General features: G+C 33.6%; 1 pseudogene; it reads right to left on the reverse strand.

The window, feature by feature from the left end:
* Positions 1-43,165: 43,165 nt before the first annotated feature.
* On the reverse strand, positions 43,166-44,088 carry LOC141501895 (small ribosomal subunit protein uS2 pseudogene; annotated as a pseudogene).
* Positions 44,089-72,089: the final 28,001 nt, after the last annotated feature.

Genomic DNA, 72,089 nt, shown 5'->3' on the forward strand with positions numbered 1-72,089 from the left:
GATAATTTTTTTAAATTAAAGGTAATAGTCTTTGGTCTTTGTTTAAACTCCACAATTCTTTCTTTGGATACAGACAGTATTCTCCATCTCAGATCCTCTAAAATTGTCCCTGATTGTTGCACTGATGAAATGAGGAAGTTCATTAAGATTGATCATCAACCCCATGTTGCTGTTATGTTGTACAGTGTTCTTCGGGTTCTGCTCATCTTGCTCAGCATCAGTTCATACAAATTCTTCCAGGATTCTCTGAATTCCCATCCCTCCTGGTTTCTAATAGAACAATAGTGTTCCATAAAATACATATACAAAAATTTCTTCAGCCATTCCCCAATTGATGAACATTCCCTTAATTTCCAAGTCTTTGCCACCACGAACAGAGCTGCTATGAATTTTTTTTTGTACAAGTGATGTTTTTACCCTTTTCCATGATCTCTTCAGAGTATAGTCACAGTAGTGGTATTGCTAGATCAAAGGGTATGAACATTTTTATTCCCCTTTGAGCATAATTCTAAATTGCTCTCCAGAAAGGTTGGATGAGTTCACTACTCTACCAACAATGTATTAGTGTCCCAGATTTCCCACATGCCTTCCAACATTGATCATTGTCCTGTCTGGTCATATTGGCAAATCTGAGAGGTGTGAGGTGGTACCTCAGAGATACTTTCATTTGCATTTCTCTAATCAGTAAAGATTTAGACCAGTATTTCATATGACTATGGGTTTCTTTGATATCCTCATCTGCAAATTGCCTTCAAATATCCTTTAACCATTTGTCAATTGGGGAATAACTATTTTTTTTATAAATTTGACTCACTTCTCTATATATTTTAGAAATGAGTCCTTTGTCAGAAATACTAGTTGTAAGAATTGTTTCCCAATTTACTGCAATTCTTTTGATCTTGGTTACAGTGGTTTTGTGTATGCAAAAGTTTTTAAATTTAATGTAATCAGAATTATCTAGTTTGTTTTTAATGATGTCTTCCTTGGTCATAAACTGCTCCCCTTTCTATAGATCTGACAAGTGAACTATTCCTTGATCTCCTAGTTTGTTATAATATTGTCTTTTATGTCTAGATCCTGTACCCATTTTGATCTTACCTTGGTATAGGGTCTGAGATGTTGGTCTAATCCAAGTTTTTGCCATACTAACTTCCAATTTTCCCAACAGTTTTTATCAACGAGAGAGTTTTTATCCCAAAAGTTGGATTCTTTGGGTTTATCAAACAGAAGATTACTATAATCATTTCCTGCTATCTCTTTTGTACCCAATCTATTCCACTGATCTACCACTCTAGTTCTTAGCCGATACCAAACAGTTCTGATGACTGATGCTTTATAATATAATTTTAGATCTGGTAGGGCTAAGCCACCTTCTTTTGCAGTTTTTTTTCATTAAATCCCTGAAAATTATTGACTTTTTATTTCTCCATATGAATATACTTACATTTTTTCCAACTCATTAAAGTAATTTTTTAGAATTTTGATTGGCAAGGCACTAAATAAGTAGTTTAATTTAGGTAGAATTGTCATTTTTATGATATTAGCTCAGCCTATCCATGAGCAGTTGATATTTTCCCAGTTATTTAAATCTGATTTTATTTGTGTGAGAAACATTTTGTAGTTATTTTCATAGAGTCTTCCTTGGTAGGGTAGACACCAAGTATTTTATATTGTCTTGTTACTTTGAATGGGATTTCTCTTACTACCTCTTGCTACAAATATATAGAAATATTGAGGATTTATGAGGGTATATTTTATATCCTGCAACTTTGCTAAAGTTGTTAATTATTTCTAGTAATTTTTAGATGATTTTTTTAGCATCTGCAAAGAGTAAGAGTTTTGTTTCTTCCTTCCAAATTCTATTTCCTTCAGTTTCTTTTTCATTCTCATTGCTGAAGCTAACATTTCTAACACAATATTGAATAATTGTGGTGATAATGGGCATCCTTGCTTCACCCCTGATCTTATTGGGAATCCCTCTACCTTATCCCCATTGCATATAATACTTGTTGATGATCTCAGTAAATACTACTTATTATTCTACAAAACAATCCATTTATTATGATAATCTCTAGTATTTTTGGTAGGAATGGGTGCTGTATTTTGTCAGCATATTTTGATATAATCATATGATTTCTGAGAGGTTTGTTATTCATACAGATAATTATACTAGTAGTTTTACTAATATTGAACCAGCCCTACATTCCTGGGATAAATCCTGCTTGGTCATAGTATTATCCCATAGTATTATTATTCCTGTAATCGTTTCACTAAGACTTTAAGATTTTTGCATCTATATTCTTCAGGGAGATAAGTCTATAATTTTCTTTCTCTATTTTGACACTTCCTGGTTTAGGTATCAGCACTAGATTGGTGTCATAGATATAGTTAGGCAGAGTTCTGTCTTCACTGATTTTCCCAAAGATTTTATATAGAATTGTTCCTTAAATGTTTGATACTCACTTGTGAATCCATCTCACCCTGGAGATTTTTTCTTGGGAGTTTAGTAATGGCTTGTTGAATTCCTTTTTCTGAGATGGGGTTATTTAGGTATTTAATTTCTTTATTTAATCTAGGCAACTTATATTTTTGTAAATATTCATCCATTTCACTTAAATTATAAAATTTATTGGAATACAGTTGGGCAAAATAATTCTGAATTACTACTTTAATTTCCTCTTCATTGTTGGTGAGTTCACCTTTTTCATTCATACTAGTAATTTGGTTTTCTTCTTTTTTTTAATCAATGAACCAAAGGTTTATGAGTTTTATTGTTTTTTTCTTCCATAAAACCAGCTCTTGGTTTTATTTATTCAATAGTTTTCTTGCTTTCAATTTTATTAATTTCTCCTTTAATTTTTAGTATTTCTAATTTAGTATTTAATTGGAAGGTTTTAATTTGTTCTGTCTCTGATTTTTTTAGTTGCATATTTAGTTCGTTGGTTTCCTCTCTCTCTAATTTATTCATGTAAGTATTTAAAGATATAATATATCCACTGACAACTGCCTTGACTGTAACCCATAAGTTTTCATAGACTGTCTCATGATTGCCATTATCTAGAATTAAATCATTAATTATTTCTATAATTCGCTGTTTGATACACTCATTCTTTAACAAGACTATTTAGTTTCCAATTAGATTTAGATCCATTTCACCCTGGCTCACTATTGTATATGATTTTTTTTGCATTATATTTTATGGGAGAGTTTATCCCATTCACATTCAAAGTTTTAATTACTAACTCTTTATTGCCCTCCATGCTATCTTCCCTCTGTATTTTTCCCCTTTTTTCACTTTATCCACATTCCCCATATTTTTTTGCAAATACCACCAACTTCAGTGTGTTTGTCCCCTTGTATCCAATCCCCCTTCTTTCCCCTTTCTCTTTGCCCCTTCTTCCTTCTCTTTCTTCTGTTTGTTCCTCTTTTCCTCCCCTCTCCCCTTTTCCCCTTTTAATACTTGAAAGGCAAGTTAAGTTTCTTATCTGAGTGTGTATATTAATTTTAAGCCAAATCTGATGAGAGTAAGATTCAGGTTCTTCCCCCTGTTGCAATAGGTCCTTTGTACCTCTTTATGCACTGTGATTTACTGCTTTCTATCTCCTCCATCCTCCCATCTCTTTATTGCACCTCTTTTTAAAGAGATATTGTTTTTAAATCATTCTATCAGAGTCACGGATAAGTCATGACTGTCCAGTACTTCTGACTAAGTATATTCTCTCTAAAAGAGTTACAATTCTTGAGAGTTATGAAAATTATTCTCCCAGGTAGGGATATAACCAGTTTCATCTTATTGGATAGCAGTTTTTTCTTTGCCTTTTTTTTACCTTTTCCTGTGTATTTTGAGTGTCCTGTTTGAAGTTCAAATTTTCTATTTAGCTCTGGCTTTTTCATCAGGAAAAGTTGGAAGGTTCCTATTTCTTTAAATGTCCATCTTTGGAAGAGAAAGCTTAGTTTTGCAGGATTGTGAATTCTTAGCTGCATTCCAAGATCCCTTGCTCTCTGGAATATTACATTCCAGGCCTTGCATCCTTAATGTTGAATCAGCCAGGTCTTGTGCAATTCTTACTATGGCTCCTTAATATCTAAATTGTTTCTAACTCCTTGCAGGATTTTCTCCTTTATTTGATAGTTCTGGAATTTGGCCACAGTTTTTCTTGGTGTTTTCATTTTGGGATCCTTGTTTTTTCCTCTGATTCCATGATATCAAGGCAATTTTCCATCACTAAATCTTATAATATTGAGTCCAGGATTTTTTTCCCTCTTCAATGTTTTCAGGGAGCCCAGTGATTCTTAAGTTGTCTCTCCTGGATCTATTCTCGAGGTCAGTGGTTTTGCAGATGAGGTATTTTATGTTTACTTCTATTTTTTTTTCAATTTTTGGTTTTGTTTAACACATTTTTGTTATGTCATGAAGTCATTACTTCCACAGACTCCATTCCTTTTTTAGACAAGAATTTTCTTCATTTACCTTTTGCAACTTCTTTTCCAATTGGTCAATTTTATTTTTGTAGGAGGTTTCCATTTGCCCAATTGATGTTTTGAGAGAATTATTTTCTTTTTGCATTTTTCCAATTCTATTATCTACAGAATTGTTTTCTTGTTGCAAGATGAAAATTTTCTTTTAAGTTTTTTTTCCCAATTTTTCCAATTGATTTTTATACTCCTTCCTGGTTTCTGCTAGGAAGTTTTTCTGGGCAGGAGGACAGTTCATATTCTCCTAAGAATTTGTAGATCTTTCCAAGTTAGGGTCTTTGTCTTCACAGTAGTTTTCTTTGGCCCCACCTTTCCACTGGCTTTTCTTCATTTTCCTATGATCTTGTGCTGAGGGAGGGGCTGGTTCACTGACCTTTGATGTTGAGGTTCCTAGAGACTTTGCTTACTTGGCTTAGTAACTTCAAGTGAGCCAACCAGTAGGGAGCACTATAGGCTTTGTTCCTTGGGCTTAGTAACTCCAAGTGGGCCAGGCAATAGGGGCTGCTGGTTGCTTTCTCTAGAGTCTCTGTGACTTTGATTTGAGATCCTCTCCCTAGGCCTCTAGTGGGTTAGGCAGTGAAGCTGGATACTGTTATCCTTAAATAATGTGGGCTGAGCCCTGGGACAAGTATGTTAATCTCTCTATTCTGGGGTGTTGGGTGGGGATGGGAGTGGGGATGCTGTTACTGTATTTTTTCTGGGAAGAGGACTCTACTGAGTCCTCCTTGGAACCCAAGGCCTGGGTCCTCCAGACCTGCCAAGAAGAGTGGATCGATGTCCAATCTACAACTCTCTGTGCTGGAACTCACCCTCCAGACCTGTTGGGGCTCCCCAGACTTCTGCTCCCACAGCCAAAGTCTCCGTGACTGCTCTTATGTTAGTCCTGAGTCTCACCCTACTGTCCCTACACTGGCTTTTGTGCTCTCTGTTCCCCATCTCACCCTGAGACAGACCTTGTTGGTAGACTAGCTTCTTTTTCTGGGTTTTCTTGATTGAAATTCTGTTAAGAAGTTGATTTAATGTTATTTCTGAGGGAAAGCCAGGATACCTTAGCACAGTGCCTGGCTTCCCTCTACGATCTTGGCCAGAAGTCATTGTCCTTGTCCTTCATTTCTGATGAAGACCATGACTTCAGGGAGGCAATAACAAGCACATGAATTGGATTTGAGTGTGGAGGGGATTCTGTGCTAAGTCAGTATCCTCACTTTTTCCTCCAGTCATCTGGGTCCAGAGACTACATGTGTTTGGGCATGTATGACCTTGAGCATGTCACTTAATCCTGATTACCTCACATCCAGGGCCATCTCCTTGCTTTTTGACTTGAAAGTATTGTAAAAATATCAGTTAGTTTTATGAAAGCTAGTTTGATGAAGTGGAAAAAGTCTAAGAATGGGAAAACAAATACTAGAACCCTAATCCCAGTTCTTCCTTTGACTATGTTCCTTTGATCAAGTCATGCTTATTTCCATGCATTCTGATTCCTCATCCTTAAAATGAGGTTACTATATCTGCAGCTCCCATGCCATAGAGTTACTGAAGGGATTGATTGGAGTAATATACACACACACATATATATGTGTGTGTGTGTATAATTATGTAAAGAGTAGTCTGATAATATAAAAACTGAGAAATGGTCTAGTCATTCTATCAACCATGTTTTAACTACTCTCTCCTGTATTACTGAAATATGTATACCATTTGTCCAGTGATACTGCTATTGCCATATTGCCATCCTTCAAAGAAGAAAAGGACCTATATGTAATAACAAAACATTATAGCAACTCTCAAGCAGCCCCAAAATGGAAAGTAAAAGGGAATCTTACTATAGGAGGATGCATGGACTGAATAATGGACTGAAATTCTATTGTCCAATAGAAAGTGATAGTTACTAAGAAAGCTGGGGAGACCTTTATAAACCAATCCAGATTTAACTGAGCTAAATTGAGAACAATTAATAAAATTCATATAGTGGTAGAATTACCTTGGTTGCATAATAGATAAAGCACTGGGACCCAGGATCAGGAAAAGTTGAATTCCAATCTGGCCTCAAATGCTGTGTGATTTGAAATTAGTTACTCTACTCTGTTTTCTGAAGTTTCTTCAATTGTAAGGAAAAAAGAAGGGAAAAATTAAAAACATCACTTACTTCTCAGAGTTGTTGTTAGGGTAATTTTTATGTGATAATATTTGTAAATATATGTGCTTAGCAAAGTGGCTGGCACAGAGTAAGTATTGTATGAATTCTAGTTATTATTGAAAGCTAATATTTTGTATAGGATTATAACATAAATAAGGAAAATAATGGTTGTCTGTTCACAAGGCAGAAAATCATAAAAAGGAGTCAAATGAGTTGTTGAAAAGCTACAGAATTGCATTAGAGGAGAAATCTAGATGTTCTTGAAAACAGAATGGCTTCAGGAAAAGGAAAAGGACTTGCAGCATTATTATGTCAATTTGGCTCAAAGTTGTTTGTTTAAAGGTATAAAAATCGGGATGATTTAGATGATTTTGGAGTAATTCATAGGCTACCTTCATGTCTGTGTCTGTGTATTTATTCAGGCTACTGTATGTAACTCTCAATAAATTTCTCATTAACTTGAGATAGCTTCTGCCTCCTGATTTTTGCAGCTTCATTATTATTATTAATATTAATATTGACTTTAGAGCTCTGCTTAGTCCAAGGTATACCACAGGTCAAAAAAAATGAAGATGAAAAATACAGTTCACCTTGTGACAGAAAGCTGATAATCTTAAAATGCAAACAACAGCATGTTTAGAAATGACCAAAGTGGGAATTTGTCTTTCAGGACAATGTAGCTAGGTATTGGTGGTTTTATCTTCTAGCATTTTTATTCTATAATTGGGAGAGGACAATATGAAGATGAATAATGAAAGAAATAATAAATACATATTTCTGTTATGATATGTCACATTTATTTCAATATATTTTATTACTGTGCAGTGTTGCTGATCTGTATTAAAAGTCAAACTACTTCCAAAGAGAAATGATGAAAAGATACTAAATAATTTTGCTACCAAAATTCAGTTGACTATTACTCTTATTGTTGTTTTTTGTAATAAATATTGTTTATTTTAAAAAGACTTCTCCCCCCTAAAGAAAATCAATGCTCAGGGATATTTAGAAATAGGATATTTAGAAATGTTAGCCCAAAGAGAAAAATATTGAGAGACAGGTAGAGGAGAGAAAATGAGGAGGAAGAAGAGGTGATGACATTGCAGGAGAACAAAGAAGAAGAAGAGGACAAAGAGGAGGATAAGAAGAAAATAAGAGAAAGAACAAAAGCAGCAGGAGGTAGAGGAGTGGAAGTAAGTAAACAACAGAGAAACAGGCCACACAGAAAATGACACAGATAGGGAAAAATGATGAATTTTCCCAGGGAATTCTCTAACTCAATAAAAAATATGCATACCTACTAAAATTATGTCTATAAGTGAAAAATTTGATCTTCAACTGTATTCTTATTGACATAAGACACACAGGCTCCCTGAATAAAGTGTGGGAAAGGATCACCAATTGTATCTGTTCAAGGAAACCTCCAATGCAGCCACTAGGAAAAGCTACTAGGAAAAGGCGAAAGATCTCAAAATCATAGGACCACATGGTCATTGATGAGAGGTATAAAGGATCTCAGCCATCATCTTGCCCAAACTCTTCATCCTGGAGATATGGAAAATGAAACATAGGCAAGTTAAGTGATTTGCCTAAGGCCACACATGTAGTATATGTAAGAGACAGGACAGGATTTAATCTCAGGTCTTCCTATTTCAGAGTAATTATTCCTTTGCCTACTTGGAAAAAGAAAATATCTTTTAACTCTCATCCAATAGAAAGAAGAGATTAAGTAAAAAGTCCTTTGTTCTCTTGCTCAATTAGAGGGAGAGAGAGAGAGAGAGAGAGAGAGAGAGAGAGAGAGAGAGAGAGATCCAAAATAGCATCTATTCCTCTGCCCACCAACAAGGAGGGAAGAGCAATGTTACTAAACCAATCAGAGAGGAGGAGAAGGAACGGTTGAGATTTCCTATGTCTTATTGAGAAGAAATTTGTCTTATTATTACATTTTCAGATTCTGTTCTATTTATTTGTCTCCTTACTAAATCATGATTCTCCTTGCTAGACTTTTTCTAGGTTTTCTTAGGCATGCATTTCATCTTGAGCACTAAAAACAGTATCAGCTTTCAGCATTAGAAGGTCTTAGGGCCAGTTTTGCAGATCACAATCTTTTCCTTACTTTTTCCATTCAACATGTTCTTTTTCAATCAATGAGGACTCGTCAACAACAAAATTCTCCTCTTTCTTGTGGACATGATTCTTTTGCGATGACTGCTACTCTAAGAGACAATAATTATGCCTAGGAGTCATCTAATTTTCACAGTTAGTAAGCCAACCTTGAATTCCAAAAGACATGATTTTAAATCTTATCTAAGATACTTAGCCATTTTTTACTTTGGGCAAGCCCCAACTTTTTTCTGCCTTAATTTCCATATGCACCTACCTCACAACCTTATTGTGAGGAATAGCTGAGAAAGATATATAAAGTATTTCATAAGCCTTGAATGCTGTATATTGTTAATAACAACAACAACAATAAATAGCTACATGATATTAATCACAACATATTGCAACATATAACTCAGGAGATTGAATCAAAATTTGGGAGGCACTCTTTATGAATTATTTTATCTGATATGACTCTTGAAGTAGAGAATAAAGATATTAATTACTTCAGTTTCACAAAAAAGCCATGTGGCAGAGTGGAAAGGGAGCCAACTGAGCCAACCAGGAAACCAGAAAAAAATGAATGAATTTAAGTACTGCTAATGATAAATACTGACTGTGCGGCCCTAGACTTATTAAATAGTCTCTCAGAGTTTTAGGGAAGTTGTATCAAATACAAATATAAATGAGAATCATCAAGCACTGGTGACCTTAGATGGAGGAATCAAGGCTCAATGTTGCAGTCAGTAGAGGGAACCAACCCCTTAGATGCCAGAGTGCTTGGGATTTCAGTCCAATGGGGACTTTGGATTTGGAACTTAGTGGAACTATATTATGGAAGAACTGGGCTAAGCTATGAACCTAAACTTTATTCACCCCCAAACTCTCCAGAGAGTGAAGTGATTTGTGTTGGAAGGACAACGTCCTCAGGTATCAGTAAAAGTACTGTTTTATATATTTGTTCTTATGATGCTGTACAATTAAATATTACTGTATAAAAATCTAAAACAGAAAAAAAGAGAAAAGAAATGGGGGTCATTACATCATTCATGAATATCCCTGTGAGTCACATATTGATTTAGAAAAATACAAATTAATATTTACAATTTTATGGGTTTTCTATTAAGTGTTTCCCAATCACATTTCAATTTGATTCTGACTACACTCAAGAATGTTGTTCTGGCTAGTAGGTGTCCAACACTACTACTCTAAAGCTAAAAGTTCCAGAGAAAACATCAACTTGCATTGGTAAAGGGAATTAACTCATCTAGGACTTTGCAATAAAATCATTGACCTAATCATTCTTCCTATAATTTCAAAGCTACTTTTAGCCATAAAATAAATATTTTGACACTTATTGATACTCTGCAATTTAATAAAAAATAATGAAGACAGACTCAAGAAAAATTATTAACTCTCTCATGTATTCAACCTGTTCCATGGGCTTTCCTTGCTCTTCTTCTCAAAGTATATTTTCCACTACCTGTCCTTAGATCTACATAAAGACAGAGCCTTATGACACAGAATTTCAGGACTATAATTCCCATTTCTTTGGCACTCAGTTCATAGCCAGTTGTCAGAAAAGAAAGCAATCTAATAATATATTCTACACTAAAGAAAAATCATTGATCTAAAGCTACATGTGACCTAGGAGACAAATAAACATGACAGATCTCTGCTATAGTATGTGCATTTTAAAAAGGAATAATTCATGTGAGGAGTAAATAAGTAATGATAAAATTTCAGGTCACATGGCTGTTAGACGTCAGAGGTATTCTTCGTGAGGGAATTATCCAACATCTCCTTCAAATCAAACAACAGAGGAACTCATCTACTCTGCCCATGGATAAAATCAGCCAAGGAGATCCAAGAGGAAGCATGAATAATATGTTTAATAAAATTTCTTGCATGCATTCACATGAAGATACGTGATCACATTCAAATATCTTTTTAAGGACTATAAAAATGTTTCTTTGATACATTTTAATTTAAAGTGACTTCAGTTCTCATAAGCCATCATAGAACTAAACTATACTAAATCCTTCCCTTCTTGTCTTCCTGCTTTTCCCTTGATTCTAGCAAGCTGAAAAGCAAATGAAACCATTTCTGGATTTCACTATAATACATCTCTTTCATCCATGTTCTCACTGACAGCATGATTGTTACAGCTCTTATGCACTTCTTAAAACAGAAAATGAATATTTTCTTCTGCTTAATTTGCAGTGTAGGTGTCTGATTCATTCCCCTGCAGTTATTCCTTATGAAAGTGGGTTATTACAAGATGTTGTAAAAAAGCTTCTTTTCACTAGTAAGCCTATTTTATGCATTTCCAGATATTTTCTTGACTTTTTTTGTTTTGAAAAGAAGAATGAAGTACACTTTATGACCAAATCCATGTGTGCTTTGGACTTCCTCACTCAAATTCTGGTTGGGGTGGGGGGAACTTAATCAGGAGAGCTTTTACAAGCTTTAATACAGAAAATAAAGTAAAAAAAAGTAAGCACTGAAAGTAAATTACCTTGAAAATGGTATAAATCCTTTTTATCTATCTGTCTATATTTAATTTCACTCATTCTAACATGAAAGGAGGTTCTTCTTTGGAGGAAATAATTTTATCTGCAGATTTTACAGATTTCTTTTAGTCCCCAAGTAAAGGACAAAGACATTAAAAAATTCTTTCTCTATTTTTTCTCACACATAATTTTAAATATATTGTGGTATAGAAGTAAAAACATTGGTCTCAGAAACTGAAAATTGAATTCAAGTTCAATTCTTTCACTCATATATTGTATAAACTTGGAGAATTATTAATATTTTTAGCTTCAGTAAATGGGGCCAATAAAAGAGACATTTTAAGACTGTTGGAAGGCTGAAATAGAACAATGCATATTAACCTATTTAAAAATGATAAAGCTCAAAAGAAATGCCAGTTTCTCTCATTCTCTCAAAGTCACTAATTCTATCATAGTTACATTTAAGTGTTCATTTTGATTTGAAGAGATAGAATCAATTATAAAATTAATCTTTTAAATATTATTATTTATAAGTGTGATTGAAAATTATATACATATACAAATGCATATGAATGAATGTTGAAAAAACTTTATAACATATTTTGGTAAAATAAAATATCAATAAAAAAGAAAAGAGAAAATCAGTATATACAAAAATATTTGTAGGTTCTTTGCTTTTAATAAAGAAAATACACTTATCCCATATTCCATAAATCAAGAATTAGATGATGGATAAATAAGTTGTGATATATTAAGGGGGAAGGAGGAAAGCATTTATTCAGTTTCTACTGTGTAGCAGACACTTTATTAAATGCTTGAAAATGTTCTCATTTGATCCTCACTTATGGAATGTAGGTGTTATTACTATTCTATTTAAGAATGAGGAAACTGGGCAGCTAGGTGGTGTAGTGGATAAAGCACGGGCCCTGGAGTCAGGAGTACCTGGGTTCAAATCCGGTCTCAGACACTTAATAATTACCTAGCTGTGTGGCCTTGGGCAAGCCACTTAACCCCATTTGCCTTGCAAAAACCTAAAAAAATAAAATAAAAGAATGAGGAAACTGAGGAAGATGGGAGTTAGATGTGTTCCATTTCAAATAACTACAAAATGTATAAAATGCCTGAGAATCATCCATCCAAAGCTCACAAAAGACTTGTATAAAATAGTTGGAAGAATATTTTGTGTTCATGGCTAAGCCATCTGAATATAATAAAACTGATAGTTAATTTGTACTTTTAAAGCTATAACAATCAAATTAGTAAGAGGATACTTCATGAAGTTTGATAAAAGTAATAATATTTGTTTGGAAAAATAAAATATCTAAGATATCAGGAGAGATGATCAAAATAATTAAGGACAATGATAGATTGCACTTTAAGATCTCAAACTGTTTTATAAAGAATCAATTATCAAAACTATGTGGCACTGCTTTAAAAAAAATAGAAAGATAAATAGAACAGACCAGTCAACGGAGTTTCAAACACAATAAAAGTCAGTAGTAATCCAGTACTTGGTAAAGTCAAATTAACTACAGAAATTTCTATAGAATTGACTGCAGAAAAACAACCTCTTTGGTTAAATATTCTGGAAAAAGTTGAAAAGAAATATGACAGAAATAGGGCTTAGACAAACACCATCTACCACATTCCACAATATATTCTAAATGAATTTATGACCTTAATGCAAAATATAACACTGAAAAAAAATTAGAAGAGAAACTTATTCTGTAACTCTCATAAATATAGAAAAGGCAATGTCCTCCAAACAAGAGATAGAAGCAATTACAAAAAGATAAAGAAAAAGACAATTTTGATTACTTGACACTGAAAATGTGTACAGACAACATTAATGTATACAGGATTAAAATAGAGGTAATTACATGAAAAAAAACATTTATAACAAATTTCTCAGAAGGTTTTGGGATCTAAGTTGTATAAACAATGTGTGTGCACACGTCCGTGTGTGTGTGTGTGTGTGTGTGTGTGTGTGTGTGTGTGTGTACTGATTCTTTATGACCCCACTGAGCTGTTTATGGAATTTTCTTGGCAAATACACTGGAATGGTTTACCATTTCTTTCCTCAATGTTTTAAGCCACACAGGCATTATGTGATTGCTCCAGGGTCAAATAGTTTGTAAGTGCCTGAGGATATATTTAAACTCAGATCTTCCTGACTTGAAGTCCAATGCTCTACCCATTGAGTCATCTAGCTACTTCCATAAATACAGACACATACATACACACATATGTTTATGCATTTTTATATATATACTTCTATATCTAGCATATAACTAATAGTTATCCAAGTTTCTATATTTATGCATATATATGTTCTCATATGTATTGTGCACATGCAACCCAACCCATTAATTGAATAGATGAAAGATAAAAATGTTCAAAGAATATGAAATAACAGTTCTCAAAAGAGGAACTAAAAATATTCATAATTACATGAAAAAATTGTTTCAAATTACTAATAATAAGAGAAATGAAAATCAAAACAACTTTGAGGTTTCACCACACAGTCTATAAATTGACAAAAAATGATGAAAAAATGGTAACAATCAATGTTAAAAGTGTGGGGTAACGGGCATACTAATATATTGTTAATGGAATTGTGAACTGGTGCAAGCATTTTGAAAAGGAAGTTGGAACTATGCAAATAAGTGATTAAAATGTCCATATCATTTTAAGCAGAGACTACATTACTGTGTCTATGCCCAAGAAAAGCCATTGATAAGAAAAATGTTCCCCTTTACTCCAAAATATTCATAGTAACATTTTGTGTCATAAAGTAAACATTGAAAACAACATAGATTCTGTTGGGGAAATGGATGAACAAATCACTATGAATGCAGTGGAATGATATGACTGTATGAAATTACATATGTATGATTAATATAAAGAAACATGGAAAGATCTTTATGAACTGAGTCAGAGTAAAAAATAATAGGGAAGAAAACAATAAACACAATAGCTGCCAAAATGTAAATAGGAAAAATGCTAACAGAAAAAAAATCAAAGCCAATTTAATAAAATATACAAATCAATTAGTTTTAAAATAAAGAGATTTGAGAAAACACCTCCAACCTATCCCTTTATAGAGGTGGGAGTTCCACAAGAGTTACATATTATACATCTTTTCAGAGCTTCTCAATATATGGATGTTATGCTGGTAATTTTACCTTCCCTAAAAAAGTAAAACAAAATATTGTCATATGAGATGACTGTCAGAGAGAGGAAAATAAGGTATACGCTACATACTATAGTTAGGTAAGAACTGAAAACATCACTAAAATATTAAGGAATAAAAATCAATTTTTAAAAGTATTTAGATTTTTTTAAGATTAATTATTTACCAAAAGTCACACAGAAAGTGACTGAGGCTAGATTTTGAATTCAGGTCTTGCTGACTCTAGGTCCAGTAATTTATCTTCCTTTTGACCCAGCTGTCATACTAACATGTTGAAATATCATTTCCAGAAAAAATAGCTAATATGAAGAATAAAATGAAATATGTAAACTAATTCATACTGAGAGGCAGTATGACATGGTGAACAAAACCTGGCCTTGATATCAACAAGATTCAAGTCTCATCTCTGACATATATTAGTTGTATGACCTTGGCAAGTAATTCAAACTCTCAATGCCACAAGGAAAAATTTCAAAGATCCTAAATTATAGAGAAAATTCTGTATCTTCATTGATTCAGGAGTTCTCTAGACAGTGAAATAGCAGTCCAATCCCTGTCCTAAAGTGATGCAGAAATAAGAAAGCAGAATCATAAAGGCATACACCATGAACCAGATTAAATTTAAAATTTGACAACAAAACCCTTTCTGGGCACAGGAAGAAAAATAAGTGCTAAAGGGTATAAACAATAAAAATAATTTTAACAAAATAATTTCATTGAAATTTATGTATTTTTTACAATATAGAAATATAAATAGTTTAAACATTTGTTCATTAGTGGATTTATTTTTGTTTGATTTAAGACAACTTTTATTAAATTGTAATTAAGTTTATAATAAAAATTCTCTTTTAAAATGGACTTGCATTTTGTATATACAGTTATTTCTCAGTAAAAGAATCAGATTTATTGCACAAAAAATAATTATATAGGTGGGAATTTTATTGTATTTCTTAGCATGTTTAGCTGTCTGTATATTGCAACATAGGTAAGAGTCTAATGTCTAAGTAGAGAGGGCTGAAAAGTGGGTTTTTAGACAGTTCTGGAAAAGCTAATCACTGAGTTATTTTATCCAATAATAAATCCTGAAACCTGCAACTTATTCCATTCTGAATATTTAGATTATCATTCTTTTCACCCCAAAAGAACTTTGACTACTCAGCTAAAAACCCAAGGCTTTTTCTTTGTCTTCTGAAAGGCTCTTTTACACTGTATTCATCACTAAGCTGGGACTGCCAATTATAACTCCACCTGGGCTGGGGAAGAAAGAATGTCAGACTGCAGCTTTTGTCCTTTTCTGACTGCTTTATGCTGCTATTACAGTGATTGCTCTTTGTCTCCTTTTAAATGGGGTCTTAGGATTTGGGTCCACTTCCTTCCCTCCCCTGACTCACAATTCCAGTCTAGGCTAATGGTCTTTTTTCCTAGACTTCTATGATCACCAGAGGAGGCAGCATGTGGATGAGAAAGGCTTGTTCGGCCTTGAAGCCCATACTTATTAGATTTCAAACCACACTTACAGGCAAGTAGAGGTAATTGAAGCAATAATATCTTCCCTGCCACCAGCTTCATCAGGGAAGTGTTCAGCACCTTTGGTGTAATTTACACCCCTGTCTTTACAAATCCTTTCAAAATCATTTTCTGTTCAGTTTAAAAGCCTAATGTGAATTCCGTTGAATTAGAACTGAATCCCTGTACCTTTTGTGGTCTGCTCACATCTGCCCTAAGCCAGGTGAAAGAAGGCAGCAGGCAGCAATGTCAATAGAGCCCTATAAAGATTAATGGGGCACCTGAAAAGCAACAAGGACTTTGAGTGATTTCAAGAATTCTAGACTCAAGAAATCAATTTCTCTGAAAATGTCCTTGCTAATTTAACTGATAGTATTTGACACCCCTCTATTGCAGTACAAAGCATAAGAAGATATGAGAAGGAGGGTTTTCTGTACTTGGTCAGGATTGTAATATGAATCTACTTGGTTATGTATTTATTTGTGTCTTTATGCCCATATACCTGTGTGAAACTAGGAAAACATAGAGAGAATCAGGCAGGTTGTATTTTAACGAAAAATACTTTAATTTTAATAATAGTTGGGATTTTCCCCCCTTCAACGGAAAAAAAAGCAGCTTTAACAGAGATTTTCGTGTTGATTGTCTTTCATAAGAAACTTCATTTAATACATTAGCACTGATCTGAAATTTTACCCTGAAGAACTAAAGCCATTATACCAGAAGTTCTTGAAGTACGTGTGTGTGTGTGTGTGTGTGCGTGTGTGTGTGTGTCTGTGTCTGTGTCTGTAAATGTTTCAGCAACCTGCTGAAGTGCAATACTATTATGGTTTGTTTCCTACATTCATAATTGAAGGAAATGTGAAATGTATTTCACACACACACAAACACACACTCCAAGTTCATGGTGCTCCAGACAAGTATTCATGTTGGAGCCCAGTTAAAGACTCTTTCCTTAATATGTTGACAGAAGATGGAATAGTGCCATTCTTTCACTAAGTTTTAAAGCTGTCATTTATGGTCAAACTAGGATAAAACCAAATCTATAATATAACCCTTTTCAGATGACTCCTGCAGTATTAAAATTCTACTTATCTGAAAGTTGTTACATTATATACAATATATTGCATATCTTATGCATCTTGGAAGCAACTTTTGTCATATTAGCAGTACAGTGAAAAGATAACATGTATAGGATAGGGTGCTTAAACAGGTTTAATAGGTTATTTGCCATTATGAAAAATTTAGGGTGACTTGATGCCAGAATCTGGATTTAGTAACCATTTTCCTCAATATGCAAGGAAGCACTGGAATGAGAAAAATATGAAATGATGAAATTAAAAGTAAAAGAGAAATAGATTACAAAATGTTTTTGAAGTCTTGCTGGTTGGCTGTTGCCATGGTTTAGAAGCACACTGTTTTGAAGTCTCATTGATCTTTGATCTGAATTCCCAAGATTAGTAGTAATAAACTATGACAAAATTTCTTTTTTCACACAGAAGCTGGACAATTTACTGCAGAAGAAAATGCAAAGTACTATCAAATAGACTGACTAAGACCTATTCAGAGAACTTATGAAGTTCATCAGACCAGTCCATTACATCTCAGAACCCCTATTTTCAATTCTGTTATGTCACAGAACTAATAGAGTGTGATACAAATGCTTACATCCCTATATCATAAGTGTGTTGAAGCATGGTCATAGAATGTAAAAGATCAGTGAAGCATATTATGTCCAAGTGAAGGGGCAGTACTGGTTCTTTTTCTCTCTCTCAGCATCCACACTCCTCCTCATTCTCTCTCTCTCTCTCTCTCTCTCTCTCTCTCTCTCTCTCTTATTCTCTCTCTCTCATTCTCTCTCTTTCCCTTTTTCCCTCCCTCCCTACAAGCAACTTGATGCAGAGAATCTCCTATTATACTGATATTATACTATATACATTGATGTCTGTAAATTGTCTGTAAATCAAAGAGATTATGTCTGTTTAATGAGCAATCCTGGTACATCTCCTTTGCTTTTCCTATGCTTATATGCAGTAGCTCTCCTGATGTATGTCAATGGAAGCATATTAAATCGAAATAAAACTTTGGATAGTCAAAATTAGTCTACTGTATCATTAGAAAAGACAGTGTAGTTTGCTTTTTTTTTAAACTAAGGCAGCAAAAGATCTACATAATAAGAAAATATATTGAGCCAAAAATAAAAGGAGAAAGCAAGAGAAGGAAAAGTAAATTGCATTTCTCCTCACCACTTGTCTAAAGTTTGTTAGAGAAATCTAAGCTTGACAATGAAACCAATTGGCACTTTGGTATAGGTCATCTGCTTCTTCTTTGCCATTCCTATCATGTCATATTATCTTAGCCTATTAACATAGACAATATCTATTAGTTTCAACTTTGCCAAGAAACTAGTGGGGTAATATAATAGCAAGCAACACTTATTTTCTCATGCCATTATAAGCCAAAGATAAGACTTACCCTGACCTTTTATTATTGAAATAGTTGACCATAGTTCAAAGAACTAAACTAGGGTGAGGGTGGGGGAAGCAGAATCAAGATAGCAGAATGATAGAGTAGCAATATTGTCTTAATTCTGTAACAGTCTCCTCACCACCCCAATGATCAGATGAAATTCTGATCAGGGAAATAAACAAACTAACAAAAAGCCTCAAGGAATGGTTTTTCGGGCAGTTTAGAAAGAGAGAATAAGTTCCATAGACACTGAAGTGGTATCTGACTATGCTTTTCGATCAATAGCAACAATGTGACTGTAGACAAAAATGGAATTAGCTGTGAAGAGAACACAGGCAGGATAGAGCAGCCCAGAGACAGAGACAGGAACAGGTGCTATTTGACAACTCTGTTATCAATTTCTCATTTCTTGGTGAGAGTTCTAGAGCAGACAGTAGAAGTAACTATAAGGAGCAAAGGGCAACTTCCAGAGTGATAGCTGCATGACTCTAAGCCCAGAATGGAGACTCTTTTCTAAACTTTAGTCCCACACACGAGCTAATCAGTGAAATAAACCAGGGCAGGAAATCAAAATCAAGAGAAGTCAGCACTTTAGTCTCCTTGAACCCCCCAGAAACTCGCAGAGTCAGTCACATGAAGTGCAAACTCAACCACCTACAGGACAACATATCCCAAAATAGGTCAGGAATTTATAGAGTGCAGTATAAAAGTTCTAGGCATACTCAAAAAGAACCAAAAGATAGTCTAACCTCAAGAGGCTTAAATTCAAATGGGGGAGACAATATACAAATGAATATATGCAAAGCAAGACACACAAAGGATTAATAGGAAATAATTTTAAAAGGGATGGTACTAGATTTGAGGGACTGAGAAAGCTTGCTGTAGAAAGTTGGATTTTAGTGAGTACTTAAAGGATGCCAGGAGGTCAATAATCAGAGAAGATGATGGAGAGCATTGCTGAAATTAGTAACAAGTTTTAAAAAATGACCAAAACAGAGAGAGAGTTTTCATGAAATATTCAGGGTACCATATCTCTGGATTGAAGGGTATGTGTAGGGGAGTTAAGTATAAGAAGATTGAAAAGGTGGGAGGAATTAGAAGATAAAGGGTTTTGAATGTCAAACAGATGATTTTGTATTTGATCATGGATGGGATAGGAAACTTTATTCGGGTTCATTGAGTAGGGAAGTCACATGATCAGACCTGCACTTTAGGAAAATAATTTTAGTGAGTGAATGGAGGATGAATTAGAATGTGTAGAAACTTGAAGAAGACAGACCAATCAGTAGGCTATTTTAACAATCCAGACATAAAGTAATGAAGGCCTGTATTAGAATGTGCAATATCAGAGTTGAAGATGGGCTTATAGGAGAGACTTTGCAAAGCTGAAATCAAAAGTCCTTTGCAACAGATAGGATTTGAGAGGTGAAAGATAGTGAGGAAAGCAGAGTTACTCCTAAATTTTGATTCAGAGAGTCTGAGAATGGTGAAATTAGAGATGAGAGAAGGAGTGGGAGGGTTTATGAGGAAAGGAAGTGAGTTCTGTTTTGACATATTGAGTTTAAAGATATCTGGCATATATATCCTAGTTGCAAATGTCTAAAAGTCAGAGATTCAAGACAGGAGGTCAGCAGAGCAGTTGGAACAGGATTCACAAATTTGAGAACCATCAGCATAGAGATATTAATTAAATCTATGGGAACTGATTAAATTGCCAAGTGAAGTAGTATAGGGGGAGGAAAAAAAGTTCAAAATAGAATTCTGAGTGACTCTTGGAGTCTATCTGCATAAGAATCCATCAAAGAAGACAGAGGAAGAACAATTAGAAAGGCAGGAGGTAAACCAGGAGAAAGTGTTGCTCTGACAAACTAGAGAGAAGAGAATATCCAAAAGAGTAGTCAACAGTGTCAAAGTCTACAAAGAGGTCAAGGATAATGAGGACTGAGAAAAAGCTATTGGTTTGTCAATTAAGAGATCACTAGCAACTTTAGAAAGACTAGTTTTGATGGAATAATTGTATCAGGAAATTACATGAGGTTAAAAAGAAATAAAGGAGAGAAAATGGACACATTTATTGTAGATAGTCTTTTTCAAGTTACTTAGCTAGAAACTTTTGAAAAAGAAGATATATAGAACAATAGTGGCAATGGATCAAATTTTTTTCCCAGGATGTGACATTGGCATATTTGTAGACCATATAAAATGAGCCAATAGAATGATAGAGACTGAACATAAGTACAAAAGAGTAAGGATGACACAGTGGGCAATCAGTAGGAGACAGTATAGAATATGATTGCTTGAATAAATAAAAAAGGGTTATCCTGGGTGAGAAGTAAGACCTCTTCATCATGTGGGTAAGTGTGAAAGACAAAAAAGTGAAAGAAGGCTTATGAATGGTAGGGGATAAAGAAGAGGAGGAATTTATGTGAATGACCTCAATTTTTTTTCTGTGAAATAAAAGGCAATTTTCTCAGCTGAGAGAGTGGGGAGAAGGGAAGCTATGGGATATTTAAAGAGTCAGATCATACCACAATGGGAACACTAAAAACTTACACTTCCCCAAACTGAGCTGTGAAAGTAGTAGAAAAGAGAATAACATAAACTTAAGTCAAATAGTCCCCCAGAGATTAATAAAGCTAAACTCTTACACATAGTCCAAAGTTGAGTAGTAGGTTGCAAAAATAAGCAAAACAAACAAGCAAACAAGAACCTGGCAATAAAAAGTATTATGATGGCCCGGAAGCTCAAGACACAAGCATAGAAGAAGATAGTAATTAGCCACCATCTAGAAGCAAAGACTTAAAAGAAAAATTCAGGATCAGCTAGGTGGCACAGTCCAGAGGACCTGGTTTCAAATCTGGCCTCAGACTCTTAATAATTGCTAGCTGTGTGACCTTGGGCAAGTCACTTTAGCCCCATATGCCTTGATAAAAATCAAAAGAAGAAGAAGAAGAAGAAGAAGAAGAAAAAGAAGGAAGAAGGAGGAGGAGGAGGAGGAGAATTGGATACAAGACTCAAAAGAATTCCTAGACTAGTTAAAGAAAAGATTTTTTAAAATTAAGATGTTTAGAAGATAAATCAGAAAAAGAAATATTTAAGAAGTGCAAGAGGTAAAAGAAGTAGAAAACTAATGGAAGATAACTCCTTAAAAATAAGAATTTACCAAACTTTTTTAAAAAAAAAGATAGAATATCTCAGTGAAGAAAATAACTTTTTAATTAGAACTAGTCAAGTGGAAAATAAAGACCTCATAAGACATTAAGAAATAATAAAAAAGTCAAAGACTGAAAAAATAGAAGAAAAATTGAAATATTTCTTCAAAAAATTCAATGTGGAAACAGATAAAGAGAAGACAGTTTAAGAATCATTGCACTCTCTGAAAGTCATTTAAAAAGTGCATAGATATCATATTCCAAGAAATTATATCGGGGGGGCTAGGTGGCGTAGTGGATAAAGCACCGGCCTTGGAGTCAGGAGTACCTGGGTTCAAATCCAGTCTCAGACAATAATTACCTAGCTGTGTGGCCTTGGGCAAGCCACTTAACCCCATTTGTCTTGCCAAAAACCTAAAAAAAATTATATAGAAAAACTGACTATATTTTAGAAGAAAAACTTCTATATGTTAGAAGTAAAGGACAAAGTAGAAATTAAAAGAATCCACCAGGGACCTGAAAAAAAATTCCAAAATGAAAGCTCCAAGGAATAGCCCAATTCCAGAAATTCCAACTTGAGCACAACATATTATAAACAATCATAAAGAAATTATTCTTTATGGATTCATAGTCAGAATCACACAAGATTTAGTAACTAGCCTCATAAAGGATTGAAGGACTTGTGATAAGATATTCAAAAAAGCAAAGTAGCTAGCAATATAACCAAGAATAATACATCAAAACTCAATAAAATCCTACAAAGGAAAAAATAAAAATTTAATGAAACAGGATGTTCAAGTATTTCTGATTGAAAACAAGGTTGAATTGACTTGTTGCTATTCAAGCATAGGCTTCAAGAGAAGCATAAAAAAAACAAACATAATAGATTTAATAAGATTAAATTATTTACATTTCTGTGTAGGAAGTGCAAACATGGACTACCCAAGAATATTATTTAGGTCCTTAGGTCAGTTAAAGGGAATCTACTTAGAGGTATGTAAAATTCTAGTATGTTGAGAGGATCCCAAAGGAGAAATGGAAGAATTAGAAAGAGGGTTGTATTGGGACATGAGAGGACAGGAGGATGAATAATGGGAACAATAAATTCTTATATCTGGGACATATAAAGAAGGATTATTACAATGTACTAGAAAATGAGGGGGAAAGCAACAGTTGAACTTCACTTTCAATTGAATAGCCTTAATCTTGCCCAACAGGCAAAATAAGGGGGAGGCAATGGTCAAAAGAAAGGAAAGAGAAATAAGAAGCAGGACAGATTTAGAAAAATAATAATCAGAATTCAAAAAATTCTTGAGGAAAGTAAAATGTAGAAAAAGGAAGGATAAGTATATGAGAATAGAATGGAGGGAAACAGCTAGCAGTTACTATTGTTAATATGAATGGGATGAAATAAAATGAAAGAGGATAGCAGACTGGATTAAAAAACAGAATACAACAAATGTGTGGTTTATAAGAAACATACTTGAAACAGAAAGAAATACAGTGTTAAAAATAAAAGGCAGGAGTAGAATTTATTAGGCTTCACCTTAAGTCAAAAAAAAAAAAAGCAGGGGTAGCAATCATGATATTGGACAAATCAAAGATATAAGCAGACCAAATTAAAGTAGGTTATCAAGGAAATTTCATTTTAAAGGTATCATAGAAAATTAAATTAATATCACTAGTGGATATATGTGAATGAAACAGTATAGCATTCACATTCTTAAAGAAAATCTTAAATAAGATACAGATGGAAACAGATAATAAAACTGTACTAGTGGGGGATATCAATTTACCCCAGTCAGACCTAGATAAATAAAACTGAAAAGTAAACAAGTAAAAAAAGATAGACATATATGTAAAATATTGAATATGAATAGGAAAAATCACATGTATTTCATAGGTGTGCAAGATACCTTCAGAAAAATTGTCCATGTTTCAAGGCACAAAAATCTCAATAACAATGTAGAAAAGTATAACTATTTAATATCTCTTTTAATGGACTTAATATAACAAAATTTCATTCAATAAAAGATTTTTGAAACTTAGATCAATTAATTAGAAACAAGTAAGCCAATCCTAAAATGAATAAATAAAACATAAGTTAGAGACAGGTATTAATTTTGTTAAAATTAATAGAAATAATAAGAAAATATTCCATAATTTCTGGGTTGCAGTCAAAGAAGAACTTTGGGGACATTTGCATGTCAAAAGACTTGTTAATATCAATAAAGGGAGACAAAGAGTAAATCAGGGAATTAGGCATGGAACAAAAGAAAATAAAAAACTAATTTAAAAGTCCTAATAAACATAAAATTAGAACTTTGAAACTTGAGAGATCAATAAAATTTAATAAAATTAAATTAAATTAAATTAAAATAAATTTACAACAATAAAATTAAAAAGAATTTTATTCTAATGAATAAAACTAAGAAATGTTTGAAAAAAGCAAAAAATAGATAAATGTGGAAAGTGATATAATTAAAGTAACAAAATGAATAAATATTATATATATGTATTAAAAATATATAACTATCAGTATATATACATATATATATATATATATATGTATATACCCCAGACTAATAGAATTTAAAATAGAACACTTACTCAATTCAATCTTTTACAAATAAATTGCAAATGTCACAGCTCAGTTCTTTAAAGTAAAAAACCCAAGATGGGATAGTAATAAGAAAATTTTGACAAACATTTAAAAAACAATTCCAATATCATATAAACTGTCTGAAAAAAAACAGGTAACTAAGGGGTCCTGCTAAATTCCTTCTATGATGGAAATTTAAGCTTGATACCCAAATCAAGGAGAATCAAAACAGAGACAAAAAAAATTCTGAATCAATTTCCTTAATAAATATTGCTGGAAAAAATCTAAATAAGCTACCAAGAAAGAGACTAGAGTAAGATATCATAAGGACCTTATAAGAAGACTAGTTCAATATTAAGAAAACTATAAACATAATTAACTATATCAGTAACAAAACAGCAAAAATATTATATATTAAGAGATTTTTTAAAAGTTTTTTTTTTAGTTTTTTGTAAGACAATGGGGTTAAGTGGCTGCAACCTCTGATATAATATTAAATAATTGTGGTGACAATCAACATACTTTTTCTCTGATCTTATTGGGACAGATGAGAGTTTATTCTTACATGTTGCATGCTTTTGGTTTTAGTTAGATACCACTCACTTTAAGAAAGACAATGTTTAGTCAAAGTAATGAGCAATATAATTTATCAAAAGCTTTTCTTAAAGGTCAGCTAGGTGGCACAGTGAATAAAGCACTGGCCCTAGAGTTAGAAGGCCCTGAGTTCAAATCCGATCTCAGACACTTAATAATTACCTAGCTGTGTGGCCTTGGGCAAGTCACTTAATCCCTTTCAAAAACCTAAAAAATATATCAGAAATTCTAGGTATTACAGTAATACCAGAAAAAGAAATGAAGGAATAAGAATAGGCAACAAGGGAAAAGACTATCACATTTTGCAGAAGGTATAATGATTTACTCAGAGAATCTTAGAAAATTATCTTAAAAAAGGGGAAGCTAGGTGATGCAGTAGATAGAGCACAGGTCCTGAAGTCAGGAGGACCTCAGTTCAAATGCGATCTCAGACATTTAATATTTGCTTAACTATGTGACCTTATGTAAATCATTTAACCCTATTGCTTTAAAGATATAAAAACTTTTAAAAAAAGGAAATCATCTTTAAAAACTAGTCCAAATGAATTAACAGCTTTAGCAAAGTTCAGCATATATAAAATGATTAGCTATGGTTATCTTTAAGGTCTTTTTCAGATTTAAGATTCTGTGGAATATCTTCTCTATTTCTTTTTATTATTGTTGTTTTTATTTCTATCTCATCTAATTCTCCAACCATCCTACAACATACTTACTGAAAATATTTTTCTTATTTTACAGAAAAGGAATCAGAGTCTGAGAGAAATTAGTAACTACTCCTAAAGTCACACAAAGTAAGTAAGTAACAGTCCTGGTAATCTATACTTTCTGAATGGAGTTTGGGACACTTTTCACTAGGCTATCTCTCATCACTAACTATATCAGTTTCTAGTTGACTAAAATCTAGCACCCACACAATCAAGAGCAAAATGCGAATGCTTAGGAGCTTAACAAATAATCAGTTATATTTATTTTTCTCTTCTCAGGAATATTTGGAGGGAAAAAAATGTTATTTATGGAAAAATCAGACATTAAGAAATGTACTTTTTGTAGAGGGAGTAGGGGAAGAAAAGGTACCACTCAATACCATTCATCTCAAATATCCCTACAGATTGTCTGTATAGTCGCTACTTTCCCAACTTGCAACACTCCTCTGGGCAGAATCCAAATAATTCAAAGAAGGTCCTGCTACTAGACATAAAGGATAATGATGTGTCACCTTAGGGGAAAGAAATATCAGTCATTACAGATAAACACCAAAAATATATGTAATGGGCAGAAAAGTGCCAGTCTTTTTGGTAGTATTTCCTTGTTTCCTTTTCTATTACTGACCCAGACCAGAAACTAAGGTCACAGGAGTGGGCTAAGACTGATCCAAAGCAAATGTCAATATTTATTTTTCCTGCTTTCAACACTATCATCCCCAGGTTCATTGTGGTTGAGAAGGCATCCCTTTTCCAAAATACTTTTATCTTTCCTTCTCATCAACTGAGAAGAAGTTGATAATGTTGAGTCAGAAAGTATTCTTTAGGATTGGTTTATCTGATTTCTTCCATCACTGAAGGGGATATTCCCAACTGTTTCTCCCTGAATCAAGTTATATGAGGTCAATCCAAAAGACTATATTGGCATTCTGTAGACACGGTCTGAGGAAAGAATCAGCAGTCTAACTAACAGAGACCTTAAGGCAACATGATTTCATGTATTCTAGGGGGTCAGGAGGAAAGCTACATCAGTTATGAAAATATATTGTTTTGTTCCTCTTGCTTCATTTATGATTAAATTGGGGAAAACTGGAAATCCATGCCTGAATATGATTCCAGTTTCAAAATTCTTACCAAATACTTTCTATAAGAGATACTTCTGATATCTAAAAGTTCACTCTTAAGAGCCAGAAAAAATTATTACTGCCTTTTTTTGAATGAATGAATGAATAGGCATTTATTAGATACAAACAAAGTAATAAGTACTATGCTAATTATTAGAGAAACAAATGTAAAAAGCCAATTCAATCTTTCTTTGGAAATTCTGTACTATAATTGGTGGATATAACACTTTAAAAATATTCTTCAATTATAGGACAGATGAGAAGGCTCTGAATATCTAATGGTATCATGGCAGAGTGGATGGCAAAGCCATAATTAGGTTGCATCAATAGTTTTGACAATGAGGATGAATAACTGGCAAATGTAAGGGCAAGGCAGATCATGAGACCTCAAACACCTTCATCTCACTGGAAAGAATAGAGAACTTGATTCCCATCTTATCCAAATACTGTGAACAATAAAGTATCCTGCATGAGTTCATGATAGTTCAGCTACAAGATAGTGTATAGGAAAAGGGGAGCAAAGATGGAAGATAGATGGGAATCATGAGTAGGAAAGTGACAATACACCACTGATTTGCATGACATAATGAATCTTTGAGTAAAATTCAGTGAATAACCAAGGTGTTAAGCATGTGAAAATGATTGCATCTAATTGGGAATTACTTGGTAGCCTATAAAGCAAATGTCATATTTCATGCTGCAAAACTTCATTATAAGATCATGAGTGGTAGAATGAAATAACATTTCTCTGTCCTTTAAATAACAAAGTTCTCTCAGATGGAGTTTTGTGCAGGATAAAATTTTACTAAATTCTATTCAGTGGTTGCTCACATTAAAGGAGAAGGGAAGGAAAAAAGGAAATAAGCGTTTATACTTTATTATGTGCCAGCACTGTGCTGTGATTTAAAATATTATCTCATATTAGTCTGACCACAATCCCATGAGGTGGTACTATCACTATCCCCAGTTAACAGCTGAGAAACCTGGGATAAACAAATAACTTCTGACTTACCCAGGGACACACAACTAATAAATGGCTAAGCTCAGATTTCAATTCAGGGTTTCCTTTTTTTAACAAAAGAAAATATTTATTTATTTTCATTCATATATACATGCATATTTCCAAGTTACAAAATTTTCCCCCACCCTCCCTTTCTACTCCCCTCCCTTCAGCAGGGAACAGTCAAGTTAGCATTTTACATACATATTTTGTTAAACATGTTTACAATTAATAATTTTTGTCTTGAGGAATTAGGATCAATAGAAAGAGACATATAAGAGATTTTATAAAGTGCTCATCAGATTTGGAAGGGTTGTGGTTTGTGTGTTTGTGTGTTTGTGTGTGTGTGTGTGTGTGTATGTGTGTGTGTGTGTGTGTCTTCTTTTGTTTTGTTTTTCTTCCTCTGGTTGGGGACAATAAAGTCCTTAACCAGTCAAATACAGTTGTCCTAGCTCTCTGGACTACAGCAATTTAGGGCTTTCTAAGAAAATATGGCCTTATTCCAAACTCAGTGCTCTATCTGCTGTGCTATCTAGCTGCTTCAGTGATTAATTTATCTTTAACATGCCTTATTTATTGAATTTTTTCCTCTTTTTTTGGTGTAATGAATTTCTTCACAACTGAAAATCAAAAGGGAAAAATAGATATTTTTCTTCCATTTCCATCCTATGAGATAACAAATAAGGAAAAATAACCCTAAAAATATTAACTTTGTATTATTTCCCCCCACATATGCATATTAAAAACACATTAACCATTTATTTAAGTAGTTATATATAAGCATATTTATGTATACACACATATCTCTATCTATCTATCTATATCTATCTATCTATCTATCTATCTATATTGTTCTATGATCAAAGCAGAATGTGAGATGCTTAAATTTAGTGTACTCAACCCATGAGTTCATATGGATGATTTGTGCCTGATCTATGAAAAAGAATTCTGAGCTTACATTTGTCTTATCAACCACAGTTAGATAACCTCAGAATCAATTAATTAATGAAATAGCATGTTTTTCTACTATATGGTAAAATCTGTGTTGGTGCTGAAGCTAATATAATGAAAAAAATGATTTCAATTCAAGAGATGCTTATGATATCTTAACCTAATATAACTTGATCATCCCCAAAACTCAATATTAAACTGAATTTGTGCCCATATATTCGGATCTCATTCTCTACTACTATTGTTATGAAGAAGATAAATAAATAAATATATAGATACATATACATATATGTATATATATATATATATAGATAGATAGATAGATAGATAGATAGATAGATAGATAGGTAGGTCACCAAATAAATGGTAAATATTAGAGATCTCTATGCCATGGATCCCACAAAGACTAAGATCACATACAGAAAATGAATAGATTCCTGATAGAATTAAAAATGATTTAAAATGTTAAATACAAACTGCAAATACAGAAACATAAGAGGAAAAAAAGCCACATTAAGCATTAAATTTAAATTTGCTTTGCAGGAGGATTAAACACTCACTGTGGCCTGTGAGGGGATCCATTTCTAATGGTGAATTTATATCAGTCCACAGGGAACCCTATCAAGGCACAGCTGACTAATGACTATCATTTTCAGTTGATTTCATTAGTATTTAAGTTAAAGCATGAAGTACATTCCCTTTGGTACTCTGAAAGTCAGAGATTTACATACAATCATTGTTGAAGGTTTTGATTTTGATAATATAAAAATGATTTTCTAGCTGAGGGAAAATTATTCTTCTACATATCTGAGTCCACTTACTCAGAATATTAAATTTTAATAAAGTCTCTTTTGTTGCATTATTGTCACACATTAAAATAAAACAAATGATACTGCCAAACAGTCAGTTTGAATGATAATACACTGCCACTTGCTGATTTTTATCCAGGGTAGTTAATCATCTTGAATTAAGAGTATAAAACCCATTAATGATTTACATTTTATTTTTAAAACAGTCCAAGTTCAAAGCATTTCTACACTTTTGTAGCTAACATTGACTGACCTACCAATGAGAAATCCTTAGTAAAGATGATTGCTTCTGTAAAAAGAGATATTTCCCTCCCACCTACAGAAGCATAGTATTTAAGCTAAGGACTTTCATTGAATCTTCTTAATAAAAAAGAAAACTGATCAGTTTCTGTTCTAGTAACCATGTTTGTTTCCCTGGATTTCAGAGAAAAGAGTCATGGACAGTACAGATTATCTAGTCCAATGCAATCATTTTGTAGAAAAGGAAATTAGTGTCCAGAAGGCTAAATGGCTTGTATTACATATCACATCTTGCTAATTATTAAACCAGGAGAGAACTCAGACCTCCAACTTACATTACAACTGCTCTTGTTTATGCTCTCAAATACTCCTTGAATGGATTGTTATAAAGTCCCAAAGTTACTTCCTGTTTACCAGGCTCTCCTCTCATCAATCTATCTCGATAACAAGATTATAATGTAATAGTTGAATTGCTACCAGTTTGCCCTTAAACCTTAATTATACAGGAGAAAATTAATGCTTTGCCTAACATTTATCTCATTATTCTCACTAATCAACAAATCAATCAACAAATATTTGTTAAGTGCTTAATATATGTTTTATGTATACAAAGATATATGTGAACCAGAGTCTAACCTCAAAGACCTTATTTTTATTGGGGGAAGATAATAAAAATAGATCTTAAATATATATGATAAAATGATATATCTGCATATATATGTGTGAATGTTTAAATGTGTGAAAATTTGTTTTATATATATGCATATGGGTATATGTAAACACACAAAATGAAAGTAGTTTTAGAAGGGATAGCATCAACAGCTTGAGGAATCAGAAAAACTTCATGTAGAAGATGGAACTTTGGTTAAGTCTTGAAGAATGTAAGAGGCAATGCAGAGGTGAAGAGCTACTGACTTCTAGGCATGAGACATAGCAAGTATGAAGGTACAAAAATAGATTAATTACAGTTACAGTTAGAGTAATGTGGCTATATTGCAGGCTCTATGAAGGATACAATGTGAACAAAGGACATAAAAGGTAGAAAGTTGCTACTATGTAGAGTTCTGAATGGCAAACAGAAGTTTATATTTGAACTTAGAAATAATAGGAAGTCACTGGAATCAATTTAGTTGGGAAGGTATGTGACATAGTCAAGTATGAATTTTAAGAAATTTGCTTTGGCATTTATAGGAAGAATGATATTAGATCAGAGAGTCACTTGAGGCAGGGAAAACAAATAGGAGTTTCTTTAAATAAAAAAACAAGGTCAAAGGTAAAGAAGGCCTAAACTAGGCCAATGTTTGATTGAGATCTGCAAGAGATATCATGCAATAGAAATAAGATTTTATAAGTGAAAAGACAAGGATGACTTTGAATCTACAATCCTGGATGATTGAAAAGATCATAACTCCCTTGAAAATAAGGAAGTCTGCGAGATGAGTGGGTTTAAGTTCAAGAGACAGTCGATGATACAAAATTAGAATCAAATGAGGGGTAAACTTCTAGATCTTGGAGTCATTTGATTAAAGATAATAATAAAACCCAGGAGAGGTGATGAAATATTCAAGTGAAAGACCATAATGAGAAAAAAAAGATGGTCCGGGACTCACATTTAGAGTAAAATGACTTATTGATTTTGACTGGGATGATGAATAGGTAAAGAAGACTGAACAGCAGTCAGATCCAAAGGAAGAATTATCTTCCCAGATTTAGTTCATATTATTTCTCTTCACATATTCTAATCAAATTGGACTGGTGGCTACTCTGATATTTTGTCCTTTACTAGTCTAATTATCTGTCTTCATGAAGGTTGTCCTCCATACCTGGGACTTACTATGAAAGGCAGTTTTGTTTTTCAGAATCCTTATATACCTTCAGGGTTCAACTCAGTTTCTTCCTCTTCCATAAAGTCTTCCCTGAATATTCAAATTGAAAATAATCTCTCCTTCCTCATGATTTTTATAGCATATTACACTTCTGCTAGCACACTTTTGCTGATATAATTTACATATGCACTTGTATCCCACCTGTTAATATGCATTCTTTATCTATTTTTTATTAAATACTTAGAATGCGCTCAACAGAGTTTGTTCATTTTAATTTAATTAAAGTTCTTCATTCTTTAAATGTTTCCCAATTCTAAGAAATCTTTGAAAGATGATGACTAACATAAAAGGTCAGTTTTTTTGAAATCATGAATACTAAAGGGGGCATCTAGGTGGCATAATGGCTAGATCACTGGCCCTGGAGTCAGGAGGAACTGAGTTCAAAGTCAGACTCAAACGTTTAATAATGACAGCTTGTGTGACCTTGGGGAATTCACTTTATCCCATTATCTTGCAAAAAAGAAACGAACAAAATAACCATGAATACTATCACCCAACAAGTATGAATTTCATGACCTATATAAAATGGTGTCATATCTCAGATGATTGGTAGAAATGTATGTAAATCAGGATTGGTGCCTATTAAGGAATCCAAATAATAATCCCATTCCTGTAAGATTGTGCATGATATTTATTGAATCATAAATATAAAAAAAAGTAAGCTAATTATTATATCCTACACATGGTGGAAAATAACTATTCATTTGTAGAATTTAGACAATAGATGGAAAGGTTTTCACTCTTTACTAAACCCATTGAATGATTTTTTAAAATTTCTAGTTAACTTTATCATTTTAATGTTTCCATATTACAGTTACCCCACTTTTTTAGGGAGCAGGATGGTCTATTGAACTGAATTTCTAGTTAACAGTGTGGATTAACTTGAGAAAAACTGAATTTGCTTCAACCTTAGCTAATAGTCTTTAAACAATTCATTAGATTATCTTTTCAACCATGAGTTTTCATGTTGAATCTTATTTTAGCTCCAACCATTATGATACACAAACATCATTAAACATCATGAATAGTATTTTTAAAGCAATTCTTTTTTACTTAGTTGATCTTCATAACTCAATTTTTCACCATAGATGTGAACAATATGAGGAATTATGTTAATGGATAACTATCCTTAAAAACAATTTTGCATTTATTTATTTTATGATTTTTATGATTATTTATTGAAAATATATAGTGGACATAAATTAGCTTGTTTTCTTGTGACTGTTCTCCCCCAATACACAGCACAGAAAAGAATAGTTCATTACGAATTCTGGTTAATCAAATTATTTTTTTCATTTATTATATGATCTTTTTTAAATGTTATACAATTGATATGTGAACACACACACACACACACACACATATATATGTGTGTGTGTGTGCTTTGGGAAACTGACCTTAATCCAAATAAACAAAGTCCTATTTTGCCATGAAGAAAAATTTTTTTTTCCAAAATAGGTAGTTCTTTTACTGGGTTTCTAGCATGAAAAGGAGCATTAGAAAGATCCCCAAGAATGAGGTATGGAAGAACAGCCAAGAAGAACAAGAAGAATAGAATGACCTAACCTAGTAAGCACTGAAAGCAGGTCCATATCTTTTGATACCCATTCAAAGTGATTGGTTTGACAAACTTTTAGTTTCCACTTTTTTTCCACACTATTGCTTCTCAGGGACATGCACAAAGAAACTAGATGTGGCTTTACATTAGCTAAATCAGCTCATTATTTACATACATTTAAAAAATTGCTAACCTTATTTCTTAATACCTCCAATACATTCTGATTTCTGATTGGTCAGGTCAATTATTAGGATCCCTGCCACTAGTCAAAACCAGAGGCACTTTATTTAGTTTAAGTTTAGTTAAAGGTTTCTAGCAGAGATAAAGATCTTTCTTTCACTCATGTCATCTGAGAAACCCCAACAACTAGAAGTGCTGCAGCTGGTGAACTGTTTGATTAATCTGGACTGCCTTTACTCAGAAGTCCTGAGTGTCTAACGGAAAGCAATTTTCAATTTTTGTTGCATGTAAGATTGATTGGATCCAGGCTGATTGGATACTACTTTTCCAAAGAAGACCTTTGAAATCAGGGAGGGAAATCATAGAACTCTTTTAGCAAAAAGATCAAAAGGCCTTTTGCTAGCTTTAACACCAAATATACCTTATGGTATATCATGAAGTAAGCTTTATCATCTCTATTAAGTACATGTTGAAAGGGTGCTCAAAGAATTTAACTCAGTTCTGAAATGAATCCAGGTCTAAGCTACAGATAGGTTTATAAGGTACATAGTAATGAAACTGATTTCTGTAAGTCACACAGAAGAAATGGTCTTAATAATTCATGCTTGTAGAAATATTTCCCCACGAACTAAAAATTATTGACTCTTGACCCAATGCCCCTATATTAATCACAAAGACCTTACTATCTGTCTCTAAGTCCATTCTTTTTAAGCTTAGAAAATGTTCTTTATCATTTCCCCCTCATCAATTCAGATTACCATGAATTTTTAGATATATTCAAAGTTCAAACTATCCTGGTAATGAATATATAACTACTTTGTCAAAACCAGTGAACTGCTATATTCTAGTAATATTGCACAAACTTTATTTGAATCAAGACCTGAGTAATTGAGTTTATCATCTGAAAAATACCTAACTTGTCCTCAAATAGTGTCAAAATGAAATAGTGTCAAAATGAAATAGAAATGTACTCCTATATCCTCATGATGAATTAGAAAAACACAAATTAACATTATCTTTATTGGACTATATTTCATTCTATTTGTTAAACATTTTCAGTTTCATTTTAGTCTGGTTCAGGTCACTTTATAGTGCAAAGTGGGAGCTGTGAATTTGATACAAGAATTTTACAATTTTAAATTCTATTATTCAATGACATTAGCAACTTATCTAGAAATTATCTTTAATTACATTGCTTAGTATAATTTATTTTTAAAATATACTATTAAAGTGTTGATATGCTATTTCAAGACTTTATTTTCCCTGCTTAAGATATGTACAAATTTTAGACTGAACTCCTTGACTTCAAAGGTCAGTGATATGCTTTTAATAACAAAGGCACATTACTACAGCAAAACATGGTATTGGTCCAGGTTTATTATTAATTTTTAAAATTTATACAGATTCATAAACATTTATTAGGACCTATTATGTATATTTTAATGGTAGTAGGTTATAGAGGAATTAGAAAGTTGAGATAAGTCATAGTCTCTGCTCCCATTAGATAATGTTTTGGTAGAAGAGGATGGCATGGGTGCAAATAATTATAATACAAAACAATATATGACAATTTATTAACAAGTAATTATTTAATACACACCATGTACCAATTGCAATACTTGGCCTTGGTAATACACACGAAAAAATGAGACAGGTATATGAAAAATGTGCTATTTTAAAGAAAAGTTAGCATCACAATAGAGGAGCATGAAATACATAGTAGACATGGAGGATATTGTAGATTTGAAGAGTATGTATTTGTGTGCCTATATGGAAGTATGTGTATGCCCTGTATTTTGTACATCCATATCATTTTGTCATAAATATGTCTCACTGGGATGCATAAATATGTATATATGGGATTTCATTCCTTTCCAAGGGAGTCTTGATTCCTATCTGGAAGAGAGCTAGAGAAAAAGCTTCTTAACTGACTGTTCTGTTTTCTCTGGAGAGGTGATATTAGATAAGAATTCCAATTATCTATTCCTCAAACATAAGTAGTTTATGAGAAATGAATAATAATCTCAATATAAGCTATATTCCTGTACTTTAAAGATGAAGGAGTATAGCTTATATAAAAAGATTTAGTTTTTTCCACCAAATGCTAGTTTTATAAAGTTTCATCATGAAAAAAAATGAGTAGCATCCAAACACATAAATGCAGAGAGTAAACAGAAATTATATATGTTACACAGATTATAGCATAGTTGACAATAAATAGAGTAAATGAGCTCTCCCACTGGAAGTGAGATATCTCATTTCCACTAAAAGAGTCCCCAATATCATCCAACAGGAAATTTCTTAAAGTCTCTAGGAAGACAAGTTTTAAGTTAGAGACATGTTGAGGCATCAATTTCTCTACATAACTACAATTTCCCAAAGATTTTACTTTCTGGATTTCTCCCAAAACAGGGTCTGGAAGCATGTGCTTCTTTTCTAAAGGCAAGAAGAAGGAAGGTTTCTTTTTCTCTTGCCAACTCTCCCCTCACACAAATAGCATAATCTTCTTACAGTTTTATGCAAATTGTTCAGGCTTGAACCTTGAGTTACAAGTTTGAAAAAAGACAAATATAGGAAAAGGTGAAGCAATCATGAGAAAATAATAAAAAGTTTCCTGGAGTTTTGAATATAAGGAACAGAAAAGTTTGTGATGATTCATGAGATGTATATTATGAGATTGTTATATTTATCATGTCCAGATAAAAACTGAGATAAAAATAGTCACATAAATGAGAACAGATTTATTAAGAATGACTTGTTGCTTACTAACAAATACTTTTCTAATTTAAAACAAAGTTCCTTTCCTTATAACCTGAATTATTTAAATGCTCTTTTAAAGAAACAAATCTTTCTCATTTGTCTCTTTCATTCCTGCTGATTTCACTATGGAATTGTTTGGCATTAAGATCACCAGACTTATAAAATGTGACCAAGAAAAGGTCAAGACTTTCTTTTCTCAAATATAAATGCATTTCATAAATCTCATAATCAGCAATTAATTAATAACTAAAATTTTTGGATTGTACCCATAAATTTATCCAGTGATTTTTAGGAATACACCATAAAACAAAATAATATGTTTCATATCTTAACACTATCTGAATCAAAATGGCTCAATGTCATCACCTAACTAGACAGTGAGACAAAAGTGAGATATTTATCATGATCTCAGTTTAATATTTATTTTTATGTATTATGTGAATTCCTAACAGTATTAGTAAAAGAAAAAAATACTTTGAATTAAAGGTTTGAGGAACTGTAATTGTCATTTTAGTGTGTATGGAATTTCATATTCCAATAGAGGTCAAGAATTTCTTTTCACTTTATAGTTTTGCAGAGTGCCTAGAGAGCTAAGAAGTCAAGAGACTTGCCCTGAGTCACACAGTCAGTTTACAGAACTTGAATCCTGGTCTTCCTAACATTAGGATCTAGTCATCATCCATTATCCTTTTGTATTCGGGATACACTTGGTAAGATTAGAAAACCACTACAGGCTACTTGAGGATCTTTAAAAACATGACTGTCTGGTTTATTAAATGAACAAATGAAATAGTCTTGTGAGTTAGAATGACCAACCCAAAAGACTGAAAAAAAAATGAATCATGCAACATTGATTCTTAATTATCAGAAAGTCTCAATTTGTATAGAATAGTTCACATGTGATCAGTCAGAATTACTATTCTCCTATGCTATTCAATAATTATTTCCATCATTATTTTCTTTATTTAGATAAATTTGCTATTTTAGGATTCATGCTATACAGATAAGATGTAATTACCCTATAAGTTTTAGACCTCATAGCATGAAATATGACATGTCAAAGTACCCAGAAATAAATGAACAACTTCTTGAATGTTGGTCTTGCAGATCTAAACCTGCAAAGTGACAGCAAAATTATACTCCTGGATATCATATTATAGTCTCCAACATTTTCTAGCTCATTAGTATCTATATTCCTAGTAACCATGGAAGTGAGCAATCAACCAGACCTTCCTAAGCAGGAGCACTCCCTTCCCTATTAAATTTCCTGATTGCCTTTAATCAGACAGAATTCATGATATTAAAGTTGACCTAGAAACAATCTTGACCTGAGAGTTGCCCAAAATGCCTAAGATAGTAAACTTCAAATACTACACTATTATTGATTTCCCCTTTCTAGTATGCCCGAAAAAAAATATTGTGCCCAAGTGTCTGGGAGGGACATATCATTTAAAGATGCCAACTGAAGCACCATAATGATAAGGATTTTGAAGAGCAACTCCTGTTTTGGCAAACTTAGTCCTATTTCATTGGACTGTCCTTATCTCCCTTTCTTAGGGGTCTACAGTTAAGCCATGTAGCCTTCTCTTAAATTTAACAATTAAAAGAGTGCACTATTTTCAAATTTGAATGGATTGATACTTCTGGGGTGGAGTCAAGATGGCAGCATGAAGTTAGCATGTTCCTTGAACTTTTCTTACACAATATTAAATGAAACCTCTACACTGACAGGAAAACTACAGATAACACTAAAACAATGAGATCAAAACAAGTTTTCAACTGCAGATATCATGGAGAATCTTCAGTGAAGGTTTGTCTCCTTGGGAGAAAAGAAGTAAAGTCCATTTAGGCAGGAAAGTAGGAAAGCCAGCAAGAGTCTTTTAGCCAGAGTATAGCACAGGTTTCAGCAGCTAGAGAGAGCAGCCTGGTAGACAGAAAGTAAATCAGCTGGGAGGATCCCATCCCCAGACAAAATCTGAACCCTGAGAACCCTGGGACAACAGGTTAGGAACAAACCACTTCAGAAGCAGAGCCTGGGCATAAAGGAGGAAACAAATCTCTGCATAGTCAATGCCTGGGTTGCATATGTAATATCTTGGCCATTGACATGCTTGGGATCAGACTCCAGCCCCAGAACAAAAAAACTCAGGACTATGCACTTTATACCCCAGGAGCAGAGCTCAACAATCAAATTGAACAAAACATCAAAAAGAACAGTAATCATAGAAAGCTACTATTCAGATAGAGATGATAAAAATGCCATCTCAGAAGAAGAAAATAGTAACAAATTACCTACATGAGAAATATCAAAGAAGTTTTTGATTTGGACTCAATTCCAAAATTTCATAAAAGAGTTTTAAAAGATTTTTAAAACAAAAGAAGAGAGGAAGAAAAACAATGGAAAAAATAAATGAGAACCAGGCAGGAAAATTATAAAAATTGAACCAAAAAAACCCAACTCCTTTATAAAAAAGCTTTAAAAAATTCTGCAAAAAGAATATAACTCATCAAAAAATAAAATCTACCAAATGGAAAAACATAGCAACTCATATAAAAATTAATTCAAAACTGGAAATGAATGCAACTCAGCAAAAAAAAAAAAGAAAAAATAACTATCTGGAAAAGGAAAATAGCTGAAAAATAAAACCAACTGGAAAAGGAAACACAAAAGCTAACTGAAGAAAATAAAACGAAAAAAATGGAATTGGACAAATAGAAACTAATGAATCTTTGAGACACCAAGATTCCATCAAGCAAAATCAAAAGCCTGAGAAAACTGAAATAAAATGTAAAGTACTTTTTAGGAAAAACAATCTGAAAACTAGATCCAGAAGAGATAGTTTATAAATTATTGGTCTACCAAAAAGTCAAAAAAAGAACCTGGAAAATATATTTCAGGAAATTCTCATAGAAAACTGTCCTAATATACTACATCAAAAAGACAAGATAGTCCTTGGAATAATAGAAAAAAACATTTCCAGAAAAAAACTCCAGAATAAAAACTCTAAGAACTATCATAACCAAATTCCAAAAGTTCAAAAAAGGAAAAAATACTGCAAGCTGTGGATAAGAAGTATTTTAAATGCAGTAACACAATCAGAATTACACTGAACTTATCAGCTTCAACATGAAAGGATATAAGGGCCTGGAATATGCTAATCCAAGGGCAAAGGACCTTGGATCACAACCAAGAATCCAAAATTCAGCAGGGGAAAAGATGAATTTTCAATGAAATTTTCCAAAATTTTCTGATAAAAAAGACCAGACTTGAACTGAAAATTCAATCTTCAAATACAAGATTCAAGAGATGTGTAAAAAAAGTAAACAGAAAGGGGGAAAATTGCTAATCCAGAACAATAAGTTGTATACATATGTATGCATAAGACTTGCAATTCCTAACAATTATAATTTTCTTAGGATAATTAGAGGGTTAAACATAGTTGAAGGGGATGTAGTTACAGATTATATATATGGTTAGGTTTTGTTCTTTATTATAGAAGAAGACCAAAATTACATCACTATATTGGAGACAAATTGCAGTATGTCTGACTATGACTGATCAACTAATACAAGTTCAGAATGCGTTATCAAAATTTGGGCATAAACAGCTCAGGTGAACACCCGGGGTATTTAATCTAAATTTATGTATCTCATTTTTCCTTGGAATTTCTTTAATTCTGCCTTACTCATAGAACTCACATTTTCTGTGATGAGGACACCCTAAGCTGGGTGGTCCTGTCCCAGTGTCTCCCATGCCTTACAATCAAATCTTAAGTTCTTAAGAGACACCTTCAGGGTATTCCAGTACTTAGAGGTTCTTTACTTAATTAAATCAGAAGTGACCTCACTTTTCTAGATACCTTAGTTGAGGATGGTTGTAGTACAATAGGGGCAAAAGGTGGTAACATCTTAGAGAAGTTAGTCATAAATAGAATAGGAAGTGATTTTGCTTTAATCCATACTTTAGTTAATAAGGGTTTTAATACCATGGTTTGGGTGCTAAAGGGATAGAGGGAGAGAATATACTTAGAGGGATGGGACGTGAAAACATCATAAAGAGATTTTGCTTTGCTTGATACTTTGGCTACAATTGGAGAGCATATAACTGTGACGGGAGGGAGTTATAAATGGTTTGAAATGATTTGTCTTTGCAGGATGCTTTGGCTCCTGAAAATTGTGTGTTCATAGAGGGTATTTTTAAAGGGGGTAAAGTATAAAGTAATTATAATTTGATATGTTTTATGACTCGAAAAATCTATTTCCAATGAGACAGAGAAAGGAAAGGATCTTAATAATTATGAGGCAATCAAGCAAGCAAACAATCAATGTTTGAGAATTACACTTCTATCAGGCAGCGAAAAGGAGCATATTTTGACATAGGGGCTGCAAGTATGCAAGTACAAGACAGGCTTAAAATAATAAAAACATAAAAAGAAGGAAAAGTTTAGTCATTAGTGGATAAATAAAACCAGGTGAAGAGGTAAAAAGACCTATTACAGTAGAGGGACAGAAGGGAGGGTGAGAACCTTGAGTTAATGCTGCTCAAGAGATTTGACCTACAGAGGGAATAACATACATTCCCAATTGGGTAAAAATATCTTTCCTACCCTGCAGGGAAGTGGGGGGGAGGGAAAGAAAGGGGAAAAGGGACTAATAAAAGGGACAGTGAAAGCAAAAGTGATAATAAAGTTAAAACTAATATTTAAGAGAAAAGTTAAAGGGGAAAGGGAACAAATCATTGGTGAGGAGAAATAAGAGAAAGGGAAAGAGAAAAGTATGAATGGGGGGAAATAGCATGGAGGGAAATATAGAATTAGTAGTCTGAACTGGAAATGTGAATGAGATGAACTGTCCCGTAAAATAGAAGCAGATAACAGAATAGATTAAAAACCAAAATCAATCTATAATTTATAAGAAGCATTTTTGAAACAAAGAGATACATGTAAGATAAAAATATAAGACTGGAACAAAATGTACTATGCTTCAGTGGAAGCAAGAAAAAATCAGGGGTAACAATCCTGATCCCAGACATAGCCAAAGCAAAAACAGTTCTCATTTAAAGAGATAAGGAGGGAGATAATATCTTCTTAAAAGGCAACATAGGCAATGAAGTTATATCATTTAAACATGTGAAAAACAAGTGGTATAATATACAAAGTTTTAGGGAAGCTAAGTGAATTAAAGTGAGCCAGAGAAAGCAAAATTATAATAGTGGGGGATCTCAACCTCCTGATTTCAGAATTGGATAAATTTAACCACGAAATAAACAAGAAGGAAGTTAAGAAGATGAATAAAATATTTGAAACCTTAGTTATGACAGACCTCAAGAAAACTGGATGGGGATAGAAAAGAATATACCTTTTTCACTGCAGTACATGGCACCTATACCAAAACTAACCAAGTACCAAGACATAAAAACGGTACAATCAGAAATAATAAATGCATGCTTTTCAAATCAGGATGTAATAAAAATTGCATGTAAAATAAAGGGCCATAGAAAGATAGAATAAAAATTAAAAACTAAGAAACAATTTTAAAGAAAGACAAATCATAGAAATAATCAATCATTTCATCCAAGAAAATGATAACAATAAGACATCATACCAAAATTTAGGAGATGCAGCCAAAGCAGTTTTGAGGGGAAATTTTATGTCTCTCAATGCTTATAAGAATAAAATAGAGAAAAAGGAGAACAACAAATTGGATATGCAACTAAAAAAACTAGAAAAAGAACAAATTAAAGATCTCCAATTATATACCAAATTAGAAAACCTGAAAATCAAAGGAGAGATTAATAAAAATTGAAAGTTAGAAAGTCATTGATCTAAGAAATAAAACAAAGTGTTGGTCTTATAAAATAACAATAAAATAGATAAACCTTTGATCAGCATGATTTTAAAAAAATAAAGAATACAAAATCACCAGTATCAAATATGGAAAGAATGAACTCACCACCCCAGTGAAAAGGAAATTAAAGAGTTAATTTTGCCCCATGGTATGCCAATAAATTTGACCACCTGAGTGAAATGGATGAATAATACAAACTACTCTGGTTAACTGAAGAGGAAATGAAATACTTAACCCCATTTCAGAAAAAGAAAATGAAGAAACCATCAATATAAGAAAAGGTTTCCAGGTCCAGATGGACTTCCAAGTGAATTTTACCAAACATTTAAGTAATAATTAATTGCAATTCAAAATAAACTATTTTTTAAAACTAGGAAAAGAAGATCTGCCAAATTCCTTTTTTGATCCCAATATGGTGCTGATACCTAAACAAGGAAGAACCAAAATAGGCAAAGAAAATTACATATCAATCTCCTTTATGCACATTGCTGCAAAAATCTTAGATAAAATTTAGCAAAGAATTATAATAAGTTATTACTGGGGCAGCTAAGTGGCACAGTGGATAAGAGCACCTGCCCTGGAGTCAGGAGTACCTGATTTCAAATCCGGCCTCAGACACTTAATAATTACCTAGCTGTGTGGCCTTGGGCAAGTCACTTAAGCCCCATTGACTTGAAAAAACATAGAATAAGTATTACTACAATATGCAGGTAGAATTTTAGCCAGATAAGCAAAGATAGTTCAACATTAGGAAAACACTCAGTATAATTGAAAAAAATCAATAACAAAAACAATAGAAATCACATGATTCTCTGAATAGATGCTGAAAAAGCTATTGACAAAATATAATACACATTCCTATTAAATACTTGGGGGAGGGGGCTGCTAGGTGGCACAGTGGCTTGAGCACCAGCTCTGTAGACAGGAGGAGCTGAGTTCAAATCCAGTCTCAGATACTTAATAATTACCTAGCTATATGACCTTGGACAAGTCATTTAACCTCATTTGCCTTGGAAAAAACAAACAAAAAAGGAAAACATAGGATATCAAATCAATGAAGTTTTCCTTAAAAAAATAAATAGTTTCTATCTAAAACCATCAACAAATATAATGGGGATAAATTAGCAGCATTTTCAATAATAACAAAACAAGGATGCTCAGAACAACTAGTATTAGAAATGCTAGATTGAGCAACAAGAGAAAAAAGGAAATTGAATAAATTTAGAATTAGTAATGAAGAATCAAAAGTTTCACTTTATTAAGATGACATAATTTTATACTTAGAATTATATACTTTATTTTTTTTTAAGAAACCAATGTTTACTTTCCATCTGCATTTTTCCAACACTATTAGAGCATTTGGGTAAAACTTAGGACCACTCTGTGGTAGTTCCTACCCATTCAGTGGCCTGAGCAGTAGGAGCTGCAGACCAATCCTCAGTAGCCAGCTGAGCACTCCAATCTTCAGTAGGGAACTGCTGAATGGGCACAGATGGCACCTGGACACCCTCAGACCAATCAGCCACCTCTGGCTGAGCAGCAGTGAATTCTGGGGCAGGTACAGTCCATTCACCCTGAAATTCCTCCTTTGTCACTGCCTTCTCAGCTGCAGCCTGCTCTTCCTTTTCAATCTCCTCTGGATCTCTGTAGAAGTAAAGATCAGGCATGACCTCCCATGGGTGCTCATGGGAGATTGTACCACACATCTGCAGAACTTCTTGGGCCAGCATCCACCACATCAGACCCACTGAATGAGCTCCCTTGTTGTTACATGGAATGACAATGTCCACAAAGCGAAGTGGGGAGTGTGTTGCACAGTGCAATGGTTGGAAGGTTAACATATGATGCTTCAGTCAAAGGCTGATGATCTGTATGAGGATCAGTGACCACCAAGAGGCGAGGCTCCCTGAAAACTGCCTGGATCTGGTTAGTGAAGGTGCCCGGGGTGAAGTGTCCAGCAATAGGTGTGGTGCCAGTGGCAGCAGCAAATTTCAGAACAGCTCTCTGGCCAGTGTTCCTGGATGAGATGACACTAACATCAGCTGGATTTTCAATGGCAACAATGGCACGAGCTGCCAGCAGAAGCTTTTCCCAAGTTCTCTTCAAATTAATGATATAGATGCCGTCACTCTTGCTTTTGTAGATATACTGTTCCATCTGGAAGTCCAAGTTGGTGCCACCCAAATGGGTTCCCGCAGCGAGGAATTTGAGGACATCCTCCTCCTTCATCTGCAAGACATCCAGGGCTCCGGACATTGTGAAAGTTTCCCTTGAAAGTTACGATGGAAACCGTGAACAATGTTGTATGGACCTCTCTTCTGGGCAGCGCAGAAAGCTAGAATTATATACTTTAGAAAATAATCTAAAAAGTTCAACAAAATAGCAGAATATAAAATAAACCCACACACATCATTAGCATTTCTATATATGATCAACAAAGCCAAAGGGCAAGAGATAGAAAGAGAAATTCCATTTAAAATAACTGCAGATAGAATAAAATAAATGGAAATTTACCTTCCAAGAAAACCCAGAAACTGTATGAGCACAATTACAAAACAATTTTCCACAAATAGTCAGATCTAAACAACTGGAGTTTACAAGTCATATTCTAATTATTAAATGATCAAAGGATATGAACAGGCAGTATTCAAAAAAAAAAAGAAAGTAGGAAGCAGAACCAAGATGACGGGGATGAAGCCAAGATGGTGGCAGAAGAAGAGCCTTTCCTAGGTTGCTCTCTCAAAAATATTTTAAAAATCTTAAAATTATGACTCTAACTAAATTTTTGAGAGACAAAACCCACAGAAAGATCCAATGAGACAATTCTCCAGTCCAAAGTAACATGGAAAATAATGGGAAAACTCCATTCCATGGAGTTAGAAGGGCAGCCCACCAGAGTGAAGAATCTGCAGCCTTCCAGGAACAGCCCCAGAGCACTTGGGAGCCTCACCTCTCAGCAGCAGAAGCAATTACCTGACCTGCACACCGGGGAGCACTGAGCACAACTTGGAGAATCAGTGGGGAGACCTCTGCCAGAGCGACCCCAAAGTCAAGGTCTTCAGGGAAGTTGTGGCAGTCAGCTCAGTTGGACAGCAGTCAGCATACCCAGATCCAGGAAACAGAAGCAGTAGTCATCAAGAAAGAGCCTCCAGGCAGCTACACCCTGAGTGCTCAGCCCACTGAAGGTAAGGGAGTGGAGGGAGAGTTCCAAGGTCTGTACTCTGTCCCTGGAACAGGACTCTGGGGTTATAAACTCATTCAGATCTTGGTCACAGTCTAGGCTCCCCCTTTAGAACAGGGACCCCTCCCCTCAGTGGCAAAGGGGTGTGCTTGTGTTCATTCACAGACCAGAAGAGCAGCCAGAGCCTCACACACTGAGGTCCTTGTGGGGAGTTGTCCTAATAATATGCAAAAGTTCAGGAAGCAACCCAAAACCAGGCACAGGCTGGGAAAATGAGTAAACGGAGAAAAAAGAGTAACTGGACCATTGACAAATACTTTGTCTATGATCCCAAGGAGGATCAAAATACTCGTTCTGAAGATGAGGAAGTATAAGCTTCTGCATCTAAAGACTCCAAGAAAAATGGAAGTTGGGCTCAGGCACAAAAAAAGATTTTGAAAATCAAGTAATGGAGATAGAAGAAAAATTGGGAAGAGAAATGAAAGAGATGTAGGAAAAACATGAAAGCAAAGTCAGCAGCTTAGTCAAGGAGATCCAAAAAATGCTGAAGGAAATAACATGTTAAAAACCAACTTAGGTCAAATGGGTCAAATGGCTAAAACAGTTCAAAAAAGTTATTGAGGAAAAGAATACTTTAAAAAGCAGAATTGACCAGATGGAAAAGGAGATAAGAAAGCTCTCTGAGGAAAAAAAATCCTTCAGATGCAGAATGGAACTAAAGGAAGCTGTTGACTTTACAAGAAGTCAAGACACAATATTTCAAATCAAAAGAAAGAAAAAATTAGAAGAAAATCAGGAAAACAGATTCAGGAAAGATAATTTAAAAATTATTGGGATACCTGAAAGTCATGATCAGGAAAAGAGCCTTAACCTAATTTTCCTACAGGAAAATTGCCCTGATATCCTGGAAGCAGAGGGTAAAATAGAAATTGAGAGAATCTATTGATCTCCCCTAGAAAGAGAACCAAAAAAACCCCCCTAGGAACATCATAGCCAAATTCCAGAACTCCCAAGTCAAAGAGAAAATATTACAAGCAGTCAGAAGGACACAATTCAAATATCATGGAGCTTCAATCAGAATCACACAGGATTTAGTAGCAACTACATTAAGGGCCCATAGGGCTTGGGAATATAATATTCTGGAAGGCAAAAGCATTTGGAATGCAACCTAGATTCAACTATCCAGCAAAACTGAACATACTCTTCCAGGGTAAAAGATGGACTTTCAATGAACCAGGGGAATTTCGAATGTTCCTGTTGAATGACCAGAGCTTAACAGAAAGTTTGACCTTCAAATACAGGATTCAGGTGGAGCATAGAGAGCAGAGGAGAAGGGTAAATTATGAGGGACTTAATGGTGATGAATTGCATGTATTCTTGCATAAAAAATGATGTTTATAATTGTCATATGAGTCTCCTCATTTGGTAGAGCAGGTAGAAGGAGCTTTTATAGGTGAAGCACAGGAGAGAGCTAAATTTGAAGATATAATATAATGTAAAAAATGGAGTCAGTGGGTAAAGGGGAAATGTACTGGGAGTAAGAGAAAAGAGAGGCGGAATAGGCTAAGATACTTCATACAAAAGACATTTTATATTTTTGCAATGATACGGAAAGGGGGAAGGTGAGGGGGAATGAGGTAACCTTCACTCTTATCAGAAAGGTCTCAGAGAGGAAACAACATAGGGTATAGACATCTGGAGTAAGGAGGAAAAAAGGGGGACAAGGGGAACAGGGGGGATTTGGGTGATGGATGAGAGAGTAGAGAATAGTCAGATATAATGCATTATCTTTTTTACTTTTTGAAGGGTTCTTGGATTGGCCTGTCCAGAACTACAGGGCCAGGTGCTTGCTGGGTCTCTGGGGTGTTATATTGGGGGCTTCTTAGCTCCAGGGCTGATGATTTGTCTGCTGCACCATTCAGCTACCCTACAGCACATTTTGGCAGAGGAATGGAGTGAAGGGAGAAAGAGAACATAGTATATGATTGTGTGGAGGAATGGATGGAGGGAGTTACAGTCAGTGGAGGCAACTGTAGAAAAGTATGGAGGTGACTTCTGTGATGGTCTTATGATGAACAATGCCATCCACCTGAGATAGAGCTGATGGTATCAGAACACAGACTGAAAAACATTTTTTTCTCTTTCTTTTACTTTATCTCTCATGAGAATCTATATTTTTGTCAGTGAGGGGGTATCATATTTGCTCTTAAACAAGAATATATTAGCAATGTATAAAGAATTGTGGAGTCTGAACAGAGATCAAAGACTACTGCCTTTAGGATATGATTTCTCTCTCATTACATTCAACTTGGTTCAATATATACCATGGAAATAATATAAAGGGTTTACCTTCTGTGGGGGGTGGGGTGGCATGAGGGAAAGCAAAATTGGGGAAAAGGTTGTGAATGCAAAACAAACAAACAAATAAATAAAAAAGTAAATAAATAGCATAAAAAAGAAGAAAGTAGAGCTATAGCTAATCATATGCAAAAGTGTTACAAATCATTATTGATTAGAGAAGTGCAAAGTAAAACAATTCTGAGGGACCACCTAACACCTATCAGATTGGTCAACATGAAAAAAAGGGAAAAAAATTAATTTTGGAGAAGTTGTGGGATAATTGGGACATTAATGCATTGTTGGTGGATTTATGAACTAATCCTACCATTCTGAAGAGCAACATGAAACTATGCCCACATAGCTTCTCTTTTGACTTAGTCATGCAAATACGAGGCCTATATCCAGAAGAAATCATAAAAAAAAGGTAAAAAGTCCTATATGTTTCAAAATATTTGTAGCAGTTCTTTGTTGGCAAAGAAATGAAAATTCAGTAAATGCCAATCAATTGGAATGGTTAAATAAGTTCTGATATATGAATGTTATGTAGTACTATTGTTCTAAAAAAAACATGAATGGTCTGATTCTAGAGAATCATGGAAAAAATTACAAGAACTTAAGTTGAGCAAAGGGAAAAGGACTAAGAAAACATTGTACACATTAACAATAACATTGTGAGGGGCGGCTAGGTGACGTAGTGGATAAAGCTCCAGCCCTGGAGTGAGGAGTACCTGGGTTCAAATCTGGTCTCAGACACTTAGTAATTACCTAGCTGAGTGGCCTTGGGCAAGCCACTTAACCCTGTTTGCCTTGCAAAAACGTAAAAAAAAAAACCCAATAACATTGTGAGTTGATGAACTATGCCTCTCAGCTGTTCAGAGAGCTAGGATCACCCTGAGAGACTTGCTATGACAAGCCATCCACATCCAGATCAAATAATAATAATAATAATAATAATAATAATAATAATAATAATAATAATAATAATAAACTGAATGAACACTAAGTTCACTTTTTTAAAAATTTCTCTTATGTTTTTCTTCCTATTCTATGGTTTTCTTTCTTTTCCCTTAGTCCTAATTCTTCATACACAAAATGACTAATATGCTAAACACATATTTACATGTACAACATTCACTAGACTGCTACTAAAGGGACAAGGGTGGGAAGGGAGGGTGGAAGAAAATTGTATAACATTTATTTGCAAATGAATGAATATTGAAAAGCTTTCAGAATATGTAATTGGAAGAATTGAATAAAATATTAATAGAATTGCCAAAAAATGGAATAGATTGTCAAATTCTACTGTGAAAATCTTTTAATTTCAGTAACAGTCTCTGATATGCTGTTTTTCCATCAAAGATTTAATTACATTCAAGGCCCTGAAAACTAACAGAATCATAGAATCTTAAATTTAGTATAATGTTAAGGAGGAAATTGATAATAATAACTTCCATTGCAGAAAAGACTTACTATTTGATTTAATTTCATTAGAACTCAGTTTATTCATCCCAAAAATGAGATAATGGATTAGATTGACCTATAAGGAGCTTTTCATATTTTAACTGTTGATACTTTCTTGAGTTTCAATATAATTTTTTTCTATTTTTTTCTATTTTTTCTAAGTTCATGCTCCATGTCAAGATTAATAGAAATAAATGAAAATGTGAATAGATTTGCTTTCACTCAGTTATGAGTTATTCTTACCCCATTCAAATTGAGTGACAATTCTATTTATACTTTGAATCTTTTCCTTCCTTTAACAATTATAACTAAAAATATCATTTTATTCATATTCATCATTAATCTTAGTTATTTGAAGGACCATACAATTCTTTCTACTATTTTTTAAAAATTTTCATATTCTTAACAAAAGGTCAATAGCAGCAAAAAACTGATAAAAAAAATTAAAAGAAGTTGCTTATCTCTGCCAGATCTAAAAGTATACTATAAAGTGGCAATCATCAAAATTACCTGGTACTGGTTAAGGAGTAATGACTCAGTGGATCAGGATAGGATCAAAAGAAACAGTAGTAAATTACTACAGTAATCTACTGTTTGACAAACCCAAAGACATTATCTTCTAGGATAAGAATTCACTATTTGTCAAAAATTGTTGAGAAAACTGGAAAACAGTATGACAAAAACTAGGCATTGGACCATATCTCACTCCCTATACCAAAATAAGGCCAAAATGGGTACAGGATTTAGACATAAAGGGTAATACCATAGATAAATTAATTGATCAAGAAATACTCATCTATCAGATCTATGGAAAGGGGAAAAATTTATGACAAACAAAAAACAAAGTACATTATCAATTGTAAAATGAATAATTTTAACTATATTAATTAAAAAGTTTTTGCACTAACAAAATCAATGCTGCCAAAATTAAAAGGAAAGCAGAAAGCTGGGAAATAATCTTCACAACTAGGAGTTCTGATAAAGGTCTCATTTCTAAAATATTTAGATAACTGCATCAAATTAAAAAGATTGCAAGTCTTTCCCCAATTGGTAACTGGTCAAGGGATATGAATAGCCAGTTTTCTAGTGGAAGAAATTAAATTTATTTATAATCATGTGAAAAAAAAGTTCCAAAACATCATTGATCAGAGAAATGCAAAGTTAAACAACTATGAGGTATCATCTCACAACTATCAGATCTCACACCTAAGATGAAAAAAAAAAGGGAAAATGATCCATGTTGGAGAAGTTGTGGGAGGATTGGGACATTGGTGCATTGCTAGTAGAGTTGTGAAGAGATCCAACCATTCTGGAGAGCAATATGGAACTATGCCCAAAGAGCAATAAAACTGTTCATACCCTTTCACTCAGCAATTCCAGTTCTAGGTCTATATCCAGAAGAAATCATAAAAATAGGAAAAACGCCACATGTTCCAAAATGTTCATAGCAACTCTTTTTGTAGTTGCATGCAAAGAATTGGTAATTGAGGGAATACCCATCAACTGGGGAATGATTAGACAAGTTATGGTACATGAATATTATGGAATAATATTGTGCTATAAGAAACCATAAATAGTCGAACTCCAGAGAAGAATGGAATGACTTATGGGATATGATGCTGAGTGAAGGAAGCACAATCATGAGAATAATGTATACATTAACAACAACATTGTGAGATGATTCACCTTGATGGATGCAGCTCCTCTTAGCAGTTCAGAGAGCTAGGACAACCCTATTAGACCAGCTATGCACAATGCTGTCCTCGATCCTGAGGAAGAAAAACAAGCAAAACAAAACCAAAAAATCCTTCAGAATCTGATGAATATTACATTCACTTTTTAAGAAATATCTCTTTTATATTTCTCCTTTAATCCTAATTCCACATGCCAAAAATAAGTAATCTGTAAACGTGTTTAACACAAATCTGTATGTACGATATTCACCTGACTGTTAGCCACTGGGGGGAGGGGGTGTACAAGAAGGGTGGAAAGAAATTTTATAACTTAAAAATATACATAGGCATATGGATGAATGATGAAAAATGTTTATACCATATATTTGGAAAAATAAAATAGCAATAAAAATTTCATATTCTTTACAGAGAGTATTTGGTCTCTGATCATTTGGTCTTCCTCCATCCCTTCCACACACATCAATAACTGAAAGCAAAAGTAGATAATAGAATAAGGTGTCAATATTTTAATAAAGAATCAAATTAATTATAAAGATGTCTATACCCTGTATTGTCTTACAAAATTTTTTTAAATAACAATTCTCTGTTTGAATCACAAAGCAGATTGTGATTAACTGAATGACAATTTACAGCAGCTCTAGAAGCCTTTAAATAGTCAAGTCTACCAGTCCTAGAGTCAGTTGATGGAGTTTGAGAGTTCAGCTTAAGTTCAGACCAATAGGAACTTTGTAAACTGTTTTCCCTTTTCTATCCCAGTGGAAATGGGGAAATGGGGAAAAAAAGAATTTTTTCTCTCCCTCAATAAACTATAGGATTTAGAAGTTTAACTAGTCACCCAGTAGGAGTCAATTTAAGACATTCAAGGTCCATTTCAAGGAAGAAGAGACACACCTTTTAGTAAAAATGTGGGCACAAAGAAGTTATAACTGAAAGAAGGAAACAATTTCAATAAAATTGGCATAAGGCATACTTAGAATATATTTATTTTCAGCCATGGAAAGACATTAATGTTCATTCAAATAGGCCTGGAAATTGAGAAGAGATGCATAGAAAAAACTTGGGAGTTCAGCTGATTAATCACCTAGCAAAAAATGCACCCAGAGAGAAGTTTTGTGACAATTCCCCAAAGAAATAAAGCTCCTTGTGATTCTATACTACTAAGAAGTGTGAATTGCCTTTACCATAAACTTTCCTTATATTAATGCTACAACTACATAGTTACTACTATATTTGGCATTTTTGTATTCCCATATTTATGTAGGGAATATTTTATGGCTACTTTTCCTATCATGACATATTAGGACAAATTTGTAATTTAAGCTAATTGTGTTTATTTGGTGATTTAAATAGGAAATATATAAATAAGTATTAGACCTTTTTGGAGTGTGGACCCATAAGGAATAACTTGAAAAAGGTAATAGTAAATTAAATGTAAGCATCTAATCCTTGATTGTGAGAAATACAGAAGGGGATAATAAATCTTTAATGACTAACCTACATTAGTCATTGAGATTCCTTTACACCTCTATTTAAGCAATTTTTCCTTTTTTTAATTCTTTAATGATATTAATTTTTTTCCATTTTCATCATTCTTGAGATCTTTTTATCCCTGTGGGTCTGATTACTATAGAATTTTAAGCCTATACTTCTTCTAAATCCATTAGGGATGTACTCTAATATAATCAACTTTGATTTTCTCTGGATTAATCCTAAAATAGAGAAGTCACTTCTTCCCAGGTCTCCTTTTTTTAAAGGTAAATTTACTTTGATTTTGAATTTACCAGTTTCTCCCACTATGTCCTTTCAGAGAGTGATCACAACAGCCTGATCTAAACTTTGGGAAAAGTTTGAAAATATATGCATATACAATAATTTTGAAACTCTAACCTCTGAAAACAAGTGGAGTAGCGGAATTTTCTCATATCTTTTTCAAGCCACACTCTGTTCTTTATAATTTTATAACATTCATTGTTTTTTTCCTTTTCCATTTATGTTGTTGTAGTATAAATATAAATGCTGTTTTCTAACAGTTTTCTACACTATATAAATTATTTGTCACATTTGTCATTCCTCACAGCACAATAATACTCCATGAAATGTATATGCTCAATTCATTTAGCCATTCTACAAATAGTAGGCATCTATTTTGTTTCAAAATCTTTGCTAATATATGTGCTTACAATATTTTGTTGTACACGAGAGCTTTCTTTTTTTATTCATCAATGGTCCTTTTGCCTATAAGTCTAGTAATAATGAAATCTCTAGGTCCAAGGTTATGACTGCTTTAGTCACTTTATTTGCCCAATTATAATTTGTTCACTAAAATTGTACTGATTCATAGCTCCATCAGCTACTACCAAACTGCTTATATTCCCACTATAACTCCAACATTGATTATTTGCCAAGTTTGATGGTGCGAAGTAAAATATTGGGTTCATTTTTATTTGCATTTTACTATATTAAAGTATCTTTGAAAAAATTTTTCTCTTTCATATAATTAAAATTGTCTATTTTCATCTCTTGTTATTGTTCCATCCTTTTTTCTTTTTTGATTAAAAATATCTCTCATAGGCAAGAGTATCTTCAAATTTTTTAAAGTATGATATCTAATATTAAATATATTCATATAAACTATATTATAAAAGATAGTTGGTTGGTCTGTGGCTAATTTCTGTCAGACTATTTTCCAGTCTTCCAAGCAGTTTTTTTTTTATCAACTAAAGAGTGCTTTACTAAAATAATTTGCATTTTTCTACTTTACATGATACTCAGGTTTTTTTGTTTTTGTTTTTGTTTTTTTGGATTTTGCAAGGCAAATGGGGTTAAGTGGCTTGCCCAATGCCACACAGCTAGGTAATTATTAAGTCTCTGAGACAGGATTTAAACCCAGGTACTCCTGACTCCAAGGTCGGTGCTTTATCTACTACGCCACCTAGCTGCCCCAGATACTCAGTTTTAAAATTCAGATTTCTTTTCTGATTCTCCTTTCTCTGTTTCATCTATCTAGTTCTCTATTTTTTTAACCAATACCAGATGATTGTGATGCCTGCTAGTTTTATCTAGTTATAATAAAGCACAGATGTGCTATTCCATCTTCATTCCTAAATTTTTTTTTTAGGTTTTTGCAAGGCAAATGGGGTTAAGTGGCTTGCCCAAGGACACACAGCTAGGTAATTATTAAGTGTCTGAGACCAGATTTGAACCCAGGTACTCCTGACTCCAAGTCTGGTGCTTTATCCACTATGCCACCTAGATGCCCCTATCCCTAAATTTTTAATCATTTTCTCTGATATCCTAGATCTTTTTACTTTTTTAAAGGAATTTTATTCTTATTTATAAAGTTCTTGAAATTATCCTTTTAATAATTTGATTACTACAGCATCAAAATTCTAAATTAAATTAGATAACAATGTCATTTGTGTTATTTTGGGATTGTTCAGTTTTAAGCACAAAATATTTTTCCGTCTATATAAATTGTTGTTTATTTATCTAAGCAGCATTTTGAAATTGAATTAATATAAATCCTTTGTGCCCTCTGGGTGGATTGAACCACTTTTTTCATGCCTTGAATATTTAAAAATAAATTTCTTCATTAGTGTTACCTGGGTCTTGGTATCATTTCTTAGAAATGATGTTGACTTTTCAGGGTTTGGTTTTGTTTTTTGTCTGTTAAAAGCTTAAGTTGGATCACTTAGTATCTATGCATGATGTCTTAGAATTTTTTAAGCAAATAAGAATAGTCTTCTCTCTTTGGCTTTATCTATGCCTTTATTTTACTTTTTTCTCAATTGAGAATGCTAACATTTCTTGAAATCTATCAAATAAAAGTGAAGAGATACCCTTGCTTTATCCCCATAATTACTGGAAAATTTTCTCATTTAATATGATGCTTGCTTTTAGTTTAAGATAGAACCATATCATTGAAAAGTTCTCTTTTATAATGATATATTGTAGGGTTTTAAGAAACTTGATAATACAATACAGAAATTGAAGTCAGGAAGACCTGAGTTCAAATCTGATTAAGAAACACATACCAAATCTGTGATCATTTAACCATTGACTGCCTTAGTTTCATCATTTGTAAAATGGGGATAATGATTGTACTTAACTCTCAGGATTGCTGTGAGGAGAAAATAAAAAAAATTGCTAAATGCTTTATAAAATGCTTGCTGTAGTATAAAAGAATATTGCATTTTGTTAAACTGCTTTTCTAGATCTATTGAGATAGATGATTTTTTAAGGTTTTTTAGAAATATGATTAATTGGGACTGCTAGGTGGTGCAATGGATAGAGCACTGGCCAGGAGTCAGGAGTACCTGAGTTCAAATCCGGCCTCAGACAGTTAATAATTACCTAGCTGTGTGGCCTTGGGCAAGCCACTTAACTCCATTGCCTTGCAAAAAATAAAATAAAATAAAATAAGATTAATTGTGCAATTTTCTTAATGTTGGAATATCATTTATTCTCTTGGATGTGATTATTTTGAGGATTAATCTACCTAGAGAGAATTTTATTTTAATATTTTGAATCAATATTCATTTTTAATATTAATCCATAGTATAATGCTTTGTTCCTTCTTTGGTTTAGGTACTAGAACTATACTTGTCTCATAAAAAGAATCTGGCAATATGTTTTCTTTCTCAGTTTTTCAGAATAATTTGTGTAAGTGCTAAATTTTCTTTAAAAGTTTCATAGAATGGGGGGTCTAGGTGGTGCAGAGCACTGGCCCTGGAGTCAGGAGTACCTGAGTTCAAATCAGGCTTCAGACACAATAATTACCTAGCTGAGTGGCCTTGGGCAAGCCACTTAACCCCATTTGCCTTGCAAAAACCTAAAAAAAAAAGTTTCATAGAATAAATTATGAACCAGAATCAGGTGTTCTTTCTTCCGTACCAACTTGGTGTTTCTTTATATCTAATTTTACTTCCTTTTCTATGATTTGTTTAATTAAAATCTTAATTTAATTTTATGTTGTTTGGACTATTTCATATTTTTTAAAAAAACTATTGTTTCATATTTTCATCTTTATTAAAGTTCCAAATCAGGTCATGAAAAGTCAGAAATGACTGAAAAATAATGGAACAACTAAAATGCCTTAAAAATATAGAGGTTTGGGCAGCTAGGTGGTGTAGTGGATAGAGCACTGGCCCTGGAGTCAAGAGGATCTGAGTTCAAATCCAACTTTAGACACTTAATAATTAAATGGCTATGTGACCTTCAGCAAGTCACTTGACCCCATTACCTTGCAAAAACTAAAAAAAAAAAAGACAAAAATATATAGGTTTTTCTCATTCTTGTTATTACTTCTGTATTTTTTTTAATTTAGCCTCATGCTAATTTTTTCTGAAACCTTCTTTTTAATAAAATTGACTAAAAGTTTATCAATTTTTACTAACTTCATAGAATAACCTTTTGGGTTTATTTCATTTTTATAATTATTTCTTTTTTTGGATTTCTAATTTTCATAAATATATATTCAATCTACTCTTTTTCTATTTTTGTTTCATATATTGGTAGTATTTTATTTTTCCCTTGGGGACTTCTGAATTGCAGAAACATTGTTTCATCATTATAATTTTCTTTCACACAATTACTAATTTTTCTATGATTTATTCTTTAATCTACTCATTATTAAGGATTACATTGTCTGTTCAAGTCTGCAGTTTTATTTGTATTCCTATAATCAATTACAATTTTTTATTGGAAAAGAATGTATTTAATATTTCTTTTAAATTGTTTCCTATATTCTTATTCCCTAATACATGGTTAATTTTTCTAAATGTTCCATTTAGTGCTTAGAAACATATATCCATATTTATATTTATATCTATACACACACACACACACACACACACTTTAATAGTCCCATTTTTTAAAAATTCCATGTTTTTTTAAATCTTCAGTTTCTCCAGTAATTTGTTCAGTTTTACATTTTTATTTTTGTTTCTTTCTGGTTATATCTTCTTGTAATTGTTAATTTTTTTCTTTATGAATTCCTATGCTACAATGTAAGTTTAATAATGATGTTGGTTTCTCATCTATCATCAGTTTCAGCATAATGTCTGCAATTTCCTTTTTATTCCTCTCTATAATTTAAATTTGTGTTTTTGTTTGATGGCATGATTCAAACTTTCATTTTGGGGTAATCGTGTGTGTTGTATTTGGTACTGTGAATAGATCACTGGGAATGGAATTAAGAATATTTGTTTTCCTGAGTTCAAATCTGGTCTCAAATATTTACTAGTTGTATGACTCTGAGCAAGCCATTCAATCCTATTTGACTCTGTAAAATGAGTTGGAAAAGGAAATGGCAACCACTCCAATACCTTACTTACCAAGAAAGCTCAAAATAAAGTCATGAAAAGTCAGAAATGACTGAAAAACAATGGAACAAGTGAAATGCCTCAAAAATAAACCTTCTGCAAACAAAAACTAGAAAAAGTATCAACCCATATATCTGAATAAATGATATTATCAGAAAAGTAAGCTAAACTTTAATTTACCTACTGTTTTTTTAAATTAATTTTTATTAAAGATATTATACGAGTTTTACAATTTTCCCCCCAATCTTACTTCCATCCCCCCACTCCCCCAGGGAAAGCAATCTGTCAGTCTTTACTTTGTTTCCATGTTGTACCTTGATCCAAATTGGGTGTGATGAGAGAGAAATCATATCCTTAGAGAAGAGACAAGAAGTCTAAGAGGTAACAAGATCAGACAATAAGATATCTCTGTTTTTCTAAATTGAACGGGATAGTCTTTGAACTTTGTTCAAACTGTACAGCTCCTTATCGGGATACAGATGGCACTCTCCTTTGCAGACAGCCCAAAATTGCTCCCGATTGTTGCACTGATGGAATGAGTGAGTCCTTCAAGGTTGAACATCGCTACCATGTTGTTGTTAGGGTATACAGTGTTTTTCTGGTTCTTCTCACCTCACTCAGCATCAGTTCATGCAAATCCCTCCAGGCTTCCCTGAAATCCAGTCCCTCCTGGTTTCTAACAGAACAATAGTATTCCATGACATACATATACCACAGTTTGCTAAGCCATTCCCCAATTGAAGGACATTTACTTGATTTCAAATTCTTTGCTACCACAAACAGGGCTGCTATAAATATTTTTGTACAGGTAATGTTTTTACCCTTTTTCAACTTCTCTTCAGGATATAGACCCAGTAGTGGTATTGCTGGGTCAAAAAGGTATGCTCATTTTTGTTGCCCTTTGGGAGTAGTTCCAAATAGCTCTCCAGAAGGGTTGGATGAGTTCACACCTCCACCTACAGTGTAATAGTGTCCCAGATTTACCACAACCCTTCCAACAATGGTCTTTATCCATTCTGGTCATATTGGCCAATCTGAGAGGTGTGAGGTGATACCTCAGAGAAGCTTTAATTTGCATTTCTCTAATAATTAATGATTTAGAGCCTTTTTTTCATATGGCTATGAATTTCTTTCATCTCCTCATCTATAAATTGCCTTTGCATACCTTTGACCATTTGTCAATTGGGGAATGGCTTTTTGTTTTAAAAATATGACTCAGTTCTCTATATATTTTAGAAATGAGTCTTTTGTCAGAATCATTAGTTGTAAATATTGTTTCCCAATTTATTACATTTCTTTTGATCTTGGTTGCAGTGGTTTTATCTGTGCAAAAGCTTTTTAATTTAAGGTAAACGAAATTATCTAATTGGTTTTTGGTGATGTTCTCCAACTCTTCCTTAGTCATGAACTGCTCCCCTTTCAATAGATCTGACAAGGAAACTAGTCCTTGGTCTTCCAATTTGCTTATAGTATTGTTTTTTATGTCTAAGTCCTGCAACCATTTGGATCTTAGCTTGGTAAAGGGTGTTAGGTTTTAGTCTAATCTAAGTTTCTTCCATACTTACTTCCAATTATCCCAGCAGTTTTTATCAAAGAGGGAGTTTTTATCCCAATGGCTGGACTCTTTGGGTTTATCAAACAGCAGATTACTATAATCATCTCCTGCTTTTACACCTACTCTATTCCACTGGTACAACATTCTATTTCTTAGCCAATACCAAACAGTTTTGATGACTGATGCTTTATAATGTAATTTTAGATCAGGTAGGCCTATAAGCCACCTTCTTTTGCACTTTTTTTTCATTAAGCTCCTGGCAATTCTTGACTTTTTATTTCTCCATATGAATTTACTTACAATTTTTTCTAACTCATTAAAGTAATTTTTTGAAATTTTGATTGGTAGGGCACTAAACAGATAGTTTAGTTTTGGTAGAATTGTTATTTTTATTATATTAGCTGTACCTATCCATGAGCAGTTGATATTTGCCCAGTTATTTAAATCTGATTTAATTTGTGTGAAAAGTGTTTTTTAATTGTTTTCAAAAAGATTCTGAGTCTTACTTAGCAAATAGACTCCCAAGAATTTTGTATTATCTGAGGTTAAGGTTACTTTGAATGGGATTTCTCTTTCTAGCTCTTCCTGCTGTATCTTGCTAGATATATATATATATATATATATATATATATATATATATATATATATATATATATATATATATATATATATAAAAGTTGAGGATTTATGAGGATTTATTTTATAATCTGCAACTTAGCTAAAATTGCCCTGGAGATTTTTTTTTAGGGAGTTCAAGGATGGATTGTTGAATTTCTTTTTCTGAGATAGGGTTGTTTAGGTATTTAATCTCATCTTCATTTAACCTGGGCAACTTATATTTTTGTAAATATTCATCCATTTCACTTAGATTATTAAATTTATTGGCATAGAGTTGGGCAAAATAATTTCAAATTATTACTTTAATTACCTCCTCATTGGTGGTGAGTTCACCATTTTCATTTATGATACTAGCAATTTGGTTTTCTTTTTTTTTTAATCAAATTGACCAGCGGTTTATCAATTTTATTGGTTTTTTCATAATACCAATTTTTGGTTTTATTTATTAATTCAATAGTTTTTTTGGTTTCTATTTTATTGATTTCTCCTTTTATTTTTAGAATTTCTAATTTGGTATTTAATTGGGGATTTTTGATTTGTTCCTTCTCTAATTTTTTTAGTTGCATATTTAGTTCATGGATTTCCTCTTTCTCCAATTAATTCATGTAAGCATTTAGAGCTATAATATATCCCCTGAGATTCACTTTGAATTAATCCCATAGGTTTTGGTATGTTGTTTCATTATTATCATTATCTAGGATAAAATTGTTAATTCTTTCTATAATATGTTTTTTGTCCACTCATTTTTTAAAATGAGGTTATTCAGTTTCCAATTTGTTCTGGCTCTATATCTCCTTGGCCCAATATTGCATATGACTTTTATTGCACTGTGATCTGAGAAAGATGTATTCACTATTTCTGCCTTTCTGCAGTTGATCACTAGGTTTTTATGTCCTAGGACATGGTCAGTTTTTGTATAACTTCCATGTACTGCAGAGAAAAAGGTATATTCCTTTCTATCCCCATTCAGTTTCCTCCATAAGTCTACCATATCTAATTTTTCTAACAATCTATTTACCTCCTTAATTTCTTGTTTATTTTATGATTCGATTTATCTAGATCTGAGAGGGAGATGCTGAGGTCTGCCACTAGTAGAGTTTAGCTGTCTATGTCTTCCTGAAGTTCTTTCAGCTTCTCCTCTAAGAATTTGGGTGCTGTCCCACTGAGTGCATATATATATATTCAGTATGGAAAGGACTTTATTGTCTAGGGTACCTTTTAGGAGGATAAAGTTTCCTTCCTTATCTCTTTTAACACTATCTATTTTTGCTGCTGCTTTGTCTGAGATAAGGATTGCTACCCCTGCTTTTTTTTTTACTTCAGATGAAGCAAAATATATTTTCCTCCAACCTTTTACCTTTATTCTATATGTATCTCTCTGCTTCAAATGAGTTTCTTGTAAGCAGCATATTGTAGGATTCTGGTTTTTAATCCACTCTGCTATTTTATTATGTTTTAAGGGTGAGTTCAATCCATTCACATTCAAAGTTATGATTACTAATTCTTTATTGCCCTCCTGCTTTCTTCCTTCTGTTTGTATTTTCCCCCTTTCCTCCCCTTTATTCATATTCCCATGTATTTTGTTTCTGAATACCACCCCCTTCAGTGTGTTTGCCCTCCTATATCACACCCTCCCCTTTCTTTTCCCTTTCCCTTTTTCCATTTTCCCTTCCCTTCCTTTTGTTATTTCCCCTCCCCCCTACTCCTCTTCCCTTTCTCCATACCCCCTCCCCCTTTTCCCCCCTTTTAATACTTGAAAGGTTAGAAGTTTTATAAGTTAACTGAGTATGTGTAGTTTGACTTTAAGCCAAGTCTGATGAGAAGAAGATTCAGGTGTTTCTCATCTGCTCCCTTCTTCCCCTCTATTACCATAGTTTTTTGGTACCTCTTAGTGTAATGAGATTTACCCCATTCAAATACCTCCCTCCTCCAGTCTTTTTCCTGCCCTTCTTTTTAAGGAGGTAATGCTTTTTTAGATCATTCTATCTAATTCATAGAGAATTCTAAGTGTCTGTCCCTTCTAGTTCAGTATATTCTATTGAATAGAGTCAAAATTCCTGAGAGTTATTAGAGTCTTTCTCTCAAGTGGGGTTAAAGCCAGTTACATCTCTTCAGATAGCAGTCTCAGTGATAGGTCATGAATGTCATTCATTTCTGGCTAGGTTTATTCTTTCTGTTTGAGTTACAATTCTCAAGATTTATGAGAATCTTTTCCCCCATGATGGGATATAGCCAGTTTCAACTTACTGAATAGCATTTTTTTCCTTTTACTACCCCCCTCTTTTTTTTGCCTTTTCATGTGTCTCTTGAACCTCCTGTTTGGTGTCCAAATTTTCTGTTTAGCTCTGGTCTTTTCATCAGAAATTTTTGGAATTCTTCCATTTCATTAAATGTCCATCATTTTCCCTGGAAGAGAAGGCTCAGCTTTGTGAGAAAGTAGAATCTTGGCTGCATTCCAAGCTCCCTTGCTCTTTGAAATATCTCATTCCAGGCCCTTTTATCCCTTAATGTTGATGCAGCCAGGTCCTGCATGATCCTTACTGTGGCTCCTTGATATTTAAATTGTTTCTTTCTGGCTGCTTGCAGGATTTTCTCTTTTATTTGATAGTTCTGGAATTTGGCCACTACATTCCTTGGTGTTTTCCTTTTAGGATCTTTTTTCTGGTGGGGATCGATGTACTCTTTCAATAACTACTTTGCCCTCCAATTCCATGACATCAGGGCAGTTTTGCATCACTAGATCCTATAATATGAAGTCCAGGCTTTTTTTCTCTTCAATGTTTTCGGGAAGTCCTATAATTTTCAGGTTGCCCTTCCTCGTTCTTTTCTCCAGGTCAGTGGTTTTGTTGATGAGGTATTTTACATTTTCTTCTATTTTTTTCTATTTTTTGATTTTGTTTAACTGACTGTTGCTGTCTCATAGCATTATTAGACTCTGAAGACTCCATTCTTTTTTGGGGGGGAGGAGTGTTCTTCATTAACCTTTTGCAACTCCTTTTCCAATTGGTCAATTCTACTTTTGAAAGAGCTTTCGATTTGACCAATTGAAGTTTTGAGAGAATTATTTTCTTTTTTGCATTTGCCCACTTGAGGATCTGAGAGAATTATTCTCCTTTTGTATTTGTCCAATTGATGATGTGAGAGATTTATTCTCCTTTTGTAATTGATGATCTGAGAGATTTATTCTCCTTCGTATTTGTCCAATTGTACTTTCTAAGGTTTTGTTTTCTTGTTGCAAAGTATTAATTGTCTCCCCCCAAATTTTCCAGTTGATTTTTAAACTCCTTCCTTATTTCTTCAAGGAAGTCTTTCTGTGCTGAAGACCAGATTGTATTCTCCTCAGAGTTTCCAGGTCTTTCTGAGTTAGGGTCTTTCCCTTCCAAGAACTTTTCTATAGATCCACCTTTCCACTTACCCTTCTTTATTTTGCTAAGACCTCGAGTTGGGGAGGGGCTGATTCACAGGGGCTTGGGAATAGCTAAAGGCTTTACTCACTGAGTGCAATTTCTCTCACTGGCCAGTAGGACGAGTTGGTTGCTTTCTCTGGAGTGTCTGTGATCTTGATTTAGGCCTTCTCCCTTTGCTTGAAGGGAGGGGTTTGAGCTCTTGAATTCTTTTGCCTTCAATCAGTGGTGGGCTTTACCCTGGCCTGAAGTCATTAGTCAGCTGGGCTGGTTCTTCTGCTCACACAACTGGGCCTGAGGCAGAAGTAGTTTGCATTTGTTTGCTCTGGGACGAGGTCGGAGCTGTAATGGGACTTGGAGTTCCTCAGACCCAAGTAGCCCAGGGGTGGTGTCCCCAGCTCTCCTGCACCAGAACTCTCCCCCTAGTACCAATGCCAGTGCCTCTGCTCCCTAGTTGACTCAAGCCCCTGCGGTCTAGCCCCACCACTGATCCACTGATCCAGCTCTCGGGCCCTCAGACTCCCAGCTCCAATTCAGCTGTTAATCTGGTTGATCCGGGGCTGATCCTCCCTCTGAGCCCAGACTCACCTGCCTGAATTTGGCCAATGCTTTTCTTTCTGGGTTTTGTGGGTTGGATTTCTTTTAAGAGGTTTGTTTCATATGATATATGGGGAAAAGATCAGGAGACTTTAGAACTGTGCCTGTCTTCTCTCCACCATCTTGGCCAGAAGTCCTCCAATTTGCTACTCTTGATGATGATAATAATGATGATGATGTTTGTCTTTTGTTCTTTTTTTATAGCTTTTGCAAGACAATGGGGTTAAGTGGTTTGCCCAAGGCCAGAGAACTAGGTAATTATTAAGTGTCTGAGGTCACATTTGAACTCAGGTACTCCTGACTGCTTTATCCACTGCCCTACCTAGTTGCCCCTGTCTTTTTTTCTTGAAGAGGACCCTGACATCACAAAGGTAATGACATGATATGTACATGAATTGGATTTGACTGAGGTATTGCTGTGTTAAGTCACCAATCTCATGTTTTCCTCCAGAGCTATCTGAATGAATCAAGATGACTGGAGATAGCCCTGGATATGAGGCAATCAAGGTTAAGTGACTTGCCCAAGGTTACACAGCTATTAAGTGCCAAGTGTCTAAGGTTGAATTTGAGCTCTAGTCCTTTTGACTCCAAGTCCAGTGCACCTAGCTACTTTTGGCAGTGAAAGCTTTTCAGCAGATTTTTGAATAATCAAAATCCCTATTCATTACCACTTAATTTTTCCTTGTCACCTGGTGGTTGATTTCCCCATACTCATCTATTCCAAAATTTTGTGCTAAAGAATTCTATGATTTATGTCTACAAAATGGCATTTCAGTTTCATGGTCATTGATTTTGAACCAAAAGATCTCAACTATCTACTCTACCTCCAATACCTGATTTTCTTAGACATAAACATATAAACACAAATGCATATGCTTTTGTGCATGTTTTTAATATATCATGTTACTCTAAAGTCATTTTATCTGTTCTATACTTTATAAGAATATTTTCTAGTTATTTAATAGCATTTAATAATCTTGGCATACAGTATGTATTTAATAAATGACCATTGATTGATTGATTTAGATAGGTTGATTAACAATATGATTGGGCAGCTAAATAGTTCATTGAATAATAGTGATAAATTTGGCATCAGTAAGATTCATCTTCCTGAGTTTAAACCTAGCCTTGGATACTTATTAGATTTTTGGCCCTGAATAAGTCTTTTAACTGCATTTATCTCAGTTTCTTCACCTGCAAAATAAACAGGACAAGGAAATGAAAAATGACTTCAGTTTCTCTACTAAGTGTTATGATTCCTTTGGGGTCTTAAAGATGGACGTGACTGAAAAATGACTGAATGGTAGTCATATGGTCTACAATCCTAGTGTTGGAAATAGACTCAGGAAAAAAAAATCAAAGTTTAATTTTTCTTTCAACACTGTCCTTCTTAACTACATCTCCATGAAAGTCACTTAACTTTACATTTCTATTCTATGTAATGGGAATAATAATGTTTCTATAATTTGCCTCTAAAATTGTTTTGAGAATCAAATGAGTAAAAAAGAAGCAATTCTTTGAAAGTAAAAACATTATATAAATTCTTATTCTTGTTATCTCATGAAGGAAGTTTAAGTGATATCAGTGAGGATGTATTTTCCCACTAACATTAAAGTCTCTAGTTCATCTCAAATATTTAACATTCTATTCTTCTTGTACATGTGTGTGCTTGTATATCTGAGGTCATGAATTTATTGCTAGTTGCTAGTTTTTTCCCTTTAGTACATCACTGGTCATCCTTATTGCTGTTTTTCATGTGATAGAATTCTATTATTCTTTACAATATCTAAATTAACAAGTAGGAGGAGACATATTCTTCCTTAACTTTCCTTCACTGCTTTTATTAGGTTTGCAATAATTCAAATGAGCATTATGATGATGATGATGATCACAACAGATATTAACAATGTTGAAACTAATGACAATTTGAATCACAACAATAAGGGGTGATATCAAAAGACTGACTGCAGTATTTCCTTCCAGAAATGGAAAGACTCATAACAGTAAGATAAGATGGAGTCTTTTCTCAGATAATGCAGAATAAGCACATAAAAATTTGTAGTGTAATTGTTCTGGGATGTGTTATAGAGGGTTCTTTTCCATCATTTTAGAATATTCTCAAGTATTGTATATTTATTTCCAATCATGATGACTCAGGAATTCATGTTATGTGGTGACCAAAGGGGAAAAAAAAGTCTTTTCATTGCTTCATGAAAGAGAACTTCATGAATACACCATGGGGCTGTGCTTGTCCTTAAGCCAGATCTTCATTGATGGGCTTTCAAGTGAGGAAGACTATTGTGCTATCTATTCTGAGTGAAGGAGAAACAGTGAGAAATGGCATACCCCAACCAAATTGCCACATTTCTGTGAAAAAGTTGCATCTTTATTTTCTGTTTAATCTTTCTTCAAGAGGCCAGAAATGTCATCAAAAGTCCTGGCAAGAGGTGATCTAGCAGAGAGAAGTGTTGTATGTCTTGCTGGTTTACTTATCATTTACTCATAAATAATCCTTGTCTCAGACTAACATTGAGGAGGTGGGAGACAAAGACTGACAAATTCTTTTTCTTACCTAAAGCCAGAGCTTAAATATCCTCTTACTTCCTAGTTTTCCTCCAATTCATGTGGTGTTCTCCAATTAGCAAATCAAACAAAAGTTTCCCAGCTAGTGGACCTCAGATGGTAAAGTTTATTTTCTCAGGCTAGTACTTCTCATGCAATTATGCTATCACCAGTTTAGGGTTAAACACTATGCTCCAGGAAGTGCCAAACTGGAGGAACAGATAAGAAGATCCAGAGAGCCAACCCAGAAGATTAGGCCAAGGTGAACCTGAGCAAGAGGGTGATTAGGCCATTCCCAGGCAAGCAATGACCTCTCTGTGACCCTCAACAGTTTCTTACAAATCCCCTTTTTCTTTTTTTTTTGAGGCGAATTTCCTATAAGCCATTCTCAGACAATACCATAGAAGAATTACTATGATTATAAACATTACCATCACTGATATACTATGCATGAGAAGGTTCCAAAATCATAGTAAGACTTAGAAGTTTATCCTACACAGCATGAACAGGAGTTTTGAAGTATTATCAGATTCACTTGCTATTTTTCCCCAAGTCAGTTAAATTCAAACCCCAGACCAAAAGGAGTAACATTTAATATAACAATGTCATTTGCTACTTTCCCCAACACTGTGCAATTACAACAAATTATGTACATTATTCTTTGCAGCAATAGCTTTCCATCCCACCATATAATGATACGTTATAACTATCATTATGCCATGACTGAATCATAAAATTATCAATGATCTTATAACAAATTCTTACATTAGGATAACAATCTAAAAAAGGTGGAAAAACATCTTCTTTTCCAATGTTCCATGCAACAGGATATTGAAGGTTTTTGGGTCCTGCTCCGAATACCTCTCATTGTCTCATTACAGCAGACCCCAATATCCCTGACATCAACATGGTGAAAGTTCATATCTGAAGCATCAATTGCATTACTTCCAAGATTTGATGATCATTACATAATTCAATCTATTGTCAAGCATATCATTTATCCCCCCCCTTTATTTTTGTTTAAGAAGGAGAGTTTTAATATTCCTATGCTTTACTTAATTCAATTATCTATAGACCTTTCAAAGGCTTCTAGTAGCCAAGAAAAAAAAATCTGTAAAACTTTCTGAACTATTTTGTATATTTATAACAAGCAAAAAACAGATATTGTAACAGAATTTTTTGAAGCTACAAAAAAATCATATAACTGATAAATACACACACACACATACACACACACCAACACACACACACACACACACACACACACACACACACACACACACACACACACAACACACACATACACACACACACACACACACACACACACACACACACACACATATATATTCCCTACCATAAACATATGATAAATGATGAGGCAAAGATTACAAACTTTCTTCCTTTTTCCAAAAAAAAAAGACCTTGTGAGATTGTTGACAATTATCAATATTGATTTAAAATCAAAACAAAAAATTTAGGACAATATCTCTTCCCCAAAAGAAATCAGCAAATTATATATACAATATCTCTTCCCCAAAAGAAATCAGCAAATTATATATATATATATATATATATATATATATATATATATATATATATATATATATATATTCTTTGAAATACAATTTATTCCTGTTATATTTTCCTTAGGTGAGTAAATTATTCTCCAATAGTTTCTTTTTTCTTTTAACTAAAGGTGGTGACCTTTTCCTCTATCAAAGCTTTCCCATGCTCTTTTCAAAGCTTCCTGAGAGCAGGAAATCTACCCTTCTTTGGGCTGTATTCCCAAACAACCCCTCTGGGGGGGGGGTCCCCCCAAGGCACCCCCCCCCAGGGAACAAAAGGATTCAGGAAATCTACATTTACTTAAAACTTAAAATCTCAATTAACATAAACTGAATACAATTGTCAATCAAATTTAAGTTAACAAAAGCTTAGCTCACAGCTGAGATCATATCACAAACTTTGCAACTTACAAACTCTTTTTTTAAAGAAAGATCTTATTTATTTTGAGTTTTACAATTTTTCCTCCATTCTTGCTTCCCTCCCCCACCTCCACCTCCCCACAGAAGGCATTCTGTTAGTCTTTACCTTGGTTCCATGTTATACATTGATCTTATTTGAATGTGATGACAGAGAAATCATATCCTTAACAAAGGAAAACAAAGTATGAGATAGAAAAATTACATAATAATATAACTTTTTTTTTCTAATTTGACAGCAATAATCTTTGGTCTTTGTTCAAAGTCCATTATTCTTTCACTGGATACAGATGGTATTCTCCACTGCAAATGGCCCAAAATTGTCCCTGGTTGTTGCCCTGCAGGTATGAGCAAGTCCATCAAGGTTGATCATCATCCCCCATGTTGCTGGTTCGGGTATACAATGTTTTTCTGGTTCTACTCATCTTGCTCAGCATCAGTTCATGCTAATCTTTACAAGTTTCCCCGAATTCCCATTTCTCCTGGTTTCTAATAGAACACTAGTGTTCCATCACATACATATAGCACAGTTTATTAAGCCATTCCCCAATTGAAGGACATTCACTTAATTTCTAATTTTTTGCCACCCCAAGCAGGGCTGCTATAAACATTTTTGTACAAGTGATGTTTTTACCCTTTTTCATAATCTCTTCAGGGTATAGACCCAGTAGTGGTATTGCTGGATCAAAGAGTATGAACATTTTTGATGCCCTTTGGGAATAATCCCAAATTGTTCTCCAGAAAGGTTGAATGAGTTCACAGCTCCACCAACAATGTATTAGTGTCCCAGATTTCCCACATCCCTTCCAACATTGATTATTGTCTTTTCTGGTCATATTGACCCGTGTGAGAGGTGTGAGGTGATATCTCAGAAATGTTTTAATTTGCATTTCTCCAATAAGTAATGATTTGGAGTAATTTTTCAAATGACTATGGATTGCTTTGATTTCCTCAGCTGCAAATTGCCTTTGCATATCCTTTGACCATTTGTCAATTGGGGAATGGCTTTTTTTTTTTGAAAATTTGATTCAGTTCTCTGTATTTTTTAGAAAGGAGTCCTTTGTCAGAAATACTAGTTACAAAAAATTGTTTCCCAATTTAATTTGTATTTCTCTAATAATGATTTAGAGCATTTTTTCATATGGCTATGAATTGCTTTCAACTCCTCATCTGTAAATTGCCTTTGCATATCCTTTGACCATTTGTCAATTGGGGAATGGCTTTTTTGTTTTAAAAATATGACTCACTTATCTGTATATATTAGAAATGAGTCCTTTGTCAGACTCATTAGTTGTAAAGATTGTTTCTCTATTTACTACATTTCTTTTGATCTTGGTTACAGTAGTTGTGTCTGTGCAAAAGCTTTTTTAATTTAATGTAGTCAAAATTAGTAGTTTGTTTTGAATGATGTTCTCTATCTCTTCCTTGGTCATAAACTGTTTCCCTTTCCATAAATCTGACAGGTAAATTACTCCTTGATCTTCTAGTTTGCTTATAATATTGTTTTTTATGTCTAAACCCTGTGTCCATTTGGATCTTATCTTGGAATAGGGTGTGAGGTGCAACTTACAAACTTCCAAAAGGTATAAGTGAATAGGCTCAGATCCCAACTACATTAATTACTTAATTTAGACCTTTTTAAGCAATTAAATTCAAAACTCAAACTTAAAGGAGTGACATTAAACCTTACCTACACTATTTAAGATCTGAATTACACAAACATGTAGGAGTTAGACACAAACATAAACACAGAAACAATTCTTTTGCATATCAAACTTATCAAAGTGAGATTGCTGGATACCCTGACCAGTACTAAAGTCTCAAAATATAGAAAAATTTTTCCACCTCTCCAGGCCAGTGGAGAGATGTAAAGTATCCTATTGATGTTTAAATACACACACACACACACACACACACACACACACACACACACACACACACAAACATTTTTGAACACACCAATAAAGACTGGTCAAGAAATAACATTTGGAATCAAATCACGATTTCTTGAGGAACCTAACATATATTCATGAAAATCTTGAAATAGCCAATCAAAAAGATTGAATGCATTCTTAAACAACTTCACAAAATATATGAATTTTTCTGATGGTAAAGAAAGGATGAATTGTGCCTAAAAGATTTGCTACATACATTACATTCATAAAGATTCTCTCCAGCATGAATTCTTTGGTGATAATTAAAATGTGTGCTCTGAGTGAAAGCCTTCCCACATACATTACATTGATAGGGCTTTTCTCCCATACGAATTCTCTTGTGGAAAGTAAGCTGTGTGCTCCATTTGAAGGTTTTCCCACATTCACCGTATTCCTAAGGTTTCTCTCTAGTATGAATTCTTTGATGAAAATACAGCTGTATGTTCATCCTGAAGACCATACCACATTCATAACATTTGTAAGGTTTCTCACCAGTATGAATTTTCTGGTGGATGTAAAGGATGAGTTGCAGTTAAAAGTTTTTCCACAAACATTACATTTATAAGATCCTACCCCCCTTTATGAATTCTCTGGTGGGAGTTGAACTGTTTTCAATGAAAGCTTTTCCACATTCCCTTCATTTATGAGGCTTCTCTCCAATATGTGTTTTGTGATGGTACCAAAGGGATGAGCCAGAGCCAAAAGTTTTGCTATGTTCCTTATATTTAAAAGGTTTCTCTATAGGATGGAATCTTTGATGATCAAGATGATGTTTAACTTGGATGAAATGTTTTCCAAATTCATGATACCCATGCCTATGATTTATATTATATGTCTTATGACCCTTAAAAAGATTCAAAGTATTCTTGAAGGATTCCCTTCATTCATTATCCTTAGAACATTTCTCAACGTCATAATTCCTTCTTTCTCCCAATGTTGCATATGGGTGAATATCTTTTGGGGATGATTTGTTCATAACAATATTAGTCTTTGAAAGGTATTTCTTTTCTCCAGTAAGAGGTCACTGTTCCATCTATATGGGTTGCAGCCTTGGCCTTCCTAACTCAACAGCAGCCCCAATCAAAGAATCTGTGCTAATCTTTGCCCTAATTGACACAATATATCCCTTCCCCTTAATATTGTAGGGAGTTCCCCAACTGTGAAAGGAGTGACAGTCCCTGATTTATCTTATTTTCTCCATTTCAAGGATTGACAAGAAGTTTCTCTTTCCTATCAGCCTCCAATGACTACTAGGTTAGTGTAATCGGCTTGTTTAGACCAACATTGTAGCTAGTTCTGAATGGGGAACACAGTACGATCTGCCCGGTGTCAATTAAGTTTAGGAAAGCAATTCCTTCTACTTGGATAACACAAAGAGGTTTTTCTGAAGAAATTGTCTTAGTAAGCATAGTTTCATTACTGTTTCTCAGTTTTAGCTCCTTTATGAGCTCCTTTTCCTTCCAATTTATACAAGATCCTCTCTGAAGTTTTCTGCTCCAAGGTGTCACCTGGAAGCTTGCTCCACCTAGCCACCCCAAAATTCCCAATTTTTTAACATTCACTTTTAAATTTTAAGTTTCAGATTTTCTCCCTACCTCTTTCAACTATTCCCTCCATAAAATGCTAAGTCCTTTGATATAGATAATACATTCAAACACGAAAAGCAAATTTCCTAATCAGTCATGTTACTAAACCAAAAAAGGGAGGAAAACATAAGAAAGTGAAAATTTATATACTTAGATGTATATTCAGATGTTATCACTTCTTTCTTTGGATATGAATAGCATTTTTTCATAATTAGTCTATGCAATTGACTCTGGACCATTGTATTACTGAGAAAAGTTAAATCATTCACAGTTGATCATTACACAATTCTTGTATTACTTTTCAATGTTCTCTTTCTGCTCATTTCATTTTGTATCAGTTCAAGAAATGTTTTGGGTTATTTTCTGAAATCAGTCCACTGGTAATTGCTTTTTTTTAATTTAATTTATTTATTTTGAATTTTACAATTTTCCCCCTAATCTCACTTCCCTCCCCCCATCCCCCACAGAAGGCAGTCTGTTAATCTTTACATTGTTTCCAGGGTATAGATTGACCTATCATTTGTAATTTCTTATTACACAGTAATAATAAAATAAAATAACACAACTTCTTTAGCAATTCCCTAATTGATGGCCATTCCTACAATTTCCAATTCTTTGCCACTACAAAAAAAAAAGCTGCCATAGATATTTTTAAACAAATAGATTATTTCCCCGGTTTCCTACTTTAAAAAAAAAAATCAAACCAGCTCCTTTTTTTCAAATTATTTCCTATTTCTTCTCTCAATTTCTGCATTCAATATTATTCTTTTATTTTATTATTTATTTGTATTCATTTTCATTTTCTTTTTATTGCATGCCTAATAACTCAAAGCATTTATTTTTTCTCTCTCTTTTTTGGTGAAAATATTAAAATATGAATTTTCTCCCAAGCTGCTTTATGTGAACTCTGTAAGTTTTAGTACATTATTTCAGCATTCTCATTTTTATGTATTTTATACTTTTTATGAAAATTTTCCCTTCATCATTCTTTGATCCATTAATTCATCTTCTCCTGATGATTTTACCTAATTCATTTCTTTGGTTAAAGTTGTTC

The sequence above is a fragment of the Macrotis lagotis genome, chromosome X (assembly GCF_037893015.1).
Source record: "Macrotis lagotis isolate mMagLag1 chromosome X, bilby.v1.9.chrom.fasta, whole genome shotgun sequence".
Taxonomy (NCBI): Eukaryota; Metazoa; Chordata; class Mammalia; order Peramelemorphia; family Peramelidae; genus Macrotis; species Macrotis lagotis.